General features: G+C 38.4%; 1 protein-coding gene across 2 annotated transcripts; it reads left to right on the top strand.

Annotated features, from left to right (window-relative positions):
• Positions 1-6,496: 6,496 nt before the first annotated feature.
• On the top strand, positions 6,497-29,695 carry LOC137934060 (protein PAF1 homolog). Of its 2 annotated transcripts, XM_068778261.1 has the most exons (13): positions 6,497-6,728; positions 6,851-7,860; positions 8,914-8,982; positions 9,454-9,561; positions 9,653-9,833; positions 12,208-12,287; positions 12,445-12,564; positions 12,770-12,875; positions 13,107-13,193; positions 14,369-14,437; positions 14,559-14,633; positions 14,756-14,917; positions 29,238-29,695. In XM_068778261.1, the coding sequence occupies exons 2-13, from the start codon at positions 6,953-6,955 to the stop codon at positions 29,376-29,378; spliced, it is 2,106 nt and encodes a 701-aa protein (XP_068634362.1). In that variant the 5' UTR covers positions 6,497-6,728; positions 6,851-6,952; the 3' UTR covers positions 29,379-29,695. The 2 variants fall into 2 exon arrangements, with proteins under 2 accessions (XP_068634362.1, XP_068634363.1); XM_068778262.1 differs by having other exon boundaries at positions 6,497-7,860.
• The last annotated feature ends 34,855 nt before the right edge of the window (positions 29,696-64,550 follow it).

Below are 64,550 nucleotides of genomic sequence, written 5' to 3' on the forward strand. Positions count from 1 at the left end.
TTTTAGGTCTTTTTAAAGTTCATGTACAAGAACACTCATTGAAGTGCTTAGATGTCCTATGAGAGTGAATGTAAACATAGGTGATACAAATACATTGTTAAGAGGTTTGCTTATATAATTTACAAATTTGAGGGGAGTTTGGATTACTGAGTAGAGTTATTTGACATAGAAGTAGTTATAAACACCAAACAAGGTACTAAGATTTTTTTTTTTTTTATTTGGTGAAAATCCTAGTACCTTCTAAGCTGACTCATTCCTTTTAATTTAAATCCTGATTAGTGGTTGTGAAACATTATTATCAAAGATACTAACATATGGATTCAATTGATAAAGGCCAAATCCTTATTTTTGTATCTTTTAGGTAAAATAAGACACTAGGCACTAAAAAATTAGTTAGACGAAAATTGATCAACTTATTCTTTATAATATTAAACGTTGGAGAACTTATATAGACCATTATCTTGCATGCAAGATCAGAAACTTACTTCTACTGACAACAAAGGTAAGCTCAATACACTTGAGTCGTTAGAAGCCAAGGCTTTGGTTGAAGCTAAGTTTAAAGAAGCAGAAGAAAAGGTAAATGCTAAATCACATTATGTCAAATGTCTTAATGTTCTGAATGAACAAGATTTTTATAATGATGATATCTCTATTACATCTTCTTTTGTAGCTGGAGAAATTCCTCTATCCATCCATTCTGATATTGATTCGGAACCTACCCAGTTTGGATTAACCAATATCAGTCAAACTGAAGATATGCTTCAAAAAATGATTCAACAACCGAGTATCCAAAAATTGGATTACAATAAAATATCTACTCGAAATTGGGATATGAATCATAAAATCCATTACCATCGGCCTACACCTCAGGACCTATTGTATGAAGAAAATCCCTATATAGATCAAAAGGCATCTGATGGCCGATCCATATATGAATAGATTTTAGATGGTTTATCTGAATACCAAATCTTTGAACAGTGTTGAAGAATGCTTATGTACTGTACCATTTGTCGGTAGAATAAAAATACAGATCAAGGTATTGCCAAAATGCTCACAGAAGGGTTCTCCGATGCCCTAGAAGGCTGCTGCTAAAATGTTCTCACCACAGAACAACAACAAGAAATTTATAATTCCAAGATGATAGTTAAAACTGAATCAGGCCAAGCCTATTTAGGTGAGGATGATGCAGTTTATACCTTAATTTCCTGTATCCTACATCATTTTGTAGGTAACTTAACTTCCCAATTTGAAAAGGGAAGAGAGGTTTTGCAAAATCTTAGATGTCGAACACTTAGCCATTTTAGGTGGTATAAAGATGTTTTTATTACTAAGGTTATGCAAAGACCTGATACCAATAGTGAATATTGGAAAGCCAAATTTATTGACGGATTACCAACTCTTTTTGCTACTAAACTCCGCAAGAGATTGGGTAATGAGGTAGGAATTATTAACTACCAGCAATACACATATGGTCATCTTATTAGTACTATAATACATGAAAGATTGACCTTATGTAATGATTGGAAGCTCCAAGCCCAGCTTAAAAGCATAATATTACTTGGAAAAGAGAGCTAGGGGAATTATGTGAACAATTTGCTTGTGACACAGGACTTCTACCTTCCAATAAGAAGAAGCGCAAAGGCAAGTCTCTCATCATAGGAGACAGGATCCCTATTCTCACCAGAGTAGGAGATATTCAAAACGACAGTCTCATCATCAAAAGACTAGTCATATAGCTAAGAGACCTCCTCCTCCGAGACCACCCCCTAGAAAGAATCCTCCAGACAAAAAGAAAATTGTCTGCTATAAATGTGGTAAATTAGGCTATTATTCCAATAGATGCAAGACTAAGGAGAAAATTAACCAACTAGAGATAGATGAAGGATTAAGACTTTAATTGGCTAAAATTCTCTTAAATTCTGATTCCGGGGATGAAATTGATTATGCCTCATCTAGTCAATCAGACGAAGACCAAGATTGTAGTTGTTCACACCTGCAATCCGTGGCACAAATGCTTCAGATTAATGTTCTTACCATAGATCAACAACAAATACTTGAGAACATTGATGCAGAGGAAGATCCTCATAGAAAAAGATATTTAATAAATAAATATCTTGCCCCAACGTCAAAGAATATTCAAGGTATAAAACCTTATTCTTTTAAGGAAATTGTTGGTCGTTATGAAAAAAAAACTTCTTCAAAACAACCTGTCTCTCTTCATGCTTTACAGGGAGAAATTAAAGAGATCAAGCAAGAATTAAAAGAACTAAAATCTTTATATAAAAAACTTGAAACAGAATTAGAAAAACAGGAGAAAACCTCCGATGATGTTACAAAGGTCACTCATCAAAAGTGGCATACCAAAATTAATTTGGTTATTGACCAAAACTTTGTCATTCCTCATTTGACAGCCATGATCGATAGTGGAGTAGATTTAAACTGCATCCAATCAGGGTTAATTCCAACCCAGTATTTTGAGAAAACTACTCAATCATTGGCCAATGCAAATGGCAAGAAATTGAAAATTAAATATAAATTAAACAATGCCTCTATATGCACTCATGATCAGTGCATAACCACAAATTTTCTGTTGGTTAAAGATATGACACAGCAGGTCATATTAGGCACTCCTTTTCTGGAAAAAAATTATGCCAATTAAGGGCATTGACAACCAAGGAATACTTGGAGAGGTTAATAAAAAACCTATTTATTGCTCTTTCAAATCTCAACCACAAGTTAGTTTTATCAATAAGATTTCTGAATTGAGAAATGTGAAAGAAAAACAAATCCATTTCCTTCATAAAGAAATTCAATTTTTAACTTTGGAACAACAGTTGGAAACTACAGACATAGAAGAAAAAACATAACAATCTTCATAAATTGTTCTGTTAAGAAATTTGTAGTGATATTCCTACAGCCTTTTGGGATAGACATAAATATATTGTGTATTTACCTTATATTGATGGGTTTAATGAAAGAACCATTCCCACCAAAGCAAGGCCTAGTCAAATGAAACATACTTTTCTAGACCTATGCAAGAAGGAAATCCAAAATCTATTGGATAAGAAGTCTTACTCCCCATGGAGTTGTACTGCTTTCTATGTTACTAAAAATGCCAAAAAGGAATGAGGTGTTCCACGATTGGTGTTTAATTATAAACCACTTAATGATTGTTTGAAATGGATTCGGTATCCCATTCCAAACAAAAAAGATTTATTAGACATATTATTTTCTGCTAAAATCTTTTCCAAATTTAATATGAAATCTGGATATTGGCAAATTCAAATCCATGAAAAGGATAAATATAAAAAGGCATTCACAATACCTTTTGGTCATTTTGAATGAAATTTTATGCATTTTGGTTTGAAGAATGCTCCATCTGAATTTCATAATATCATGAATGATATCTTTGCTCCGTATTCTGAATTTACCATTGTTTATATTGATGATATCCTTGTTTATTCAGAATCTATTGATGCACATTTTAAACATTTACATGTTTTCAAAATAGTTATTAGAAAACATGGGTTGGTGATACCAATTACAGCAGGAAGTAGGAAATAAACAGAGGGCAAATAAACAAAGAAACAGGTAGGGAATCCCCCGAATCAGAATTTAAGAGAATTTTACCCAACTAAAGTCTTAATCCTTCATCTATCTCTAGTTGGTTAATTTTCTCCTTAGTCTTGCATCTATTGGAATAGTGGCCTAATTTACCACATTTATAGCATAAAATTTTCTTTTTGTCTGGAGGATTCCTTCTAGGGGGTGGTCTTGGAGGAGGAGGTCTCCTAGCTACATGACTAGTCTTTTGATGATGAGACTGTAATTTTGGATATCTCCTACTCTGGTGAGAATAGGGATCCTGTCTCCTATGATGGGGGACTTTGCCTTTGCTATTCTTCTGATTGGAAGGTAGAGGTCCTGTGTCACAAGCAAATTGTTCACAGAATACCCCTAGCTCTCTTTTCCCAGTAATATTATGTTTTTTAAGCTGGGTTTGGAGCTTCAAATCATTACATAAGGTCAATCCTTCACGTATTATAGCACTAATAAGATGACCATATGTATATTGCTGGTAGTTAATAATTCCTACCTCATTACTCAATCTTCTGCGGATCTTAGTAGCAAAAAGAGTTGGTAATCCGTCAGTAAATTTGGCTTTCCAATATTCATTATTGGCATCAGGTCTTTGCATAACCTTAGTAATAAAAACATCTTTGTACCACCTAAAATGGCTAAGTGTTCGACATCTAAGATTTTACAAAACTGCTCTTCCCTTTTTAGATTGGGAAGTTAAATTACCTACAAAATGATGTAGGATACAGAAAATTAAGGCATAAACTGCATCATCCTCACCTAAATAGGCTTGGTCTGATTCAGTTTTAACTATCTTCTTGGAATTATAAATTTCCTGTTATTGTTCTGAGGTGAGAACATTTTCTCACCAGCCTTTCAGGGCACTGGAGAACACTACTGTAAGCATTTCGGCAATACCTTGATCTGTATTTTTATTCTGCCGACAAATGGTATAGTGCATAAGCATTCTTCGACACTGTTCGAAGATTTGGTATTCAGATAAACCATCTAAATTCCATTCATATATGGATCGACCATCATATGCCTTTTGATCTATATAGAGATTCTCTTCATACAATAGGTCATGAGGTGTAGGCCTATGGTAATAGATTTTATGATTCATATACCAATTCCGAGTAGATTTTTCATAATATGTTGATTGAGTAATGGAATAAAGGTTCTAAACCTAATATCACTTCCTATTTCAAACAATCACTTTTGTTTCTTATCTTCTCTCATAAAAAGCCACTCATTTCCCACTATTTTCTAATTCCTAATTAAGAGGGGAAGGGAGAGTGAAGGACATAGAATGGGTAGAAAGAAAAATAGTTAAGTGCTTACTTCAATGAAAATAATAAAAAATTAAAGTTGGAAGGTATCTGCACCTTTTTGGTGGAAATTAAAAGAACATCAACATAAACTAAAGATGCAACTAACAATAAAGAGTTGCAGATGGTAAATAGGGAATGCAATGGTATAAGAACTTCAACACTTGGTTAAAAGGCTCCATCAATGCTTTGATTTATGAAATAAAAATGAAAAACTTCATAAACAAGAAGTATATGCTAACTAAAAGTCTTTTTTATTATACTTTTTAGGTCTTTTTAAAGTTCTTATACAAGAACACTCATTGAAGTGCTTAAAGGTCCTATGAGAGTGAATGTAAACATAGGTGATACAAATGCATTGTTAAGAGGTTTGCTTATATAAATTTACAAATTTAATGGGAGTTTGGATTGCAAAGTAGAGTTATTTGAAATAGAAGTAGTTTTAAACACCAAACAAGCTACTTAGATTTTTTTTTTTTAAGTTGGTGAAAATGTTTGTACCTTCTAAGCTAACTCATTCCCTTTATTTTAAATCCTGATTAGTGGTTGTGAAACATTATTATCAAAGATACTAACATATGGATAAAGGCCAAATGCTTATTTTTGTATCTTTTAGGTAAAATATGACACTAGGCACTAAAAAATTAGTTCGACGAAAATTGATCAACTTATTCTTTATAATATTAAACGTTGGAGAACTTATATAGACCATTTTCACAGTTGTTTAAAAAGACATTATATAGGTTTGAGAGCATTATAGATTAAAACTAGTATTATCACTCTTAGACATTCTACATACACAAGCACACATATAATATATATTGATTTATTTTGTGAAAAACAAATGTTTTTTAGTGTGACCTTGACATGGAGAACCGAAAATCACTTTTGTTAAATATGACTTACTTTTGAATCTTTTACCCAGTATTGCTCTACAATCCTGTGAAAATTGTCAATAGAAATACTTTGACACATGTAATTGAATTTTACACCCATTTATCATTTCACTACAATTATTTTTTAATAGTTTCTACATTTAAAAGACAATTATGTTAGAAATACATCTCTTTCATTTTGTATATGATAACAACATAAATAACGATGATAGTCATATTGTTTATACTTATTTTTTTCCAGATACAACTTTCTTTTCTACCCATTTAGATAATGAATCAATAAAATCTGATAGAACATTTATTTCAATTTTTTTGTTTTCAACAAGTTAACATTTTTTTGGGTTTAGTAGACAATTTACCACCAAAATGTTCTTCAACCCACAAAAGGTAAAATATCAATTAAAACCAAAGTAGTATAATCCAATAACTGAAGAAGAAGAAACATTGTCATTTCACCTAAAAACATATAGCAATGTATAAAAGGAGAGGATGATTTCATGGATGCACACCCGAGTAGCAATCAATTTGATGGTAATTTGTTTTGAATTTGATGTCAGGTAATAGTTTCATTACCAAAAAAATGACTGGTGTGAATCCTTGGTGCTCATGCTGGTGTGAAAACTTTAAATGGGGGGATATCTGGCTAGGACTTACCCGTTGTAAGCAAATTGTCAAGAGGCACTTCGTAACGGAGCATGCCAAGGTTTGCCAGACGTGCCTGCGTTGGAGACAATTGGCATTTCTGCCTCGAATAGGTCTGTTTAACGGCTGCTTCACTGCTACTCTCTGCTCTACAGCGGACAGAGGAAGACGAGACCAGCGGAAGCCAGACTCTCGGTTGATCTCCGTCCTTCGAGTTTAGAGTCAACAATGATCTTCAGCACCCGAAGTTTGGATCTTGCTTAGTGCTTGCTTCTCTCTTCTGGTAAGGTCTCTCTTTTGCATTGCCAACAGCCCTCAGGCTAGGCAACACGCCACCCTGCGAGCTGCTCTTTTTTCTCGTGAAACAAGGCAAAACACTTTAAAGAACTAATATTTCGTGTCTAGGTTTTGAAAGATTGACGAGAGAAGAGAAGGTAAGGAAGGAAAGAGGGGGAAAATAATGGTTTGATGTCTTGTTAGGGTTGTATCGTAGCCAATTAAACGATCATGGCATCTTATAGGCCTTTCCCTCCTCAATCTTCTTTCGGTCCGCCGAGTCAGAACCCTCTTCCGCCGCCGCCGCCACCCCCCCCTGTCCAGCAGAATCACTATCCAACAATTCATGGCGGATCTCAACCGGGCGGTCCTTCTTCATCCTACCGACCTCCTACGTCCAATTATGGGTATGGATACCCTCCTCAAAGGACCCAACAACCTTCGTACTCGTTTCAGCCGCCGGCGGGTCCTCCCCCGTCATATCCTCTGCCCCCTCACCCGCGCCTGCCGCTGCCGTCGTCCATAAATCCGCAGTCGCAACCCTCCGGCCCGCCTCCTCCTTTATATTACCAGTCATCTTCCCAATATCCCCCACCACCTGGCCTACCCGCACAACCTGCCCCACCTCCCCCACCGCCACCTCCTTCGTCTCCTCCTCCAAATTCTTCCATTCCGCCTCCTCCACCACCTACCCTGCCTCCCCCGTCCCCGCCACCCCCTCCATCAGTGCCTGCCGATGTCCCTGCTGGTGGTGCCCGCTATGGCAAATCCATGGCCAAAGATTTGAAGCACTCTTTTCCTCCTAAACAGCAGAGGCCTTCTGTGGGCCCATTGTCGATGGCAAGGGGCTCCCAATTGCCACCCCATGGTCCGTCAGGAAGAGTGCAGACTGAGGAAGAGAGAAGGTTATGGAAAAAGAGGGAATTTGAAAAGCAGAGGCAGGAAGAGAAACGGCTCTTGCAGTCAAAAGAGCCACATCCTCATGCTTTGCACAAATCACATGCAACTTCTTCGGCTCCCAAGCCGCATGGATCGATTGCTGGTTCCCGCATGGGGGAGAGGAGGGCTGCTCCTTTATTGAGTGGCGAAAGGGTAGAGAGCAGATTGAAGAAGCCGACAACCTTTTTGTGCAAGTTAAAGTAAGTTTGCTGTTGAGAGTTGCGAGTCATATTATTTTCCTCTCTTGACAGCTAATTGTGAGATACTTGTTTATGAATCCTGTTGAGCATTTTGCCTGTATGTTATCCAGATTCTTGTATGCATATAGACTTCTTCAACACGTGTCAAATTTGGCTGCAACGTTTCAAAACTCTCTTTATTCGAGATGAACAAACTCGTGCTTTTGATTTAAATATAGGCCGCTTTATTAGGAAAGTAATTATTTCACTTTTTGCATGATATCACTCTATCAGATTTATTTAATGGCCACCAGGTAGGATATCAAGGAGGAGCAATTTTCAGGTTGTCTGGTTTGTGCATTTGTTTATAGCTCTGGCCGCCTTTGTTCTTGTACCATTTTTATTTACTTTCTAGGGTTCTTTGGACTGCAAGATGGAGAAGAAAGAGAAAGGGGATAGATTATCTGATCCCGTTGATTGGGTTTCAACTACGAGCAAACAGTCTCCCAGGTGAAAGGATTGATGCGACTTCATGTAAATCTGTGTCCTCACACTTATTGTGCTTCCTTGAGGGCCATACGGGAGATCCCCTTTTGTTCGCCTATTTCAAAAATCTGACATGCACTCTATTTCTAGCCATATAGAACTTTTGTGAGCGATTGACATTCACGTTTATGACCTAACAATGTTGTTATATACCTTTTAAGTTGTAACTTTTAAAGAAGATTTGCATTACTCCGTCATTTCTGCCTTGATTGAGATGATATTTACTTGGACTTTCATTATTGAGTCTGATAAACAGAGAAAGTTCTCCTATTCATCAGCTTTCATTCACTTTGAAAAAATAATTGTTCATGAGATTTTTCAGTATGACGCCGTTTAAGGAATGATAATTTTCTTGATGTTTAGCTTTATCAAAAATGATTTTTGTTGATATTTAGCATCGTTTAGTTTGCGAAAGTTTGCATCATGGTGATTGTGATCTTCAGTTTATTTCCAGACACTGTCACTGTGACCAAATTCTCAGTATTGAGAAAGAAGTGCTCATTTATTTTCCTTTTGTACTCTGTGCAGGTTTAGGAATGAGCTACCTGATCCCACTGCACAACCGAAGTTGTTGCCTATGAACACTAACAAAGACCGGTATGTTAATAAAAATCAGCATCATTTCAAAAAAAAAAAAAAAACAAAGACCGGTATGTTGAACTATTCAGAGAGCCCTAATCACCTTGTTCTAGGTTCTTCCACCTTTAGTTCCTTAACAAATTTGTTCCTTCTCTAAGGCCATTTTTCTTTTTCTCCTTTGCATTTTTGTTCCAATGTCCTGCATGAAGAGAGGAAAGAAGAAACAAGCTTCAATTATGGAGTTCTGGAACTTTGGTTCATTCACATACGTTATTCACTGATAGGATAGGCTGTCTTTACATCCAATGCATCTGGTTAAATGACTAATCTCTTCTACTTTCTTATGTTATAAAAAGTTTATTTTTGTTATTAAATAGAAAATTTGACTGAAGAGCATTGTATATTGCTGCTGACATTTTAGTGGCTTTCTTGGATTTTTTTTCTTGAGAATGTTGTATCTTAATGGATTTATTCTGTTTCATCTTGCAGATACACAAAATACGCAATTACATCGTTAGAAAAAATGCACAAGCCAAAACTTTTTGTCGAACCAGATCTTGGGATACCTCTAGATCTTCTTGACTTAAGTGTGTACAAGTAAGTTGATCACTTCCTTCACTTTGTGGAATCTTTGTTTCTGCACCTTGTTATTTGTCTGCACAAAATTTTAATGAATGGAATTTCATAGTCCTCCAAAAGAAAGGCCACCCCTTGCTCCAGAAGATGAAGAGCTTTTACGTGATGATGAGCAAGTGACCCCTGTCAAGCAAGATGGTATCAGAAGAAAAGACCGACCCACTGATAAAGGGGTTTCATGGCTGGTTAAGACTCAGTATATTTCTCCTCTTAGCACTGATGCAGCCAAACTGGTAAAAAACCTTTTTCTTGATGAAAGCTACAGGGATCTCTCTTAATTGGGAAGTTTTGATTATGTTAAATAGAGTGTAATGTGTTGATCCTCTATGGCAAGTTTTGCTGATGGAGTATCACCTAGACCATAGTTAGGCTCCAATCCTGGGTGCTCAAATAGGCAAGAAGAACCTGGTGATTGGTCTAGTTGTCTTTGGAATGTCTCTGTCAAACTCCCTATTTTGTAACTTGTGCTGTTATTTTAGCCCTTTTTCTCCAAAAAAAAATCCTTATTTCCTTTTTTTTTTTTTTTGGAATGTCTCATGTCACTGTTTTAGCTCCTTATTTTGTAACTTGTGTTGTTATTTTAGCTTTGTTTTCAAAAAAAGTCCTTATTTGCTAAATTTTATTTTGCTCTTTTTTAGTAGTTGTAATATTTCTATATCAGATTCTTAGAAGAACTATGGAACCCTTTGATGTTGCAAATACTTCTTTCTCTACTTTATACACTTTTCCTGGGTTTTACCTGTAGAAACCACTACAGTGAGTATGATTTTCATCTTCTTTGTTACAGAATCAGTATTATAGGTTTTAGAATTTCTGAAATATGGGAGTTCTTTATTTAAGGGAAAGTGTGTGCATGTGTTGTATTGGACTGTTGTCATATTGAAATGTGAGTCCAAAATTGTATTTCCATATTGAATCATAAATTTAATAAGATATTTAAAATTTATTGGTAGATTGCCTTTCCTCAACCATTTGATTTCTCTTGATCACGGAATAAAATTTTGATGTGAAAATGTAATACTGTTCAGTGTGAGTAAGTGCAATTGTGGTTGAGTTTTTGGAAGGCGAAGTTTGATCCTGGTTCGACGTGTGACTTTTTGTATCTTAGTATGTAATATAAGTACTTTAGGTGCTCTTCAAAAAAAAAAATAAAAAAATAAAAATCAGAAAGTTTGTATCTAAGTTCGCTGTGCAAGAAAATTCACTTTCCAGAAAAGTCCTCTTTGAGTTGTTATAGCAAACAAAGCTTATAAAAAATAAAAAAAAGAACATTTTGCATTTGAGAGTAATCTATTGTCACTGCGAAGATGCCTAGCAAAAACACAATTGTGTTGGATAATGACTGTCCTATTCAGATAGAAGGAAATTTTTTTTTTGGCCCGGTGAGGTCTATCCAATTATTGCAAATCATTGGCAATGAGAATGCCAGCATGTCATATAACAACTGGTGTTTCCATATGATACACTTCTGTGAATTATGATTAGAATTAGATTGGCCCAGCTGGTTGGACTGGGTAAAACTGAAAATGGAGGTCTTGCTCATGTTTCCAAATTCAAAAACTGTTTTTTCATAAAAAAATGTGATCCATGTGGGTTTTTGTTTGTTGAGCTCTTAACAAGACAATTTAGCTAAGCGACATGGGGCATCATGTTCTCGATCTTTCTGCTTCATAGTTCCTGATATAGTGTTTTGTCTTCTTATACTGGAAATAGTTTCTGCTTCCGTCTCCTTTTCTCAATCCCCTAATTTACTTTGTCTTTTCCTATCATCGCTTCTTTGAGGCTTCCATTCTTCCCTCGTCAAAATGCTTTAATGAGTACCAAATGTAAAAAAAAAAGTTTCTGCAGCTCTCCCTCACAACCTTCTTATTTACTTTCTCTACGAGGGATTATGTATTTTACTTCTGTGATTGATGCTCACAGAGGATTCTGTATTCTGCCTCTGTGTGGTCGAGGCCCATGGGGCTTTTGCCACCAGAAGAAGGTAAATCTATTACCTATGTGGTTATGGGTTTTTTTCGTTAATTTTTCTCTTCAAAATCCCTCTTTGGTTTTTTATTTTGGAATGTTGTAGCCTTTTAGAGATCCTTGAAAGTCACTATTCATACAAGACAAAAACAGTCTGTAAGGAAAGATCCTGGAGACTTATTTGCTAGATGTGAAGAACCTGAACTCCTCTATAGAACAATTTTGGTGGCATTTGTATGTAGGAACTGAATGGACACAGATTTTTTCTTCCAATAATAGTTTTAAATTTTTCGTTTAACTTATTTTATCCTTTTTCTTTCCGTTTTTTAATCTAAATATCATAGCAAGCTAAATATTCTGTACATCTATTGTTCTGCCAATGCATCGATGAATAATTTCTTCAATCTTATAATTTTCTGTATATTCTTTCTCTTGATACTGTCCTCACTATTTATAAAAAAATATTCTTTATGACGTCATCCTGGTTTCAGCTATAGATGAACTCAGTTATCTGAAACTGGCTAACCCACTTGTTTTCATGGCTGGTCTGTTTGCAAGATTGGATCTTTGATTTCATATCATTATGTTATTGCGAATCAAAACCTGTTCTTACCACTTGTATTTCCATCATTTTGTTAGTCTATAACTGAAAAACAAGCAAAAGAGCTGCGAGAATCAAGGGAAGGTCGTAATCTGTTCTTGGAAAATCTTAATAGCAGGTATAGTTTTTCTGTTATGTATTCTTTGCATGTCAGGGTATTTTTTGTTTCTTAGAATGGTAATTATAGTGTATCATACTGATTAATGATTTCCTTATAACTGTAAAGCCTCTTAAGAACTTTGTTATTTTATTTGTACTTACATAATGTATTTCAGGGAAAAACAAATCCAAGCAATTGATGAATCATTCAAGGCATCCAAATTGCGCCCTGTCCATCAAACTAATCCTAACCTTGAACCTGTTGAGGTTCTTCCTTTGTTGCCAGATTTTGATAGGTATGTGTTTCTTTGATCTAGTGCAGCATAGGAAGCCACTGTGCCTGTATCTTTTTTTTGTCTCATTCCATCAATACAGTTGTTTATTACTGCATTATGTTTAAAAAAAAGAATCATCTTCATTCTCGTGATTTATATATTTCCTGTGATTGTTATTTATTTTTTCTTTTATATTTTGTTTAGTCTAATTGGTCCATTTTACTAGGTATGATGACCGATTTGTCATGGCTGCCTTTGATGGTGATCCTACTGCTGATTCCGAATTATACAATAAATTGGATCGATCTGTTCGAGATGAGCTTGAATCACAGGTGAATTGTATCTTCCATCTGCATCACTGTTGGTTGGTCTCTTTGATAGTGCTGTTGTAGTATTTGATTGCTTCAATGGTGTCTCTCCTTACTGTTGTCTGTTGTCATTGTGGAATTGGTCATATGACCTGTAGTGCTGCATATGTTAATGATCTTTATGATCTTATGGTTCACCTACACTCTTCAATTTCTCTGTATATTTATATTTTTATTCTGCATGGTTTATAACAGGCTATCATGAAGAGTTTTGTAGCTACAGGTTCTGATCCTTCCAAGCCAGAGAAATTTCTGGCTTACATGGCCCCTTCCCCTGACGAGGTAGCACAATTAACTCTGTTTAATTTTCTTGCTAGTTCTGTAACTTTTTTTTTCCTGTTGCTTTCTTTTTTTATGAATTGGGGCCTCAAACAACAACAGTGTTGTAAAAAATGAGGCACATAATTATGAAGTATTGTCATCTATTTTTACTTGTGCTACTGGACTCTTTTTTACTAAAATTCTCACTGAATGATGTATATGTTGGTTTGGGAAGGCATTCCTCCCTTACCCACTTTAATGGCAAAGTCTATAATCTAGATGTTGACAGATGGGTGGTACAAAGCATTGTGGACATTGATCAATATGAATCTTGTAAGGATCTTGTTATAGGCTGGATGGAACTACATCGTGCTACAACCGAACAGGAATACTTTAGAAATAGGAGTTAAGGTATCTAGTGTACGATAAATGTGGGTTGAGCCTTTGACTCAATGGCCATGGGGTTTTCTTACTGTGAGGTATTGGATTCATTGGGTTTGGTCAAGATTTGGAAAAAAAAAAAGAAACATGTCATGTAATGATTTCCACTAGAAAGTACCTGAAAGATGGCTCTTTGCTGTTGTTTGCCAATATAGATTTTAATCTCACTTTTTTAATTGTTTGGAATTTAAATGCATGAATGTAGCTCAAGAGAAACCCAGGCCCCACAGGAGGGGAGAGGTTTTCATAGGTTATTTGGCTAATGTTATTCGTGTTTTTTCTGCTCCTCTTGGGCATTGTGACTTTGAGTCTGAGATCCGTACTCTCCTTTCTGGATTTAGAAATTTGCTGCAATTCTCCTCTTGTTGTTTACAAGTGGAAGGCAACTCAGCAGTGATCATTGGTTGGTTTCCATTCAGATGGGCATCCTCCATGGTGTTTATTGCATATTTTTTTATGAGATTTGGGACATTGCTTCCTTTCTTCAGATTTTGCAACAACATTTACTTAGAAGTGCAAAGTCCATGGCAGTCTAGCTTGCTCCGCTACGTGTTTGTGAATTACATTTAGTTGTGGGAGATCATTTCCCAATAATAGATCCCACGTGATGTTTTTTGTTTTGTTCTTTCCTTTGTGCCTGTATTGCTTGTGCCTGTATAGCTTTCCTTTGTTCTTTCCCTATAATAGTTCTTTTATGCAATTCTGACTTTTTCATAAAAATATGTAACTCACTTCTTTTTCTAATGGTTTTGCAGCTTTCAAAAGATATCTATGATGAAAGTGAAGATATTTCATATAACTGGCTTAGAGAGTATCACTGGGATGTATGCATCTGTGTTGCTTTTTTTGTTTTTAGTTTACTTTTGATCGCTTATTATTTCTTATTTTCAAGCTTAACTTCATCATGAAAATGGAACTTGAAAATTTCTAACTTTTTGTTAATAGGTGAGGGGTGATGAAGATCCAGATAGTCCAACAACATACCTTGTTGATTTTGATGAAGATGCTGCGCGCTATGTGGTTAGTTATTTTGCATTATTTTCATTGGTAGTGAAATGGTCTATCAATTTTTTTTTTTTTTTATCCTAACACTTGTGATTGTCACATATAAAAAAAACACTTGTGATTGTCATAAAATGCAGCCTCTTCCTACAAAGCTTGTTCTACAGAAAAAGAAGGCAAAAGAGGGCAGGTCCACGGATGAGGTTGAACATTTTCCTGTACCTTCAAAAGTGACTGTGAGGAGAAGAGCATCTGTTTCTGCAGTGGAACTGAAGGAACATGGCGGAACATCCTCTAGTCATGTAGTTTTCTTGGCACTCTTTTTGCTTCTCTCAAAGAATTGTTGTTGTTCACCAGGCTGATTAAGTTGCACTTGACCTTTTCTCATGATAAGAAATTGATTTTATTAGTGAGCCGGTGAGTCTTTGATAATGAGGTCTCCACATGCTTGTCATAGTTTCAATTGCTTCCATAAAATTGTTGCTAAATTGTGGCCCTTCTCTTGATTTGGCATGATCTGTCTGTAATATCATAATCGTCTGGATCATTTTTTTTTTTTTTTTTTTGAAATGATGATAATCGTCTGGACTGTTATGCACACTAATTCTTCCACTTATGCTTTTTTATTATTTCTTTTGAACTTTTAAAGTTTCTTTAAAAAAATAATGAAATAATACACAAAGGGAGGGAGAGGTTGAGCCTCTAGCCTCAGCTAGGGGGTAAGGGGATTCCCTGAACAATAAGGGCTTGGGAGAAAATTAACAAGTCTATCAGCTTTGCTATTGGCTGCACAAAGAATATGCTGTCATTTTGTCTGTATTGGAAGTACATAGATTTGTGATTTCATCATGAATGTGCCTTAGTCTCGTAGGGGAGGGTATTTCTTGGTGAACAAATTGATTACAAGAGCTGCATCTCCTTCATTGTCTCTGGTTTGGACAAATGCTGCAAGAAGAGCTTTAATCCTGAGAGTAGAGCTTTAATTTATGCTTGCACTGAGTCTGTCGTTCCTGCTGGCAGTGTGAGTATATCAGCAGTGTTTGGCTGGTTATGGTTTGATTATCCTCCTACTCCCACTAGTGTAGGATGTTCTATAGAGCTCCCATGGAAGTTAATTTTTAGCCATTCATTTGGGGGAGGAGACCAAGTAGCTATTTGTTGGGGGGGATTCTCTCTAGGTTACCTCTGCATCCAATTCCTTCTTATGATTGAGCTTGGTAGTGGGGGGAGGTGCCAAAAGAGTGTCTCTAGGAAAGAACATAACCTTCTATTATTCTTCCCATAGTTTTTTGTGTCTTGTGGAGGTCTTTGCATTACTTTCTTTCTAGATGTGCCAAAACACAGGGGTTCTAGAAGATTTTCATAGGATTTTTCTTGTTTTATAGAATGGATGTTAAGATTGAGCCCGATTCCATTCCAAAACGTCTAGCTACTTAGGAGGCCTATTACTCAACCTTATACAGTACAAACCAACAACTGTTTTAACACTTATCTATGTGAGACTATTCCCACTAACATTCCCCCTCACATCTAGGCTTATACTTACGGATGATGGGCCTAAGAGGTGGATAACATAAATGGTGTACAAATTCAATAGGGGCACAAATTGGGCCTCAAGGCAAATATCTTGCTCCAGTACCATGTTAAGTTTTTTTTGCAGGACATTGATCATATAGACCTGCTCCATTAATTCCATCGTTTTCTGCATTACTTTGATCATATTGACTACAAACAACATCAGGATTTTACTTCAACATGCTCGGTACCAGCACTTTGAGCCTCACCAAATTCTTCAAAAGTCAAGTTATCCCTACCACTTATAGCAATCTCAAGTTTTACCTCAATTTCTTGGGTCGCATTAGGCTTTACATTTAAATGAGCTTGTTGCTTTTCTCCACAAGTGCAAGATTCAAAATCAATGTGCGATTTTGAAAAGAGCAACTTCTAGGTTCATCAAGACAACAAGTCAACTTTAACCATTCACACAAAAGAAAATCATAGGATTGCCTTGGTATATATATATTTTTAAGGTTTTAGCCAACAGACTAAGCAAGGCCCTCGCCAAATTAAGCAGTAATAACGAATCATTTTTTCAAACCTCTCGACCCATGAGCTCCTCCACTCCATACATAAAAGTGGTCAGCCCAGAATGATTCTCAAACTTGACATGGAGAAGGCTTTTGATCGGTTAAGTTGGTCTTTTCTTGACTTTGTCTTGCTTAGAATGGGATTCGGTAGCGATGGAGAATTTGGTGAAGAGTTGCATCTCCTTGTCCACTTTCTCTCTTATGTCCAATGGCGCCACTCATGGCCACTATCATAGCTAGAGAGGACTATGCTAAGGAGACACCTTGTTGCCCCTGCTATTCAACATTGTCAGGGAAGCCCTCAATTCCATCTTCTCTGATGTTGACCATATCATCACCATAAAGGCCCTTCTTTCCAATACGAAATTAGTTTTGACCAATGCTGCAAATTGTTCAAAGTCACAATTACATGGCATCAACTTACGGTTTCACTCAAATAGCCTCTAGGTTGACGTTCTTTGCTACATTGTGGGCCACCTCCCCTATGAGTACCTGGGTCTCCCCCTCTTTGTGGGAAGGTCCTCCACAGAGTTCTGGAACCCTGTTGTCGAGCGTTTTGAGAAATATCTCGTGAAATCTCATGCAAACTCTCTCAATGGTAAGTCCGGCCACCCTCATAAAATCCACATTTGTAGGTTTGTGTAACTATTTTTCTCTTTCCTCCCCTACCTTGTCTCAATTGCCAGTAGATTGGAGGCCATTGAGAGAAGGTTCCTTTAGCGGCACATCTCCATGGACTTCAAATACCATCTCGTAAACTAGAGTGAAGTTTGCTTACCCAAAAACACCGAGGACTTGGGATAAAGACTATTAAAAGCATGAATCTTGCTCTCCTTGTTGTTGAAGAATTAATATAGTGGAGTTGTACATGACTCTCACAGTAAGAAGTATTATAGAGCCAGAATTGATATGGAGGAGTCTTCCAGGAGTCTCTTAGGAGGAGGTCTCACAGAAGAGTCTCAATTAAAAGTGTTTTAATTATGTTAGTCTTCTATTTATGTTCAATTATTCAATTGTTCTAGGACTTATCCTTTAGTATTTAACTTTGGATGTACTGGGACAAGAGTAGTTTAATTGTAATTGGATTCTACTTGTTTCCTCTATTATAAATAGAGGTTCATGTACTCGAATTACAACAAGTTAGTGAAGTGTTTATCATTTTCAGAAATTAAACATGGTATTAGAGTGGGTTATGTGAGTCGACTCAGTCAATCGACAAAGATCATGTATTTTTTTCTGATTTCTTATCTCTAGTAGTTTAGGTTTGTATTCTATTTTTTTCTTTCTTTCCTATCCTAGTACCCGTTGGTTTCTTGGCATTTGCACCTCCAACCTGAACTTTTCATATTGCAAATTATATATTGATGGAAAGATCTTCGAGTCTACTTTCCAACGCAAAACGAATTTTCGCAATCAGAGTTTTCTACAAAGAGAAATCGATATTTGAAGCAGCAAATGTCAGACTACAAGAGGTTCGAGTAGCAGTAGAAAACTTCAACTTTCGAGTTGTTTTATACCTTCAAGAACGAGACTTTATATGGAGAATTATATATTAAAAGAAAGATTCGTAACTCTATTTTCTTACCTATCCAACAAATTCTCAATTTGAGCAACTACTTCTTGTCATTTGTTCTCTGCTCTGTCTCTGTTTGTCAGCGCATTGACATGATCAAAAGGCATTTCTTATGGCGTGGCACTAGCAACGACTTTCATTATCATTTGGTCAGATGAGATGACGTCTGTATGCCGAAGGCTATGGGTGGTCTAGAAATTAGGTGCACTTAGGATATGGAACTGCTCTCTTTCTTAAGTGGTTTTGGAAGTTCAACTCTAACTCGGTGGCTTTCTTGAAGCCAATGGTGGTTTCTAAACTCCGCCTTCTCGTGGCAAACTGGTTTCTTGATGGCAGCAAGCACAACCTCTCCCCCCTCTGGAGAGCATTTCATAATCTATTCCTGGTCTTTAGGTTTGCCATCAGGTTCTTTGTTGGAAACGGATCTAGCCTCAAATTTTGGACTTATTGGTGGGCAGGAGTTGGGCCTATTGTCTCCACCCTCCCCTCACTCCTCTAGCTTACTACTTGCCGTAGCCTCTCTATGGTTGATGCCTAAGTCAATGGTACTTGGGATCTCCGTCTTCTTTGGGATCTCTTTGATGAGGAGGCTATTGCAGTCTGTGGCCTACTTGATGATCTTGGCACCATCACCATTCGACCTCAGATGTCTGATCGGATTGTTTGGCTCCCTGTTGACAGTGCCCATTTCTTTGTCTCCTTAGCTTACCGCTGCTTCATGGGTTGGGCCAGATCCCCTTCGCCTCATCCGGCTGCCTTTGCCTGGCACCTCATGGCCCCTCCTCGGATATGGTTCTTTGGAGCGCTTGCCGCAATCGGATCCTCCCTGTTGGCAATCTTCTTCACCGTGGAAACTCTTCTCTGGATCCTTTCTGCCCCATCTATGGTACGGAGGAGGAATCGATTTGTCACTTGCTCCTGCATTGCTCCTCTTCGCTTCTCTGCAACTTGGGCCTCCAGTTCTACATCCCCCAGGATCTGAGTTCTCTCTCCTATCCTCTAGGACCTGCTTGCCCAAGCTGGGCAAGCTTCTTTTACCCGCTTGCGTGGCCCACATTCCTTGGTGTCTTTGGAAGGAAAGAAATGCTAGGAGATTTGAACACACTCCCCCCGATTGGTCATTTCAAGCTCAACTTTGATGGGTGAGCCCTTGGATGTCTTGGTGTAGCGGGCTTTGGTGGAGTGATCTTCGATGCAAGTAACACTGCGATTATATCCTACTCTGGTCCTCTTGGCATTACGGATTCGACTACGACTGCGCTATTTGGGCTCCTTCACGGTCTTCACATTTTTCTTGATGAGTTCAGCAGGCCTCTCATTGTGGAAGGAGACTCTCGGGTCGTCATCGGCTGGTGCTCCTCTTCCACCTTCCCGCTTTGGCGTCATTGACAAATTTTTCTTCACATTATTGATCTTGTATCTTTAATCCCTTGTACTTGGTCCCATGTTATGAGATCAGCTAATTCAGCTACTAATTCTTGTGCAAAGCTTGGTCCCTTCTTTCAATCCTTTGTTGTAAGGGGAGGCCTCCCTTGATATATTTTTTTCTTCCTTGAATTAATATTATCATCATTTCAAAAAAGAGAGGGAGATATCGATTTCGGAAGAGTCAATAGTCATGCTGGCCAAAGAAGAAAGAGTACTCAGTTCGGCCAAATTACAGTCTGAAATCTATTAGATTCTTTTTGAAAGAAGTATATTTTAACAAAGAAATGTTATACTTGGATGAAAAGTATCAAAGTCTTGTTTCAGAAAACTACAAAATGAAAAAATCTAAAGTTTATAAAAGATTCAAGAACGAATCTTTTTATGTCAAATTAGGTATCAATTTAAGTTCTATGAGTCTAGTTTCTTAATCAACAAATCATTTGTGATTTTGAGTTATATTTTTGGAGATATCGATAACAGAAGTGCCAAAGGTCAGTTTTGCTGAAAATCTATTTTTTTTCCTATTTTCTCTCCTATTACTTCTCCATGCATTGACGTGGATTGAGTTTCCTTTTCTCCTAAAATCCGAGTTTCTTAGCCAAATTTCTCTTCTAATCAGAGAGTTTTGGTCAAACTTACCATGATGTGGTCATTCAAGGTATGCAATATCTTGCTTCAATGTTGTTTTCAAGTGTTGTGTTTTTGTTACTTGGTTGTGTATCTTCTGCATAGTTAACCGAAAAATTGTGGTCACCACAAAAAGGTTATACTTGGTCAAGTTTATTAAGTTTTACCGTTAAAGTCTCCCCTAGGCATTGCTCTGACATGATGAAAACAGAACACTCGTACTTCTAAATGAATTCTAGAATATGACCTTTTTTTTTCGGCAGCAGATGTGCTTGCCAGGCAAGGAGCTACCCTACAATCGCTGGTTGTAAGGGACTTGCTCCCCCATATTTTGAAATTTCTCTCGTTTTATTAATACATCTCTATTAAAAAAAAAATCACTTCAGAGCAATGCCTAGACCAACTACCTAAAAAGTATAAAAGTGTGCCCAACATCTAGCTTGGGTCAAGTTTTTAGTCTTCACCTAAGAGATTATTTGTGTTTGAACTCCCCTTTAAAAATGAATAGTCTCTTTGTTAAGCCCTAAAATTGGGCCGTTTTCCCGCCTTTAAAATTGAGCAGAATGTGTTTCAGACTATGGCCGTTTTGATTGGTGTATGGAGCTTTGTCATACGGCTAGGAGTGATTTTCTTCTCCCACATTGTGTTTTGTCCAAGTTGGGCCTTTATGCCCCTTTTATCCCTAGTTTGAAGGGGAGAAGTCGAAGAAGTACAAGAAAAAAATATTTTATTCTACATGTGGTAATTTTTATGTGACCAAAATATTCGAGGAAGGGAGAATAAAAAATGAAGAATTTTTTCAGCAAAAGAAGATTGAAGACCAATTCTCATAGAGCTAGAATTGATATGGAGTCTTATAGGAGTCTCAGTTAAAGGTGTTTTAGTTATGTTAGTTTTCTATTTATGTTTTGTACTTTTTTTTTTTTTTTTGAAATGATGCTAATTTTTATTAAGACAAAAGCTCAAAAGAGCAATTTACAAAGGAGGGAAACCTTCCCAAACAATGGGAGATTGTTGGGAAGTTCCGAATTTTACCAATTTATCAGCCAAAGAGTTGGTTGATCTACGAATTTAAGGTTGGAATTAACGAAGAAGTTGCAGATAAAACCAACCTACCATTGTAAAAGAGCTGCCCATGGACAATTTGAAACCCTACTACCATTTCCCCAACTGCCACTCATGTGATAATGTTTTGTAAGAATGAGTCTGCTGCTACTTCTTGTTTTAACACATCCATATCCAGCCATTGCACCCCAGAAACTGCATCTATATTCATCATGTCCGGTTTGCGAGAGAGTGCATCCGCCACTTTATTACTTGCCCCTGACCGATATTGAATGTCAGTCATAGCCCATCAATTTCACCATCCAACGTTGATATTCCACACTTACGAGACGCTATTCCAGTAAGAATTTTAAACTTTGCTGGTCAGTTCGCACCAAAAACCTCCTTCCTAGCAGGTAAGGACGCCATTTCTGAATAACCAACCCAATGGCCATGAGCTCCTTCTCATAAATCGACTTCAATTGGGCTCGCTCACTCAATACTTGACTAAAAAATGCAATAGGCCGTCGATCTTGCAGTAAAACAACCCCTAGCCCATATCCAGAAGCATCGGTCTTCACAATAAACATCTTTGAAAAATCAGGTAGAGCTAAAACTGGGACCGTAGTCATGGCGTCCTTCAAATGCTCAAACGCTGTGGTGGCTTTAGCCGACCACCCAAAGTGATCTTTTTTTAATTGATTAGTCAAGGGTCTCGCAATATCTCCACAAATTTTCGATAATATCTTGTAAGACCAAGGAAACCCCTTAATTCCTTAAGTGTGGTTGGTGCGGGCCAATCAACCATAGCCTGTATCTTACTCGGATCAACTGACACCCCCTCTCTAGAAATGATATGTCCCAAGTATTCTATTTGTTCTCTTCTAAAAGAACACTTCTTAGAATTAGCATACAACCGATGTTCTCTTAATTTCGCCAACACGGCCACTAAATGATCACAGTGAGCACTCCAACTTGGACTATATATCAAAATATCATCAAAAAATACCAATACAAATCGATGGAGAAAGGGTTTGAATACCTCATTCATAAGGGATTGAAAAGTAGCCGGTGCATTGGTAAGCCCAAAAGGCATGACCAAGAATTCATAGTGTCCTTCATGAATACGGAAAGCTGTCTTGTGCACATCAACTGCTTTCATTTTGATTTGGTGATACCCCGACTTCAAGTCCAGCTTCGAAAATACTTGTGCTCCATGAAGCTCATCTAACAACTCATCAATCACTGGAATGGGAAACTTATCCAGAATAGTCTCCTTGTTAAGGGCTCTATAGTACATACAAAATCTCCAGCTTCCGTCTTTCTTCTTGACTTATAGCACGGGGCTTTAAAAAGGGCTAATGCTAGGTTGTATGATTCCAGCAGCCAACATTTCTCCCACCAACCTCTCTATTTCATTTTTTTGTATTTGGAGGTTCCGATAGGGGCGAACACTCACCGGTGAAGCTCCTTCCTTCAAAGTTATGGCATGTTTCTTTTCCCTTGTTGGTGGTAACTCTTGGGGCATGGCAAAAACATCCCCAAACTTTGTCAAAACTTTCTTCACCATCGCTATCGTGTCCTCCTTTAGTTGTGACACTGCCACTATGGTACTGCCCAACTCCACAAGAACCCCATGTCCCTCATGTTGGATAGTTCTCATCATCGCCTTGAGCGAAACCAAAGTTTTGTGCAAAGATGGATCTCCCCGTAACACTACCGTCGCATTACCCAATCTGAACTTCATAACATGCGTTTTCCAATTTTTATATGTTCCTCCTAAGGTTTCTAACCATTGTACACCTAAAATCACATCGGTGCTTCCCAATTCCAAAGGCAGAAAATCCTCCACGACCTCTATTCCTTGAAGAGTTAATTGAACCCCCTTACAAATTCCCTCCATGGGCAGTGCCGCACCTGTACCCAATTGAACGCCATACTTTGCTGTTGGAGATAACGGCGAGTGCAGTTTTTCGACCACTGTAGTAGAAATGAAATTATGGGTTGTTCCTCCATTGATAAGGATAACGACTGGTTGTTCTCCGATGTTTCCCGCAATTTTGATAGTCTTCGGAAGTATTAATCCAACTACCGAATTCAACGACACCTCCACTATTTGAGCAGCCGCGCTAACCTCTTCTTCCTGCTGTGCACACGTGTCATCGTCGGCATCCTCCATAACTTCTTCTTCCAGCTCTTGTAAAATCAGCACTTGTAGATCCTTGTTTTGACATCTATGCCCACCTGAGAATTTTTCATCACAACAGTAGCACAAACCCCGCTCTCTCCGGTAGTGGATTTTGGATTCGGTAAGTTTCCTGAATGGCGTCCTCTTCTCCATCCAATGTTTTGTCGTTTCTGCCATGGACGTGGTCCTCCCATGACCCCCAACTATGGTCCCGATTGGTTTTTGAGTTCGCAACCCAAATCGAGTCTGCTTAATAATTTTTTTTTCTTCCAACTTCTGGGCTAACTCCATGGTTCTTCCCAACCCATTGGGCTCCAACACCCTCACCTCGGCACGAATTTCGGGCTTAAGCCCATTAACAAAGTTGGACTCCAACACTTTTTCTGGAATCTCGTCTAATGTGGAAGCCAAATCCTCAAATCGCCTTTTGTAATCTCTCACAATGGTATCCTGCTTCAACACCAGAATTTTTTCATAAGGCGAGCCGTCTTCGGAGCTTCAAAACCTTTTTAACAATAAGAACTGAAATTCTTCCCAATTCATGATCTTCCTCCTGTTATTTTCATACTTGAACCATTTTAATGCATCCCCTTCCAGACATACTACGGCGGCTTCCAGTTTTTCACCTGTGATACCCGGTTGAGTGAGAAATAGCGTTCAACTCTTTAAATCCAGTCATCGGGGTCATCTCCCTCAAAAACTGGCAACTCTAACTTTCTGGGTCGCACTTCATATCGGCTCTATCGATTCCGGTCAGCCTCGCCACCCTCTCTTTCGTGTCCACTACCTCTTGAGATCGAGTTATCTCCCACTGCCGAGTCCACCCCTGGTCTCGTTGTCGCCGACCGACTCTGCGCATTCAGATTTCGGTTGAGCTCCTCTTGGGTATACAGGAGTTGCTCAACACGCCCTATCAGTGCCCTCAACCCTTGTTCCATTGCCAGAATCTTCCAGATCTCTTCCTTCATCGAGCTCACCTTCTCCCTTATTGTGCTAACAATTCCTTCCATTGAATCAACCCTCGACTCCATTTTGGTAGTAGTCATGAAAATTCACACTTTTTTTTTTTTTAACTCTTCTTCTTCACTACCAACCTTCGAAGTCGAAACTCACCCTTGACTCCCGACAACAGTAATACGGCTTGCCGAGATCACGTAACAAAAAACCCGTCATCTTCTTCTCTCATACCCCTCGATGCCGAAGCCCTCCTCGAGCAGACGACGCTACTCAATATCAGTGGTCTACTTCCGATACCGTAATCCCAATAGTGCGAAAACAATTGAAATAGGAAAACGGAAACTCCTCTTCACTGTCAAAATCCAGAGGCGAACCCAACCTCGCTCTGATACTAGATGATATACCCCAAAACAGAAATAAAGATTCTCAAGCAAAACAAAATAAAAGAACGAACGGCGAACCTTCCCTTCCTTGCCGAAATCACCCAAATCCATTAGAAGACCCCCCCGATAGATATGACTCATGATGCGAATACGACCCACGACAAGAAACGGGAACTCCTCTGTCGAAATTGATGTAAGACTCACCGGAAATAGTCACCGCTAACCCTGGTATTCGAGAGACCAGTACTCTCCCTGAGCCACACTCCTCTGGATACTCAAAACGACGACCCTACCTCTTCCTCTGTTCTCCCGCTAAATACCCTAATGAACGTAATTAAATTGGAAAATTCCCAAAATGCCCTTGACTACATTAATCACCCTCTAATTATTTTCCCAAGTGCTGTTTATTCCTTCTAGAGTAAGTAACACTGATTTGGGGTCTATCATATACTTCCATGCAGTTGCTCCCATGCTTTTTTCTGCTGCTTGATGCTGTGGTGTAATGCCCAACTGATTCAGCACCCTAAATAGCCAAGTCTGCACCATGTCCTTTTACGTGAATCTTCTTGATCTGTTGTATAAGTTCAATGAATTCTTCTGCTTCATAACCATTGAGTTGTCTTTGCATTTGGATTTCATGAAATTGAGATGCTAGAGACTACTTATGATTCACTGTTTGTTATATGTTGATTCCTTGCTAGTCTGAATATTCTGGGGTATTGAGAGGAGGGAGGACTTTGGCCTGCCTAAATTACACCGAGGTTCCATCTTGAACATGGAATTTAAGATTTGAATGAAAGTACTCTTTCTGCTTGCATATTGTTTTCCAAATGTATGTGGACCTGTTTCCTGCTACTTTATTAGGGAGCCATAAAGTGGGTGAGTAATTGTACCTGGAGCATATAACATCTTTCCGTAGTAAATGCTTAAAAAAAAAAAAAGTAAATGCTTCTCAGCAGCAAGTTCTCATTGCCACTTGACCAAGAAGTCCTGATTCATTTGTTTGAGTCTCTCTATTCCTAGTCCCTCTTCCTTTTCCTTTTGACTTACAGTGTCCCATTTAACTAGCGGATATTTGAAGTTTCCCATAGCTCCCCACAATAGGAATCTCTTCATTACTTTCAACTATTCAATGATACTTGCTGGGCATCATATTAGCGAGAAGAGATAATTTGGTAAACCAGCAAATGTTGATTTGATTTATGTGGTTCTCCCTGCTAGTGAAAGTGGTTCCTTGTCTTCTCACAAACCTTTTAGTGATGTGATCTATAGATTGTTGGAGATTGTCAACAAGAGGTGCATTTTTTGTCGCTTCTTTTCACTGGAGAAAGCTCATCTTGTATTTTCATTCCCATGATGCCGCTGCCATGGTCTGGAAGCAACTCGGACCCTCGAGATTCTTTTCTTTGGTTGGTGTACAGCTAGGAACCACATCCCACGTATGTAACCTCACTAGAAGGGTAATGTAGCACTAAATACTATCAACCTCTTTTGTGGTGATGTAGATGAAATTGTGGATCATCTCCTTCTTTCTTGCCCGTATACAACAAAGCTATAGTACTGTATTCTTCTTTTTTTGAGACTCTTTAATAATAGCATGTGCCTTCCATGAAGACTTCATTATACAATGTGCTCTATAGACTCTTTCATATTTCGACAAGATCCTTTAAAAAAACAGTGCTTGCAATAATTCCTTGGTGCACATGGGCTGAAAGAAACAATTGAGGGTTTGATGTCAATACTTAGGCGGCTGATCTAGTGGTCGACAACATTAAGCAGCTAGCACTTTCTTGGCTTCATAAGCGTAAGAATGTCTGCCTATTTCAGTGCTCTTATGTCAGAGAAAATTGGGTTCAAATTGCCTCTTTGCTGCCCCTGGTTACTACACATGGGTGTGGACTCCCCCCACTGATAGGTGTTCTTAAGCTCAATTTTGATGGTGCACTCGTGGTCCCTTCCTTGGGCTTTGGGGGGATCTTTCGGGATTATGATGGTAATATCCTACTTTCTTCGATGGTGCTTTGGGATGCCCAGGACCGGCAGGGGTGGCTTTTCAGAAATCATAGTGGATAGACTATCTCCTCCTATGCTGGGCTTGTGGGTATTGCAAATTCTACCACTGGGAGGTGAATGCTCTTCATCTGGGGTTGAAGATTTTCAAAGACAGACTTCAATGAAAGTTGTTGATTGAGGGAGACTCTAAAGTGGTCATAAGTTGGTGCCCTAATTCAGCCTTTCCCCCTTGGCAACATTGGCCAATTACTTCATCTATTGCAGATATTGTATCTTCCATTTCTTGTACTTGGAATCACATTCCTAGGTCGGCCAATTCTGTGGCTGATAGGCTAGCTAAATTTGGAACCTCCCAGCAATCTCTCATTGTTTGGGATGGTTCCCCCTCCTTGTAATCTTACTCTTTTGAGTTTTTTAATATAACTTAGCATTATTTCAAAATAAAAAATAAAAAAGTCCTACTCTCTTATGCTGACCCTCTTGAAATTAGAGGCTTTGTAATGGTGGAAACAGAAGCTCTTTGGCATGGGCCTCCTTCACGGTGATTAACTGGTGCCACTAAGAAGTTTGACCCTCCATGGCGGCTGCTTCCCTTGACGGAGGAATATTTGACAAAGCACAGATTATATTCATCACTCGGATGCACACTCTTTGCTCTTGCCAATGTGGCTGCTGACAGTCTTGCAAGGGAGGTTTCCACTCCAGAGAATACTGTCATTCGTGTTTATTAAAGTGTTCTTGATGTCTTGGCCTATGGGCCCTCGGTCGTATCCTAGCTCATTGAGCTTCTTGTACCCTATACTGTACCTTTAAAGTGTTGTAGCATTAAGGCTCTCCAGCTCAATAATAAAGCACCATCGTTTTAAAAAAAAAAATAAAAAAAAATCTGATTTCATGTAATTTTTATGGTGACCTCCCCTCTCATGGGGAGTCGCTTGTGTCCTCTCTCTTTCTCTCTCTTTAATAAAATTGTCAGTAAAGAGAGGGATACCTAGGTATATGGAGGGTAGGTCATTTGCAGTAATTTTTTTGCTAAAGCTTTGACTTGGCTTTCTGACATATTAATGCAGCAAATTCCTGATTTATTCTATTCCGCTTTTTGGGCTGATATGACTTCAGATAGTTGAATTAAAAATTTCAGATTTAGCATGTCTTATCACTTTCTTTACAAAACACTGTCATCTTCACACTCTAGTAGGGCGATTTTGTTGTAGTTGAGTCCAGGAAAATCCTGTTATCCATCCCTTTTCTTGACATAAGTGCAGCATGGAGCACACAGCGCTTCACCATTATGTTGCATAGCAATGGGAGTGGGGGTCTCCTTGTTTTGACTCCTGAGAGCCTTTGAACTATCATTTAACAGTTCTGTCAGTTAATATTGAGAAAGAGGAAGCTGTAATACAGCTTGAGATTTACTTTCTCCTTCTGCTGTTGAAACCCATTTTTCCAAGAAAGTATTTGAGGAAGTCCCTATTCACCCAGTTAAAAATCTTCTCCATTTCTTGTTTGGTGACTAGGCCCTGTCACCCCTTTGTTTTTTTTGGAGAATCTGCCATTTCATCTGTTATTAAAGCAGAACCAATTATCTGCGAATCAGTTCAGAAGGTACTTTGGTGCTCACTTATGACATGTGGAAGAGCTTTCCTCAGTCTAGATGCTAAAACTTTTACCAGCAGCTTATATGGACTTGAGATTAGGCTTTAGGTTTAGATATTAATGCTAAGAAAGTAGCTGCCATGCTGTTTGCTGTTAGGCCTGAATTAAAGCAGTCATCCGACAACCCTTCATGTCTTCTTGTAGGGAATGCCATCCTTTCCTGCTAAAATTTTGTCAGCAGCTTGTACGGACTTGAGACTAAGCTGATGGGCCAAAACTTTGAGGGGTTGTTTGCCCCTTCCTTCTTGGGTATTAATGCTAAAAAGGTAGCTGCCATGGTATTAAAGCTGTCATCAAACAATATTCTTTATGTCTTCTTGTTGGACATTCCATCCTTTCTTATAGAAGTTTATAGTATATCCGTCAGGCCATGGGGATTTGTCCCTTGATAGCACCTCGGGTGCTGTTTCTATTTACTCTTTTTATTTTCCCTCTTCTCTGAGAAATAGTGATGGCACATATAGTAGTGTACTACTGTTTTAATGAACAAAATTAACTATTATCATTATTTTGTGAGCTCAGTTTTTTTAACTCTTAAAGGGTCAAAAGTACATGTTTAAATGTGGGTTGTACACTTCTCTGTTCCTTTCATTTATTGAGTTTCCTTTCAGTTAATATATGTCTGGTTTGTACCATCTCATTATAAGTTGACTTGGCTTCATTCAGGGCCAGACAAGTAGAAAAGGTGAATCTTCAAACCCACAAAAGGGAAGGTTTCCAAATGAAGAGGGCCAGGGAAGACAAGGGAAAGCTGCACGTGGGCAAGAAGGTGACCACTTTAATGAAGATGAAGACATGTCAGATTGATTCTATTGATGATGAGATATGTGCTGCATGGGGAAATTTCCGAACTGAGTGCTCATCCCCAAAGTTTCATATTTCTGACAGAACCAATGAGAATCCTCTACTACCTGGATTCATGCTTGCGGAAGGCCAGGTAGCATCAGATATCATTGTATGATCATTCCAGTTACAGAAAATGTGTTTAAGAAACCATAGTTCTTATTATGCGGACAAACAGAGAAACTCGTTCTTGTGTGTCTTTTTTTTTTTTTTTTTTTGAGAAATCTTCTTGTTCTTGTGTATCTTGATAGACTGATTTTCTCCATCATGTTAGATTCATACTTATTTTGTGTACTTCAAGGTTAATGTTGGGTTTGTTGATGAAACTCTTGAGAAAACAATCATCATATCCCAAAGTTGTTGCCTTTTAAGGATGATTTACCCTAGTTGGTGAGATCTGTTCTTGTTGTGTTCATCTAAGAAGGGAAGTCATTAGAGATTGGTGAGAAATGAAATTTGAGTGTAGAACTTGAACAACTGTAAACTTACTCCATAGGTAAGACTGTATGCATTCATGTACTGCAGAAACGAGATCTCTTATTTGTTTCTGTTTTGGAGCATTCATGTGCTATTTATCAAGGTGGACTGTTGTTTGACTTACAATGTCACTAAATAATAAACACAGTTTTGATGAGATGGAGGATAAGCTCATTATTTCAATATAAAAATATGTAGATGGATGTAGAATGCTAACTTTTCGAAATCGAAATTGGATATTGACAAGATAAGTTGAAGAAAGCACTGACATTGTTATGCTAAATGATAGAATAAAACCAACTACTGATTGTAAACTAAAACTGCTTTTAAGTTTTTTTTAATTATTTATAAGCTTAATTAGTATAGTCATATATAAATTAAAAACTTAAATAGTATGGTAATGATTGCACTTTTTGATAATTAATAGCTGCCATCATAGTGTAATTTGAAAATAACAGACGAGTTAGTACCTTGTGGAATTGGTCATTTATCAGTGGCACTCCACTCCAACATGGAGAGTTGCTGGACCCAACATGGCTCTTATCTGCCACAGAAGAAAGAAAAACCTTTCTAATTGGTAGTTTCGTGCAAGTTCCCTGATTTTGCACCTTGCAGCTGCAGGCATGCAATTTTGCAAGTTCCAGGGAAAATGGACATGGAGTGTTCAAATTCTGGGTCTAATTCTGTGTTTCATGGCAAGCTACGAGCCACTTAGCTCCTTAAATGTGGATGATATAATACTTCTTTTGTGTTTACTTTACCAACTACCCGGTTTTCTCTGATGGAAACTTAATATGCTTCAACCGTATAATCTTTGTTAGTATAGGTGATTATTAACTTCCGAAACAGTGGTGGAAACCACATGTCTATGTGAGTTCCGTTTTAGAAAATTGGAATTTCGTGATACCTTTATTATCTGAGTTTGAATAACATCTGCTACATTTGGTCGTCCTTTACACAATTGACCCACTTGTTTATAATTGATATTTTAGATTTTAAGTACAATCTTTGTTGTTTTTCTTCTTACATGATGGCCTTTACAGCTTCTTATCTGAAGACATTTCTTTTCATGCTATTGTTCCAAAGATGTTTAATATCTGCTATAGCTGCTATCTACTCCTATACAGATATTGTTTGTATTGGGAGAATGTTACATTGAAGCTGAAGAGCATAAATTTGACTGATGACATGGTTTTAGTTATTTATTTTAGACTTTTTATTGTTTTTGTACTTTAACTTTGAAGATAATCATTATTATGTTTTATATTAAATTGTTTACTAAATCAAACAAAATGGTTGTGGCCCTGTGATAGGCGCACCCAAGATCCAAGATATGGACAATAAATAGTATACTTGTAACTCATGAAAATGGAAAGATAGATTGAAAATAATTGCATGATGGTTGTGGCCCTGTGATAGGCGCACCCAAGATCCAAGATATGGACAATAAATAGTATACTTGTAACTCATGAAAATGGAAAGATAGATTGAAAATAATTGCATGATGGTTGTGGCCCTGTGATAGGCGCACCCAAGATCCAAAATATGGACAATAGTATACTTGTAACTCATGAAAATGGAAAGATAGATTGAAAATAATTGCATGAAGAGTATTCCCGAAACTACAGCAAAAAAGCTATATATATATTTTTGATAATAATGAGAAGAAAAAGCTATAGTGTTATTGATGCAATCCGTGTTGAAGAGTTGGCTGACAATATCTAAGAATGTGGTTCAAAATCACCCATGTCGAAGAGTTGGCTGAGAAAGTTATGGCAACACACTTAGAAGGGCTGCTAATAATGTATCTGATGTTCAAGTAAAGAGTTTCCTGGCCCTCTCTCGAGGTTGGGAATTCTATTATCTTATATTTTCTTTCCTAGTAATAAATGATATCCATTTCCTTCAACATCTTGTTGTGGAGGAAGGCTTTGTACAATAAGGTATGTATTTGTACTTTTTTATAGTAATACATTCACACCTTTTTCTAAATAAATAAATAAATAAATGATATCCATTTTCTAAAACAAGTACAAAAAGGGGGGGGTCAAGTTAAACAGATAACTTTGCTGTTTTAGTCTCAAGATATAGAGAATCTTAATAATTGGCAACAAGTGACAGTTTACTGTTTTGGTTCAATTAAAAAGAAAAGGATTCGCTAGTTGAAAATCTCAATTAAAAAGTCTAAACAAGTTTGAAATTTCCTGTTCTGTCCAAAGTTTCAATTAGAAAGTGAGAATGTACTGTTTTAGATAAAACATTAAATATCTAAGTTATTGTGTTTGAAAGTCGTAAGTCCACAAGTTTTTATTTCAGTTAAGAAGTTATTTCATATTTAAATTGCTAATGTACCGTTTTATTCATAATCTTATAGCAAGTTATAATCTGTAGTAATAACTAGTAATTAAAGTTTGTACTTCTTACTAGTTATTGTTGCTAGAATAGGCCAACAGATGCTTTATTGAAGTTGCTCAGTCTATGTCCCTACACATGGCCTCATGTATGAATGGCAGAATATTTATATTTAATAAAATTCTGATTATCACCTCTTTGATTGAAATTACTTTTTTCTTCTCATTTCCCCCTCTTTTTAGAAACCTTCTTTCTCTCAATCAAATTTTACTCACCAAACTTGAATTCTGTGAAGTAACGTGTGTCTGATAAACTCTAAGTCACCCACACTTTAAAGAAGGCTCTCAACAAAGCACTGTTGTAATTTGAGGTGCTCAGAATCTTAGTAGTGTGTTTCCTCCAAAGAAATATTGAAGTTATTTAATCCTATTTTCTGTGCTGGAGGTTGAAAGGAGTTTCAGGAAGCTCAAGAAGAGTTAAGAGCTGAGATATCCAAAAATTTTGTTTTCTTTTTATTCTGATTTTGAAACTGACACAGCATGATGCTTTTGAAATTAAAGAATGATAAAATTTTAAATGCAATTAAGGAATTTCCTCTAGAGCGTGGGTACCTTAGATTTCTGCAAAAGAATTAGGACACTAAAATTTGAACTCAAGTTTGATGGAGACAAAAAACATTGAAGGACAGAAAGTATGATTCTGAAGCTATTAAGAAAAATGGCAAATGGAGGAAAAAACAGAAGGATAACTTTATCCAATAGAGATAAACAAAACCAGAGTAAGGTTCAATAATGAAAACCAATTTTTCTTTTTACAAACGAAGCAAACATAGAAACTCCTCAAAATAAGAAAATCCCAATGGACACCGATGCTTAGCAACATCAAATTGAATTTTGACGGCTGTTCCAAGGGCTACCCAAGAGCACCCGGATTTGGCAGTATGTTAGAAGGCCGGGTGGCTTAATTATCCTTTTCGTCTCTGGTCCTCTGGGACATACTGACTCGACCTTGGCAGAACTCAATGCTGTCCTTCATGGGCTAAGGTTCTATCATCAAATTTCTCTTCCCTGCTGGAAATTGATGGTGACTTGAAGGCTGTCATCAGTTGGTGTTCGAAATCAATCAGGCCTCTATGGAGGTATGTAGCAGTTCTCTTTTAGATTTGTAATGTAGCTTCTAAAGCAACAAAAAAAAAAAAAAAAAAATGTATCTTCTTTTACCATGTGGTTGGTCACCTGTAAACAGACTTGCAAATTGTCTTGCTGACAAGTTAGCTAATGATGAGGATGATCCAGCAACCTCTCGTTGTTACTATCTCCCATATCTAGTCAGCGTTTGTTTGCTGCCTTGACCTTTTGCTCCTCAATGAAATCGCCTTTTTTTCAGTTGTCTTTTAGATTTGTAATTTAATTTCTAATACAAAAATAAAATAAAAAATGTAGCTTCTTTTGCCATGTGGTTGGTCACCTGTAAACAGACTTGCAAATTGTCTTGCTGACAAGTTAGCTAATGATGAGGATGATCCAGCAATCTCTCGTTGTTACTATCTCCCATGTCTAGTCAGCATTTGTTTGCTGCCTTGACCTTTTGCTCCTCAATGAAATCACCTTTTTTTCAAAAAAAAAAAGAAAAAAGAAATTTCTTTGCTGTGCCATTCTAGGCAGTAGACTTTAAGCAATAGTTACTAAATTTAGCTCTAATATGCTGGACCCATTTAAAAAAAAATATATGCTGGACAAGAAATTTAAAACACAAAAACTTCTTACTTGTACCATTACTAACTTTAGGCCTTCCCAGTTTAGAAACAATGTCTTCAAACTTAAAAATAGGAAACTTATAATTGTAAAACTTTTGACTAAGATAGCAAGTTACAGTTTAGGTGATGCATTCAACATAAACTAGTTGTTTCTTTTTAGTTAAAACTTCTAATTATTACAAGCTGCTACTATTGTGGACTTTCTATTCAACAAAATTAAAATGGGAAATTGCAATTTATAGGCTTTCTCATGTAAGATTTTTTTTGAAGCCTTTTTTAGAAAGTATTTTGTTTTGGAGTTGTTTACACACAACACCCTATACCTCTAGTGATACTTAACGCCAAGATCTCATACTAAAAACATGCCCCCCTCCCCTGTGTAGCCATTGAGCGAATGACCTAATCCACATGACTTTCTATTTTAGAAACTTGATCCCAAAATAGGAAAGTTATTTCCCTTTAAATGAAGCCTCCAATTTTATTTTTTTTCTCTTTAAATTGAGTTTACTTCTTCCTCCTTTCATTAACGTGAATGGCCTTGGAAATATCTTATGTCACTAGGCATGCTTATGTTAATTCTTCAATGTCATGATATTTTGCATCAGAAATTTTCATGTAGCTAGATATTTTTGAGTTGGACATAAATCAATGGGGTCAGTTATCCTTGAAGCCTTGGTCGAGCGTATGTTGTGAAGGCCTCACGGTTAGGTGGGTTCTTCTTTGTCCAAATTACTGAGTGACATGATAGTGTAATTTAAGAGAAGTTAAGTTGAAAGCCTTTGGGCACATGCACTCCTCAACTTGGGCAATTCTTTTGCTAGGTGAGAATTTTATAGCAAGTTGAAAACTTTTACTGGTAATTTTAAAGTTTAAACAAGATATAAGTTTAACATAGAAGAAACCATGTGGAGTAACTACTTTTTAGGCATCCTAGTTAGAAATGTAAAGATTTTCAACTAAAGTGGAAAGTTCTCTTATTTAGACTTTCTTTTTAGAATGATTAAGGTTTGGAAAGATCCCATTCTTATTACTTAGGAAGTAACCTCTTAAATTTGGGTGGCATTTTGGGATGGACTTGGACCCAACTTTATTGCATTATATCAGAGTAGTACTTATACCGGAGCCTTAACACTGCAAAACTAAAGAAATATAGTTGATAGACAAGGCTGAAATGTGAAACCACTATCTTCTCAACTCTTAGAAATACTTGGTTTTTAAGTTCCAAGCCAAGAACTTGAATTTTTAGGTGTTGTTTTGTAACTAGCAGTAGCTAGCACAAGGCAAAAAATCATCTAAGAAATTATTCTCAGCGAAGGAAGGAAAAAACAGTAGTGCTCTAACAACCGAAGAGAAAATTTGCATTGATGCTTAAATCTGATTGACAGTTACAACATATTTCCCTATTTATAGATTTTGAAACCACTATGACCTTACCAAAGTAGGCTACATAACATTGATAGAATACTCCTACGACTAGACTTCCCCATTAAAATTTAATTGTGATACTCTAAATAGAAAGTACATGCTAGAAAAGAATTCCAGTAACTAACTTAGAATCTTCATCTAAAAAAAAAACTTAGAATCTACCAACAATGGACTTACTTTATGACTTTCCTACATTGACTACTAATGAAAGAAACTAACCAAACACTTTCCTAAAGAGAAACTTTTCTCGTTTTGACTTGTTGACAAACTAGGAAATTAATGAAGTAGACACTTGCTGACTTTCCCTTGATAGAAAGTACCAAAATAGAGTACTATCTTAATAAAAACAACTGTATTTCACTTTCGTTCTTCCTCCTATATATTTCAATTGTTTTAGATGACCTTCTTCTTACACAATCAAGTCATTTACTACATCAGGCTTCCATCTAAATTTGTCCACGTATAAGAGCCATAAACAGGGTCCACATGTGAGGAAAAGTGTTACCAATGTCCCACATGGATTCAATATTAGAAAGATCTTGTATTTACTACTTAGAAAGAAGTATCCTAATTGTGGTTAGTCATTTTGGGATGGACCAGGAAGCAACTAAGATAAAAAAAACAGCACCAAGATTTTCAATTTAATAGAACATTGCCATTTGTTAAAACTTTTTTGTTGAAGTAACTGGAGACTAAAGTAGGAAATTCAGATTTGTTTAACTTGAATGGTCTTCTTCTTTCTTCTTCATGAACATGACTGATCATAAGGTGCTTTCATCTTCATTAGTTTTCTTGAGTCAGTTCTTCAACATCAGGTTGTAACGCCAGAGAAATTGCTTGGTTCCAGTAGGCTGTTCTCGTGCAGTGCTCATGCTTCTTGCAAAGCAGATTTAAGGCATTTTGATGGTGGGAAGAGGTATGCATATTGAAGATCTTTTGCTTCAGTTAAAATTTGGAATGATGCTGAAGGAGATTGTACTTTGATGAGTTTGTGGACAGATGCCATCCATAGACCATGTTTGGTCACACATTACTCATATCTGTGGATAAATTTATCATTCATTAGACAATTGATTGGCCCATTATGCTACATGTATCTGTAGATAGTAGTCACTCTGATTCTGTCACAATACCATCGTTTCTGGTTTTTCCATCTGATTGTTTAGAGATGTAGATGTGATAGTAAAAATCAAAATTTGGGTGAAGGAAGAGGAGAAAATTGAGAGAAAAAGGAGAAAGGAGAAGAACTTTCTGAAGAGTCTGAAAGGCTTTGTTGGGAATTGTGCACAAATTCCCAGACTTCTTAAATAAGTGTTTTGAGTTAAAATTACAAAAATACCCCTATACAATTTATAAACCTTAATCTCCTTGTATCTCTCTGACTCCACATCCTACGTACATGAAAATTTAATCACTGATATAATTTAACATGTAGAATAAGATTACATAAAGAAAATTAACTACTGAAGTGGTAAAATGACCAAAATACCCCTGGATGTATTTTCTAACACTCCCCCTCAAGCTGGAGTGTGTGTATCCAGGAGTCCCAACTTGTTATAGAATGATATAAATTCTCGCTTGCTAAGGGCCTTGGTGAAGACATATCCCTACTAATCTCCAGACCGGACAAATAGAGTTACTACCTTCTTTTTAATCACACCGCATCTCGAATGAAGTGGCAATCCACTTCTCTATGTTTAGTCTTCTCATGGAAAACTAGGTTACTTGCAATAAAGACCATCACAAAAGATGCTCATCGGCTCATTCTGGTTGAAACCCAACTCTCATGAGACTGACCTAACCACATCAAGTCGCTCACTGTGTAAGCCATCGCCTTGTATTCAGCTTCTGTACTAGACCGGGCTACAACATTCTACTTTTTACTTCTCTAACAAACCAAATTTTCTGCTAGGAAGATACAATATCCAGAGGTTGACTTTCTGTCTAGTTTGGATCCTGCATAGTTTGCGTAAAAGAAAACCTATATCTTCATATGATTGTTAGGTCTAAAGAAAAGGCATTTTCCTTGCGCTCCTTTCAAAGTTCTCAAAATTTTTTGTGCATCTTTTAAGTGTACTTCTCGAGGACGTTCCATAAACTGGCTTACTACACTTATTGCAAAAGAAATGTCAGGTCTAGTGACTGTTGCATAAATTAACTTTCCTACTAACCTCCGATATTGTGTTCTGTCATTTGATTCATCACTCTACTCATTATGGAGATCATGTTCCACTTCCATTGGGGTATTAGCTAGCTTTGCTCTCAACAAACCATACGCTTGAAGCATATTTGTGACATACGTTGTGTCATCACAAAGCCTTCTTTACTTTTTGCCACTTTAATGCCCATAAAGTATGTCAATGGTCCCAAGTCTTTGGTTTGAAAATGTGCAGACAAACGAGACTTGGTATCGTCTATACCAGAAATATCACTCCTGGATAATATAATGTCATCTACATAAACTGAAAGCACCACAATTCCAAAGGACAAGGAGTGATCATAATGACTCCTCGAGAACCCTATAGATACTGTTGAAGAGAAGATATGAAAACCTCTTACATGACTCTCACTGTAAGCAATCTCACAGAGCCAGAATTAATATGGTGGAGTCTTACAAGAGTCTCACAGGAGAGTCTCAGTTTAAAGGTGTATTAGTTATGTTAGTCTTCTATTTATGTTGAATTATTTAATTATGCTAGGACTTATCTTTAAGTGTTAGAGTTTGGGTGTAATTGGGACAAGGGTAGTTTAATTGTAATTGGACTCTACTACTTTCCTCTATTATAAATAGGGGTTCATGTATTTTGATTACATCAAGTCAATAAAGTATTTCTCTTTTCGATAAATTCAACATGGTATCAAAACAGGTTTTGTGAGTTGACTCGGTCAACCCACAAAGATAATGTGATCCTTTTTTGATCTATTATCTCTAGCAGTTTAGGTTTGTATTTATCTTTTTTCTCTCCTTCAGTCCCTATACCTGTTGTTTTCTTTACGTTTTCACCTCTATACTAAGCTTTTCATATTGCATATATTATATATTGGCGGAAAGATATTTGAGTTTACGTTTCAACGAAAAACGAATTTTGGCAATCGGAGTTTTATACAAAGAGAAATCAATATTTGAAGCAGCAAAGGTCAGATTGCAAGAGAAGTTCTAGCAGTAGCAGAAAGCTTCAACTTTCGAGCCGGATTATGACATCAATAACGAGACTTTATATGGATAGTTATATATCAAAAGAAAGAGTTGTAAGTCTATTTTCTTACCTATTCAACCAATTCTCGATCTGGGTTTTTTTATATGGAGATATTGATCTTGGAAGAGTCAATGGATAGGCTGGCAAAAGGAGAAAGAGTACTTAGTTCGGCCTGATTACAGAGACCAAAATCTATCAGATTATTTATCTAAAAAAAGTATGTTTTATGAAAAGAAGTTATACTTGGATGAAAGGTATTTAAGTCTAGTTTCCTAAGGAGAAAATTTCATGTCAATCTGATTTATATTAAAGGATATACTCGCATTGGAAGAATCCAAGGTCATGTTGGTATCCTATTGCATTGAAAAATCCGAATTGAAGCCGATTTTTTTTCATCACTTCTTGAGTTGCTGTTATTTATAAAAAATATAAGGAAAATATCTCACTGACCCCTTTTTGTCGGTTACCTTTCTCTTACCATCCTTTATTTGACTCTCACATAACCCTTTGGGCCAACCTCTTGTGTGTTGTTTCGATTGGTTTACCTTTAAGTTCATTGAGACTTTTTATATTGGTGTTTTAAGTCCATTGAGACTTTTTATATGTATAAGTGGGTCTTGTATCACCATCTTGTGAATGATAGGCATTACCCTTTTATTACCCATTTCTACCTTTGAGAGTCAGTGCCCGGGTTGGGACACTGTGATGGAGGAACTTATTGCTACACTATGTTATTTGGTTCAAGCTAGGATCATTACCATTACCTCCCAGCTTGAGGGGGCAGAAGTAGAAGAAGAAGTACAAGAAAGAGGTATTTTATTCTATATGTTGTGGTAATTTTAATGTGACAAAATACTCTAGAAAGGGGGAGCACAAAAGATGAAGTTTTTGCATCTATAAAGAATTTTTGGCAGCAAAGAAAATTGAAGACCAAAAATCCTTTTCATTTCAAGCTGAAGTTATAAACTCCAGTTTGAGGGAGAGTGTTGAAGAGAAGATATGGAAGCCTCTTACATGATTCTCATAGTAAGCAATCTCATAGAGCCAGAATTAATATGGTGGAGTCTTACAAGAGTCTCACAAAAGGTGGTCTCACAGGAGAGGCTCAGTTTAAATGTGTTTTAATTATGATAGTCTTCTATTTATGTTGAGTTATTTAATTATGATAGGACTTATCTTTAAGTGTTAGAGTTTGGGTATAATTGGGACAATGAAAGTTTAATTGTAATTGGACTCTACTACTTTCCACTATTATAAATAGGGGTTCATGTACTCTGATTACATCAAGTTAATGAAGTATTTCTCTTTTCCATAAATTCAATAGATACCACAACCTAGCTAAAATTTTCAAACCAAGCATGTGGACTCTGCCTCAGCCCATATATCACCTTCTTCAGTTTACATACTTTATGTATCTGCCCCTGAGCAACATATGCTGGAGGTTGCTCCATATATTCCTCTTCTTCTAGATCACCATATAAGAATACGTTTTTATTGTCCACTTGATGTAGGCATCACCCCTGATTCACTGCAATTGAGAGCAAAATAAGAACAAACTACAAATGAGCAATAGGCGAAACGGTTCTAAACACATCAATACCAAATGTTCGAGTTTACCTTTGCAACCAACGAACTTTATACCGCTCAATAGAACCGTCAGCATTATACTTGAGAGTATAAACCCAACGACAACCAACAACTTTGGTCCCATATGGTAGATCACACAATTGCCAAGTATCTTGATCTATCAAACCATCCATTTCAACATCCATAGCTTGCTTCCAATGAGGGGACGAGAAAACCTCCTGCATTGAAGAAAGGATAGTGCAGGTAGAAATGGACATAGCAATTTTTTTATAGGAGTCAGATAAGGAACAAAAAGATACAAACTGAGATATCGGATACCGTGTACCTTTAGCTTTCTTGACACCTTTCCTGAGTGCAATAGGAAGATGTTGATCTTTACCTCCAGGATTTTGAGACGGAGTAGAGTCATGGTCCAGTGAGAGAGTTCGTGGTGATACTTCTTCGTGGCGTTTATATAGCTGTAATGGTTTCTTGTCGGTTACAGCTTGTGACGGTCCAACATGCTCATCAATTGGTTTAGGGATAATTGGTGTGGTTCAGGTGAGACAACGGGATCAGAAGGTAAAGACAGAGGAAAATAATGGTACATCCTCAAAGAAAGTAACATCAACAAATACAAATGTTTTTCTAGTGGATGGTAAAAACATTTGTATCCCTTCTATGTGCGAGAATACTCCAAAAAAACACACTAAACTACTCGTGGAGACAACTTATCCCTGGAAGACCCAAATATATGAGCAAAGCAAACACATCTAAACATGCGGGGAGAAATAGCAAATAATGGCATGGCTGGCAAAAGAACTTGCATAGGAATTTTTCCTTCTAACACAAACGAAGGCACTATTAACCAAGAAACAGGCTGTTAGAACAACATTACGCCAATAAGACTTGGGTACATGCATATGCATCATCATTGTCCTAGCTACCTCCAGTAAATGGCAATTCTTACGTTCAACTACGTCATTTTACTGAGGTGTAAAGACGCACAATGTTTGATGAATAATTCCCTATTCTTGACAAAAGACCCGGAATTTATGACCCATGAACTCGAGGTCATTATTAGTACGCAAGATATGAAGCGAAACAACAAACTGATTTTTATTCCATAGAAGAAAAGTTTGAATTCATCAAAGGCCTCAAAATTTTCCTTAAGAAGGTAAATCAAAGTACATTTACTAAAATCATCAATAAAAGAAATAAAATACTAATGACCAAACTGACTAGTCATAGGACAAGGACCCCAAATTTTTGAGTGTACAATTTCAAATAGATGGCTGATTTTATGAGATAAGGCTGGAAATGAACTTTTGTGATGTTTGCCCAGATGACACGACTCACACTGAAAAGAAGAACTCGAAGGAAAGTTTGGAAAAACTTGGGTCAGTTTTGCTACAGACGGATGACCTAGCCGCAAGTGCCACTGTAGAGGAGAATTTGCGGTATGTAATGCCTGAATACTACTCTGCCGATGCTTCTCCAAGTAGTACCCATCTCTCTCACAACTGGAACCAATCGTCTTCCTCATCGTGAGATCCTGAAAAACACAATGAGTACGATAAAATGTGACAGAACAACTCATTGACTTGGCTAACTGACTAACTGACAACAAATTTAGAGGAAACTTGGGAACTAAAAGGATTGATTGAGGAGACTAAGGGAAGGAGTAACATTGCCTACTCCTTGAACAAAAGAGGTAGAACCATTTGCAAGGTTAACATGTTTCACACACAAAGATTCATTTACATCGGAAAACAATGACAACATACTTGACATGTGTCTGGAGGCTCTTGAGACAATAACCCTGGACGCTGACGAGTGACCATGATAAGCTGCCATACCTAAGTCTAACACTAGTAGAACTAGGAACTGGGATGGAAGCGAACTACTGATGTTGAGCTCAAGGTAACAAAGATTTGGGCCATGCATTGAGCAATTTGTTGTTGCTACTGTATCGATTGCTACATCTCATCCGGAGCATCCGGTGTAGTCGACATAGAAGAATCTAAACTCCCACTTTCACTATCAGGACTTGTAAAGTTAGCCAATGCAGGCTTCCCAAACTTAACCCAACATTTGTCAAAATAATGATTATTTTTGCCACAATGAATACACTTCCTTTTTGGCTTACCATCACCACGTCCTCTATCATTGTATGGGCCCTCTCTACCTCTACCTTTAGAGGAATCTGTAGGGGCTGATATAGTGTTGGAAGCATTAAGAGCAGTGACTTCCATTATCTTATCTCATTTACCTCTTCTAGGTACAATAGTCTTCTTAGCCCTCATAATCCGATTAAAAGTGGTAGAGAGAGTTGGGATTTCATCTGAAGCTAACACTTGGGATTTAATAACATCAAATTCAGCATCTAAACTATCCAAAATTTTTGCACTAAGTAGCTGATTTTTCTGTTTTCTCAACTCAATTCTCATTTGTAGTAAATGGATCATTGATCTCTTGCCAAATGTCGAGGAGTGCATTATAATATTCTATAATAGTTCGATTTCCTCTTTTCAACCAAAAAAACGTGTGTTTACAACTCATAAACTCGAGAGAGATTACTTTCCTATGCATATAAAGATTTTAGAGACAATCACATAGCCTTTGCCGTCTTAGAATTCATCACCTGATTTTTAAGAGTAAAATTAATACTGTTGACAATCCAGGTCATAACCTGATTGTCCTCTGGCTTCCAATCATCATCCGGAGGCACTAGATGATCATCTCAGATAAACTTAAACTTCTTTCTACCCTTAAGGTATATTTTTACAGACTTAGCCCAATTAAGATAATTAGGCCTTGTCAATTTTTTTGAAGTAATCATGATGGTCCCTTTCCATGAAACCCAAATTTTATTGTGGAGCCAAGCCCTTTACTAGGTTTGTATTTCTCTCTTTTATCAATATACGCACTTTCATAAAAAAAAATCATGATGGTCCCTTTCCATGAAACCCAAATTTTTCTCTAGCCGGAGTATAAACTTCTCCCGTCTTATCCATGATACTGATGTATGATCACAAAATAACCAATTTAATATTCTAGACAATTTCCAACAAGGTGGGGCCCTGCTCACAAAATTAGGGTTAGGGCACAAAAATAGGATGTGTGTTAAGTTGTAGAGCCTACTCAACGCTCTACGTTGAGTCAGTACGCAGATCGGCCTTTGTAGTAAGGTCGCTGTGGGGGGTTGGAAGGGGGGTAGGGAGCCCCCCTCCCGAGGGTGTGGGGGCGGAGTCCCTGCCATGTCCACGATATATTAACTATTGTTTTATTAAGTGCAGTTTGGGAATTTCACTCTTGTAAAACGGAGTTAAAACCGGAACTCTTTACATCACTTCCAGTTGCAGAGACACGGTTGCAGTTGCTGATGCTGTTACTGATTTTGATATATGGCACAGGCTTGGTCATATGAGTGAGAAGGGAATGAAAGTGCTTCAGTTCAAAGGGAAGCTACTAGGGTTGAAAATTGTAAACAAAAGTTTGTGTGAAGGTTGTATTTTTGGCAAGTAGAAAAGGGTTAACTTTTCTAAGGCTGGAAAAAGGAGCAAAAGACAACAAAATTGGAGTTGGTTTACACAGATGTGTGGGGGCCTTCAACTATTACTTCCCTTGGTGGTTCTAACTACTATGTGACATTTATTGATGATGCAAGCAAAAAAGTATGGGTTTATTTCCTCAAAAAAGAAATTTGATGTCAAGAGATGGAGAACAATGGTTGAGAGTGAGACAAATTTGAAGGTGAAGTGCTTGCAGTCAGATCAAGGGGGGGAATACATAGATGATGATTTCAAGCGGACTGATAATGCAATCAAGATGAAGAAGACCATTCCTTGAAAACCTCAACAGAATGGTGTGGCTGAGAAGATGAACAGAACGTTGAACGAGCGTGCTAGGAGCATGAGATTGCATGCGGGATTGCCAAAGATGTTCTAGTCTGAGGCTATTAGCACCGCTGCCTATTTGATCAACAGAGGTCCCTCAACACCATTGGATTGCAAAATACCAGAAGAGGTCTGGAGCGACAAAGAGGTAAATTTTTTTTTCTTGAAAATTTTTGGTTGTGTTTCTTATATTCACATTGATTATGCTGTTAGAAACTTGATGCTAAATCTAAGATATGTTTCTTTATTGGCTATGGTGGTACCGAGTTTGGTTATTGCTTCTGGGATGACCAAAGTTGCAAGGATGTGATTTTCAATGAAGGTGCCCTGTATAAAGACAGGTTTAGAACATAGTCTGAGAGCACACGTAATGAAGCCAAGAAGTCTGCAGTGGTTCAGTTGAGAGATCTTCCAGTTATTGAGATGAGAGAATATTACTCAAGAAGACTAGGAAAACATACCCCTAGAAGTATACAGAACATTCCTGTGACTGGATACAGGAGATCTACCAGAACTAGCAGACCACCACAGAGGTACTACCAGAACTAGCAGACCCTGCACTAAATTATATTTTGTTGACTGATAAAGATCAACCAGAGATTTATGAGGAAGCCGTGCAAATTGATGAATCAATCAAGTGGGAGTTGGCCATGCTAGATGAGATAGATTCACTGTTATCTAATCAGACATGGCAGTTGTCCGAGTTACCAAAAGAGAAGAAGACCACCGAATAAAAGACAAATATGATGACAGCAAGCGGTACAAGGCAATACTAGTTGTAAAAGGGCTTTCAACAAAAAGAAGGCATTGACTACACTCAGATTTTCTCTCCAGTAGTAAAATTGAATTGACTACTATTAGAACAATGCTTGGACCAGTGGCAAATGGAGACTTGCACTTAGAGTGGTTGGATGTAAAGACAACATTTCTTCATGGTGATTTAGAGGAAGAAATTTACATGATACAACCACTAGGTTTCAAAGCACAGGGAAAGGAGAAAATGGTGTGCAAACTTCAAAAGAGCTTGTATGGTCTTAAACAAGCTCCAAGACAATTGTATAAGATGTTTGACACCTTTATGAGTAGTAATGCCTATCATTCACCTAAAGCGGATCATTGCAGTTATGTGAAGAAGTTTGATGACTCCTACATCATTTTAATGCTATATGTTAATGACATGTTAATAGTAGGTGCTTGCAAATAGGAAATAGATAAGCTGAAAAGGGAGTTGTCCAAGAAGTTTGCTATGAAGGATTTCGGTGCTACAAAAAAAATCCTTGGGATGAGGATTACTAGGGATATTGATGTCTTAAAACTGTCACAAGAATATGTAAAGAAGGTGCTGAGCAGATTCAACATGAATAATGCAAAACCAATGAGTATTTCTTTGGCTAGTCACTTTAGGCTATCTAAGGAGCAGTCACCTTCTACAGAGCAGGAGCGAGCCAACATGGCCAATGTGCCTTATGCTTCTGTTATTGATAGTCTCATGTATGGTGTGCACTAGACCAGACATAGTTCATGCAATGACAGTTGTGAGTAGATATATGAGTAATCCAGGTAAACAACTTTGGGAAGCAGTGAAGTGGATACTCAGGTATTTGAGAGGTACTGCAGACTCAGCCTTATGTTTCAAAAAGTCAGACTTGGGAGATACATGGCTGGAGACATTGATGGTAGGAAGAGTACCACTGGATATGTATACGCATTGGGTGGTACAACAGTTAGCTGGGTCTCTAAGTTGTGGAAGATAGTTGCTTCTTCCACTACTGAGGCATAATATGTCGCCGTGACCGAAGCCAGCAAAGAGATGGTATAAATTGTTATGATATGTTGGAATGTATATTAGATAGACTTTATGTTAATATTTGTTGTATTATTTTTGTTAGGTACATAGGGTAATTTTTTTTTGAGAGGAACATAGGGTAATTAGAAAGGGCTTAATGGGCAGGGTTACATTGTATTGGGCCCATGGGCTGTTATGTAATAAGCTAAACCTAAGTTTAAATAGAAAATGAAGAGGAGGGGAGGACGGCTCTTGGATTTTTCCAGCAACCTAGCTTCTTCTTCCTCATGGTGAAACCAAAGCGTGAAGTTCTTCATTCAGGCTGAGCCATCGGCCTCTGGAGGTGGTGGTGGTTCCGTCCACCAATATCAGAGCTTGGTGCTCTCGGTCAGGCTGTGCCGTCAACCTCAAGACGGGGTGGTTCTGTCCATGAAAATCCAGTGTGTGAAGCTCTGGTCTTGGCTGCTCCGTCAACCTCTGTTCACCGCCGTCGACCTCTCTTTGTTATAAATCTTCTTGTTGTTTTTCCGTGCTTGCTTTTCCTTCATCCGTAATTATTATTATTGCTCCTGTTAGTTTGGAATTAGGGCGTCTAATTCCTAAAAATGCGCACTTCAACAATCCAATAACCTGCAATTCACAATTATTTCAACCAATATCATGTTAAAGTAGTAACAATTAGGGCTGATGTCATCAATTGGGTGATGACACATGCACCCAACACTGGGTTGGGTGATGTAGATGTCAAAAATTCTAATTAGGAACCCAATTAGGGCAATCAAACTGTAGAGTATCCTTCAATGATTCACAAAGACCAGTAACCCTAAGGTTATGGTAGAGGTAAGAAGAAAAAAATTTAACTTTGATGAACCAGCATAAAAAAACTGTAGTTTTTCTCCTTCCAGCAGGCCGTCCTCTAAAATAGAAAAAATCTATAATAGAATGCTCCCGACAGCGATCTACTGCTTTGATACCATGTAAAAATCAAGATTTGAAGGAAGAGGAGAAAATTGAGAGAAAAAGATGAAAGGAGAAGAAAAACTTTTTGAAGAGCCTAAAAGATTTTGTTGGGAACTGTGCACGAATTCCCAGACTTCTTAAATAAGTGTTATTAGTTGAAATTACAAAAATGCCCCTATACTTTTTAAAAACCTTGTATCTCCTTATATCTCCCTAACTACACATCCTATGTACATGAAATTTTAACCATTGATATAATTTAACATGGATAGTAAGATTTCATAATGAAAATTAGTCACTGAAGTAGTGAAATTACCAAAATACCCCTGAGGGTATGCATGTTGACGATCTTTTGCTTCAATTAAAACTTGGAATGATGCTGAAGGAGATTGTACTTTGATGAATTTGTGGACAGATGCCAATGTTTGGTCGCACATTACTTTGTGGATAAAATTTGCCATTCATTAGACCATTGATTGACACATTATTCTTCATGTATTTGCAGATAGTAGTCACTCTGATTCTGTTACAATACCATTGTTTCTGGTTTTTCCATCTGATAGTTTAGAGATGTAGTTGTGATAATTAGAAGACCTAGAATCACCCACTTGTCTCACATTTTCTATCTTGTCTTAGTTGTCCAATTAGCTTAAATAATTTTGTCATGGCCAGTCGCTAAAATCAAGTGCTTGTTAAGGTGTGTATTATGAGCTGCACAAACTAGTTTTAGCTGATTAGACAACCAAAACTGAGCTTTTTGGTTTTTCCTAGCTGGCTCAATGGCCACATTGGAGGGTTACTAGTGTGAGGTCTAGGATTCAAGTCTCACTAGGGTATAGGTTCAACATCCAAAATAATGGTATATGGAGAAAGTTGGAGTAGCTACTTTTCTACATGTATGAGCAAATTTTCTCTTCTTAACTATGATATTGTGTCGGGCTGATCAAGCTATAATCCTACTTATCTTTCTTAATATTTTTTAAGGTGTTCTGCCATAAGAAATCCCCACCATCTCGGAGAATCACAACCTCCATGAGGCTCTTTGCTAATTTTATTGGCTGTTGGGATCTAGACGAGATTACCCTATCTGGGAAGACCTACACTTGGTCAAATGGCAAACAGCCCCCTGTCCTCTCTAAGCTTGACCACTTCTTAGCCAACAATGATTGGCTCTAGCTCTACAACAATGTCACTGGCAAAGTTCTCAACCGAGTCGTTTCTGATCATTGGCCGATTATGGTGAATACCCATTTCGGTAGTTGCCCCCCCCCCCCCCCCCCCTTCTTTCAGATTCAATTATACTTGGATGGCGGACCCCTTTTTTGACCAAGCGGGTGGACCTTCTCAGTCAAGATCAAGTTGTTGAAACCGTTGCTGCGATCCTATGCCTCTTCCTCGGCCGAGAAAGCCACTACCCTTGCTCAGATGGCTGCTTTAGACCCAGAGGAGGAGTCTAGAGGACTCTCTTCTTCGGAAGTCAGGTATGCCCTGCAAGGGCAACTATAGTCTTTTGCTCACAATGAGCTCGTGCATTGGAAACAACGTGCAAGATTTAAGTAGCTCTCCAATGGGGATGCTAATACTAAATTCTTCCACGTAGTCGCCTCTGCACGAAGAAAAGCCAACCGCATTACCACACTCAACGTCAATGGTGAGACTACCTTGGATCGAACCCTTGTTGCAAACTCATTGGTGAATTTTTTTGCAGATTTATATTCTGATTGCCAGCTACTCCGCCCTTTCTTCCAAAGGGTTCACTTCCAAGCTATTCCATCAGCTGTAGCTAGTCTCATCAAACTCCCCTTCTCCAGTTGGGAAACTGAAATTGTAGCCCTTTCTCTTCTTCCTCTGGATTGCGCTCCAGGCCCAAACAGATTCAACGGGGAATTTTATTGTCGACGTTGGCTCTTCATCATAGACGACATTGCCTGCATGACCCGCTCCTTTTATCAGCATAGCATTAGATATAGAAGCATCAGAGCGTCGTTTATTGCCCTCATGCCCAAAAAAGATGGGGCAGAGCTCCCATCTGACTTCCAGCCGATCAGTCTCACCACCAGTGCGTACAAGGTGATTGTGCGCCTCCTTGCTAATCGTCTCAGGGCAGTTCTCTCTATTGCCATCCATCATGGCCAAGTTGCTTTTATCAAGGGAAGGAACATACTTGATTCAGCCATGGCATGTCACGAACTCATCCACCACTTCAAGGTTCTTAACCTCCCCAGATTCATCTTCAAATTTGACTTCGAAAAATCTTTTGACAGAGTTAATTTGAAGTTTCTGAACACCCACTTGGGGAAAGTCGGGATTTGGGGAAAAATGGCGCTTTTGGATCGAAAGCTGCATCTCCTCTGCAAGCTACTCCGTCCTTTTCAATGGAACGGTTTGTGGGTACTTTCAGGGATCGAGGGGAATCAGACAGGGAGATCCCCTCTCTCCCTTACTCTTCAATGTGGTGGCAAAATATCTATCATTCTTGATCTATTCGGCCAAGAACATGGGATGACTCTTCCCCACGACGGATTGCACAACCTTTGATATTCTGATTCTCCAGTTTGCAGATGATACTATTTGTTTTGGAGTTGGTACTATGGATTAAATCAGAAAACTACGTGCTGTTTTGGGATTATTTGAATTGGCTTCTGGTCAAAACATAAACTGGAAGAAAACCACTCTTCTAGGCTACCACATCTATCCAGCTGAGCTTCGGGGTATGGCTAACTATTTGGGATGCTCCATGAGGAATTTGCCAGCCACATATCTAGGGCTCCCACTTTTCGACCCTTGGCCTTCGGCGTCGCTCTAGTCCCCCCTCATTGAGAAATTTGAGAAGAGATTAACTACTTGTAGGGGTAAGCTTCTATCTACGGCGGGGAGTCTCACTCTCCTCAAGTCTTGTTTGGCAGGGCTACCAAATTATCTGTTATCATTCATGCACTGTCTGGCCTCCGTTTGCTCCAAGATTGACGCCATCCGTCGGCGCTTTCTCTGGAAAGGATAAGAAGACACCTTCAAATATCATTTGGTTAGTTGGAAAGATATTTGCATGCCCTGCACCGAGGGAGGATTAGGCATTTGGCCTACGAAAGCAATGAACAAAACTCTTATGCTCAAATGGATTTGGAACTTCAATATCAAGCATAACAACCTATGGAGAGGTATGGTCAGATTCTACGTTCAATTTTCGGGTGCCTGGTGGAGAGAGGGTGGCGTCACTCGCCTCCTATCGCCGATATGGAAATCAATTTATAAGCTCCTCCTAGTATTCAGAGATGCTACTTCCTTTCACACGGGCAATGGAAGGATCCTTCTTTTCTAGTCAGATGAATGGTGCGGCCCCTACCCCCTCTCGGAGGACTTACTGGGGCTCTCTAGGGTGGCTAGAGACCTCTTGCTCAGTGGCTGACTCATGGAGGGATCTGTCGTGGAGTCTCCCGTTTCTTCGGGGAATAAATGATGAGGAAACTTCGGCTTTTTGCTCTCCTATCCAAACTTAGCAGTACTATTATCTGGGAGCATGTAGTTGACAAACTGACTTGGAAGGCTAGCATTAATGGCCGATTCACTGTTACTTCTGCATACTCTCATATCAGAAAGCAAGACTATAGTATGTATGAGCACAAGGCAAACTTGGCTTAGAAGCTCTTTGTGCCAAACAAAATCAAGTTCTTCGTGTGGTCAACCATCAGAGAACAAATTCTCACATTTGACAACCTTCATAGAAGAAGCTTCACCGCCCCTGACCGTTCCTGTCCCCTCTATGGAGTATGCGATGAGACAGTCCAGCATGTTCTCTTACATTGTGGATTTTCCTGGCAAATTTGGATGAAGATTTTTCAGAAGATAGGGCTCCAAATGGGGCTTCATCAAGACCTCTTTGGCACCTATGAGATGGTAAGAAGGATCTGGCTTCTTCGGTTGAGCAAGTTAATTCTTTCGGTATGTCTTGCACATGTCCCTTGGTGCTTATGGCTTGAGTGAAATAAACGGAGATTCAACTCCAAAGCTAGCACCCTGAACAATACGACTTCACATGTTGTGGGCCTTATCTCGAACTGATTACATACCAAAAAGGAGTTTGCTGCTCTATCGGGTGTTTCCCTTCGGGAAAACTGGAGGTTGATCGCTCATATGACGGGCCTTTGCAGGACTCCAGTTATGGTCATATGGGATCTTCCCCCTTGCAACTACATCAAACTCTATTTTGATGGTAGTGCTATTAGCTGTCTTGGGCCGGCTGGAGCAGGTGGTATTTTTAGAGGCCACAATGGAGACCCTATTCTTTCTTATGCTGGGCTGGTGGGCATAGCCAATTCAAATACTGCTGAAGTAAGCGCTCTTCTATTCGGCCTCCGAATTTTCAAGGAACGTCTCCGTGGAAAACTAGTTATTGAAGGAGACTCAAAGACTCTCATCAGTTGGTATTCAAAAGATAGCTCCCCCCTTGGCATCACTGGCCTATCACCGATTGTATTGCTGACATTGTGTCTTCTATTCATTGTAATTGGAATCTCATTCCTAGATCAACCAACTCTTTGGCTGATAAATTGGCTAAATTCGGAACTTCCCAGCAATCTCTCATTGTTTGGGAAGGCTTCCCCCCCTTTGTAAATTGCTCTCTTGAGCTTTGTCTTAATAAAATTCAACATCATTTAAAAAAAAAAAAGGTGTTTTTTTTTTTTTACTTTTTATGTACTTATTTTGTTTGTACTGTAATGTTTTGCTGCTGTTATCTTAAAGTTCTCAACATTGATCCACATTGATCCTTCTCTTCTCCAACACATGGTAGACACTTTGGGTTGCTTGATCATGATTCCCCCTTCTTCCTACCTCGGTCTCCCCCTCATCGATTGCGGGCCTAGGATGAGGCTTTGGGTCCTTGTCATTGAGAGACTTGAGCTTTAACTATCTAGTTGGAAGGGTAGGCTCCTTTCCAAAGCTGATAGACTAGCCCTCCTCAACTCCTTCCTTGCCAGCATACCGAACTATTTCCTCTCATTTTTTGCCTTGCCCCGCCTCTATTTGCTGGCGCATTGACGTGATTAAGAGGAGATTCCTATGGTGTGGCACCAGTAATGAGTTCCATTATCACCTAGTCAGCTGGGATGATATTTGTTTGCTGAAATTTCTGGGTAGACTAGGGATCAGGTGCACTAAAGAAATGGGATCAGCTTTTCTTGTCAAGTGATTTTGGAAGCTCAACTCAGCATTTGTTGCTTCTTGGAAACCGAGGGTGACTTCTAAGCTCCGTCTATTTGAAGCTAGATGGATTACCGATGGTAGCCGGTGCCACCTCTCCCCTATTTGGAAACCGATGTTTGATTTGTTTTCAGTCTTTGGCTTTGCCATCCGATACTTTGTGGGTGACGGCTCCATCCTGAATTTTTGGACTGATTGGTGGACGTGCAATGGCCCCCTCACCTCCTCCTTTCCCCCGCTTTTATAGCTCACTACACGTCGCAACCTCTCTGTTGCCGACACTTGGGGAAACAACTTTTGGGATCTTCATTTGAGACGTGATCTCACTGATGAGGAATCCATTTCTGTTTGCGGTTTGATTGATGGTCTTTGATCAATCAAGATTCCGACTCATGTGGTTGATCGGATGATTTGGCTCCCTGATGACAGCAGACGCTTCTCTGTCTCCTCAGCCTACAGGTTCCTCATGGGATGGACTAGGTCCCCTGCTTCCCACCCGGCTGCTACCGCTTGGCATTGTAACAAAATCCTCACCGCCGATAATCATCTTCGTCGTGGCAACTCTTCTCCGGACCCCCATTGCCCCTTTTATGGCTTGAAGGAAGAAACTGTTTGTCATCTCCTCAATTGCTCCTTGGCCTAACAGGTTTGGACTTCTCTCCTTAGCAATTTGGGCCTTCAGTTTTGCCTCCCCCATGATCTTGGTGCTATGTGTTGCTACCCCTCTCGGATTCGCCTCCCCAGGTTAGGTAAGCTTCTTCTTTCAGCCTGTGTTACCCGCATTCGTTGGTGCCTTTGGAAGGAGAGGAATTCTTAAGGATTTGATTGTCTCCAGTATGGATGCCGAAGTCTCTTACACTGCTACCCGTCTTATCTAGGCCTAGATGCATACAGGAAGGAATTCGACTGTTTGTCGTGCACCCCCTTGCACATGAATTGGTGTGTGAATGCCCAAATGTCTACTCCATCTCCACTCCCTTGGGTGGCTGTTTGGACTGCCCCTCTAGTTGGTCACTTCAAGCTCAACTTTGATGGCAACTTGTTTGGTAACCCTAGGAGTGCAAGTTTTGGTGGTGTGATGTTCGGTGCTTAGGGTACCCTCCTTATCTCCTACTTCAGACCTCTCGGCAGTGCAAACTCGACTACAACTGAGCTTTCCGGCCTCCTCATCTTCCACTAGCATTTTAGCGGCCCACTTATCGTGGAAGGCGACTCCAGGGTGGTCATTAGGTGGTGTTCAACCTCCACTTTCCTGCCCTGGTGTCATTGGCAGTTGTTTCTTGCCATTATGGATCTTGTTTATTCTATTCATTGTACCTGGTCTCATGTACTTAGATTAGCCAATTTGGCTGATTCTTGTGCTAAATTGGGTCCCTCCCTCCAATCTCTTGTTGTAAGGGGAGGCCTACCTTGATGTATTTTTTTTTCTTGCAATAAATTCATCACTATTTCAAAAAAAAAAAATCTTAAGTTCTCAATGAATATTTTGTGATTTACTTTATTTACTCGAGAGCTAATGCTATCATAACTTTTCTTGTGGGTGTAGTGAGGGAATTTTCTGAACAAGTTATTGGAGGCTGGCTTACCAAAATGACAATTTGCATAGATTTCTTTTTTTGAGAAATGACTTCGCATAAATTTCGAGATGCCAATTTTAAGTTTTTGAGTACTTTCTTCTTGTTTTCTGTATACCTATGCTTTTTTTTTTTTTTTTTTATCATTAGCATATTGTCATTTAACTGAGTCAGTTCTGGCAACAACTTCACACTGATCTGTAATCAAAGGATGAAAAACAATCAACTGCCGTGAAGAGGAAAATATAGACAAAAAAAAAAACATAATCATAACTTAGAAACAGCCTCGGAGAAGAAAAACAAAATTGCACATGAATTTGTTAGGAATTTTTTTAGAAAACACCATGCCCTTTCTGATTCCAAGGTTTGAATGTAAATCCGAAAATCCCTATCAGCTAGTGAAAACTCGTGTTTGGCTGGCGAGCCATGTTAGATACTTTTTGTTGTCTGTTATTGAGTTCATTAGAATTATTATTATTTATTACTATTACTACAATTAATACTACCACCACTACTTCTATTATTATTTTTATTATTTCATGATCGTACATTATCTGTTCTCTTTCCTAATACATGTTACACCTTGATCATTTCCAAGAGAACATTGTCAAGGCCAGTTGATACATATTCTTTAGCTCCTCTCTCAATCTGATGAGTGGTGTCCAAAATGAGTGGAGTAGACACAGATACGGGTATGTAGTTTAAAAAGTGAAGTAGCACCTTTGCAAAACCTGCTCATAGCTCTGCTCATTCTCAGTTTGATGGTTGATATTTGTTTATTATACTTATGTCTCATTTGGAGTGGCCCAATCATCTAATTAACAAAATTTCATGGATAAAGTTTGATCTCTCAACATGCACAATGAAACTATTTAATATGTGTTGCTTACTAGGCTATTTCAGGAAAAGAACCTGTACGTTTTTTGTGTATAAGGCATCGGCACCTTAAGCCTCACATTTTTTACAACATGTTATTTTGGTGCCATAATTAGTGGATGATATGTTAGTTTGAGTGAGATTAAAGGCAGAATTCTTCAAAGTTGCTGCAAGAACTGTTATGAAGTAGAATTGGTCAGATGTGAAGCATCATCTATTAGAAGATGAGCATGACGTATTGGAGAAGCCTTGAGTTGAACCTGTGGTTGTAGTAGGTAAGATAAAACTAGAAATGGACTAGTTTGGGAAGACTAATGACATCAATAGGTAAGTTGGGCATTCCCATCAGAGGCCATATAACTTGGAGAAGGGGTGAAGGAAAGATAGTAGTTGAGGTATGTTAAGTTGTGGAGCCTAATTAACACCTTACCCTCTGTCGCAGAAAAGGGCTTTCAACAAAAAGGCATTGATTACATTGAGATTTTCTCTCCAGTAGTGAAATTGACTACTATTAAAACAATGCTTGTACTAGTGGCAAATGAAGACTTGCACTTAGAGCAGTTAGATGTAAAGACAACCTTTCTTCATGGTGATTTGGAGAAAGAAATTTACATGACGAGGCCACATGGTTTCAAAACACAAGGAAAGGATAAAAGGGTGTGCAAAGTTCAAAAGAGTTTGTATTGTCTTAAACAAGCTCCAAGACAATGTTATAAGAAGATCAACACCTTTATGAGTAGTAATGGTTTCTTGAGGTGCCAGGCGGATCATTGCTGTTATGAGAAGAAGCTTGATGTGTCCTACATCATTCTACTGCTATATGTTGATGACATGTTGATAGCAGGTGCTTGCAAATAAGAAATAGATAAGTTGAAAAGGGAGTTGGCTAAGAAGCTTACAATGGAGGATTTGGGTGCTGCAAAACAAATCCTTGGGATGAGGATTACTAGGGACACTGATGTCTTGAAACTGTCACAAAAGTGTATGTGAAGAAGGTGTTGAGCAGATTCATCATGAATGATGCAAAACTAGTGAGTATTCCTTTGGCTAGTCACTTTAAGCTATCTAAGGAGCAGTCACCGTTTACAGAGCAGGAGTGAGCCAACATGGCCAGTGTGCCTTATGCTTCTGCTATTGGTAGTTTCATGTATGCTATTGTGTGCACTAGATCAGGCATATCTCATCCAGTGGGAGTTGTGAGCAGATATTTGAGTAATCCGGGTAAACAACATTGGGAAGCAGTGAAGTGGTTTCTCAGGTATTTGAGAGGCATTGCAGACTCAGCCTTATGTTTTAGAAAGTCAGATTTGGGATTATAGGGTTATGTAGATGCTAACATGGCTGGAGACATTGATGGCAGGAAGAGTACCACTGGATATGTATACATATTGGGTTGTACAACAGTTAGTTGGGTCTCTAAGTTGCAAAATATAGTTGCTCTTTCCACTACTGAAGCAGAATATGTCGTCGTGACTGAAGCCGGCAAAGAGATGGTATGGCTGCAGTCTTTCTGGGAAGAATTAGGTCTCAAGCATGGGAAGAATGTGTTGTATTGTGATAGTCAGAGTGCTATTTATTTAGCAAAGAACCCTATTTATCATGCCAGAACAAAGCACATACAAGTGTGTTACCACTTCATTAGATCGGCTCTTGAGGATGGAGTATTAACACTTGTGAAGATTTAAGGGAGTCAGAATCCGGTTGATATGTTGACCAAGACTACTATGATTGAGAAACTGAAAGTTGTGTGCAACTTTAGTAGGACTTATCTCTGAGGATTGAGAAGTTGTTGCCACTGGAGAGGAGATATTGATAATGGATTAGTTTCCAAGTGGGAGATTGTTAAGTTGTGGAGCCTAATTAACACCTTACCCTTTGTCGTGGATCGACCTTCACGGTCGCCGTGGTGGTTAGAAGGGGGGCGAGGAGCCCCTGGGCGGGTCCATGACATATTGATCGCTGTGTCATTAGGGGTAGTTTGGGGATTTCACACTTGTAATCCAGTTGCCCTAATTTTCTCTTTATATTTGAGGTCGCCGTTGTTAGGGTTTTTAACTCTTGGAGAAAGATCATCTGTTGCGGCCTGAGAGAGAGGTTAAAGAAAACACCTATAAGAGTGTGATTTCTCTTGTAAACTATTTCATCTTCATAGTGGATTACTGCAGCGGCGGAAGACAGGACGTAGTCTCACCTTGAGGCGTACCTGTATAAATCTTGTTGTTTTCTTCTCTAGTTCGTTTTTTTCCTTCTTTCACGTTATTATTATTACTTTCGTTAGTTTGAAATTAGGACATCAAATTCCTAACAAGGCACTTTGATTCATCTGCCGCTGAACTATGGGCCCTTTTATGTGGTTCGATGGTCTTTTGTTAGAGTTATTGGTGTTTTAGTGATTTAAGGCATCAACGGTAATTTCATGATTTCTTATTGAGAAGTCTCCTTCATGAAAGATAAGAAGAAATTAATGCATAAATTTGTTACGGTCCCGAGTCATGGATCGAGTAACACGGCGTGGGATTTGTGAATCCAGCACTCAGAATTTACTCACTTCACGTCAAGGGTCTGTGTATGAGTATTTCTCCTTAACCAATGCTTGGCCAGGAGGAAAGATCCTCTTTTGAGGGTCCTACCGAGTTGTTGTGCTAGGTAGAAGACCCACAACAATGCTGACCTTGCTAGAGCAAGGTGCTCTCTTTTTTTTGGTCACGGCAAAGAGGGTTTGGCCCTCTTTGTTGCTGCTCTAGCTAAGAATGCAATCCTTCTTTCTTAAATAACTTGAAACACGAGGTTGGGATAGATTAATACCTCTTCTTTGATGCTATGATCAGCTCCCACGTTGCACCAGGAATTGCTCAAGATTTGAGGATAAAAATCCTCACTTTGCTGCTTGGTAAGGGAGGAATTCGGCCTCTCTTGTTGCTGCTGCAAAGAAGGAGGATAGATCTCCTCTTTGGGCTCGGAAAAGGGGCAGGAAGCTCCTTTTCTTAATAGGGATGATGGTGGATGAATTTGGGTGAAGATGGATGGCAATGGAGGGTGAATGATAGGTTGGATTTTTGGAGTAAACCCTAAACTCGGGATCAAGAGGTGATCCCAACCTATTTAGACTAGGTTATTCTAAAATCTCAAAGCTTACCTATTTCATTCATACCTATCCCTTAAATAGGGAGTTTTAGGGTTAGGGTTACAATAATTCCCCATAATGCCCTTACATAAAAAGTAATTAGAAATAACTCCTACTTAAAACAATATAAGAAATAAATCCTACTTAAAACAATATTAGAAATAAATCCTACTCAAAGAAATATAAGAATTAAATCCTATTGAGTGAGTTGTTGTTGTCTTCTTCGTTGTGTGACTCGGTGTGCTATTGAGTCCACAACAAAATTATAGAAAGTTTTAGAGGCAGCCTCTTTATTGAATCAGTTGAGTTCTTCTTCCATGTTAGTGCCACCTTGGCACATTCAGGTTTGACAACATTTAGTGCATCTCCTTCCGGTAAATGGCTAATATACTCTGCCGCATTTGCCTTCATGACAGGTGATAATTTACTGTTCTCATCACTTGCTGTCTCCTTCTATTTCTTTTCTTGGATTGCTGATGGGTCCTTTTCATGGATTGGTGGAGCAGTCCATGCCACAACTTCTTTGTTTCTTCCATCGATTTATTATGTTCTTCTACTTGCAGTGAATCTACTCTCACTTAGTCAGATCGCTAAGCACTTAAATTGTACCGTAATGTTTCACCCTTTGTTTTATGTTTTAGGGTCTCAAGATGAAGAGGATGATCAATGGAGGTTGTGAGCAAAGAGGCTTCCTACTTTCTTGGAGTTGCTGTTGAACATATCCCCACAACATTGAAGAGTTCGATATCTTCATCTCAGTGACATCTTCAGCTTGGTCGTTCTTCAATGGAGTCATTCTTTCCTTCGTGGAGTTTATCTTTATTAGCTTTCCAATGTGAAACTTGTGAATTGAGGAAACGTCATTGCTGTTTATTTCCAAGAAGAGTGGATCTCTGTTGTATGGGACCTTTGTAGGGCACCTAATGTCTTTGGGTCGAATTGTTAGTTGATGATTTTAGTTAGTTAATTTGGGTATATCTTCTGAAAGACAAAATTAAAGTTTTTGATGTACTACTCAATTTCTTGGTGAAACAAAAAATCAGTTTGGTATTTCTTGTAGAAACCCTGTGTTGCAATTTAGAGAGAATAAAGAGTGGCAGAGAAGGGAAGAATGTAAAACTAGAGAGAAATTGCTGTAAGACAGGGTAGTGTGTTAGAGAGCCAGCGAGCTCTCTAATCTTTTTCTATTAGGGGTTTAAGTGATAGTTATGGGAATTCTCAAAATGCGCTCTAATGTATATGCAATTTAAAACTGATATAACAGAACAACAAGCTTATTAATCCCTACTAAAGTATAGATTTGATACATACTCAAAAAGAAGAGGGGCTACTATACATTTGAAATGACAATGTACCCATATATTGAGAGGGAAAGGCCAAGATGAGTGAGAGGGAGAAAGGGAGGATAAGGGAGAATGGATGAGCGAGAGAGAAAAGGAGTGTGAGGGAGTATAGGGAAGAGCGAGAGCCAGAGCAACATGAGAACTATGAACAAGAGAGTGAGGAGGAGAATAATTTTTGCGAGGGAGACATCCAAAAGGAGAGCGAGAGACAGGAGCTGCTGATTTGCATGGATTTTTTGAAGGCACTGGCAGATCAGAGTTTGATGAGGAGCCCGATGAAAGGAATGGATGGCATGTGGTTGCAAGGAGAAATAGAAGAAAGATCTGAGTTTTTTTTTTTTTTTTTTTTGAAGAGTGTATAAAAAAAAGATCTGAGTTAGTTGAATAAAAAAAAGTTTTCACTGTGAAGGTGCAATTTTGAAGATTGAGGCAAAGGAAGATCAAAATTTCGGTTGATTATGGGAATAAGTTTTCTTTCATTTTGATTCCATTAGAAATTGGTCACCTATTGTTTCAACAGATTGAATCACTCTTTTGTACTATTGATGGAAGAGCCTGTAGCATGGTCTGGTCACGAGATTCACTATATGTTCTTTCTATCTTCCAATTCTGAAGAGTAGAGTGTAAAATCATCCACAATCGTGCAAGCAAGGTACTTGCTTGAATCTACCTTCCTCAGATCACCAATGAGGCTTCAACTGGCTACAATTCTTAACAGCCTTTAAAACCTTCCTTCCCAAATCCTTACAAGCAAAGCCTAGAAAATTTCCATTAATTTCAGCCCAACAGACCATCCAAAAACTACTACCTGAAGCTCCAGTTTGAGAAGCATCATCTCATCTCCACCCACCTCACCGACAATACCCGCTATCAGAATCAGCCTCATCACCCTCAAACCAACTAATTATTTTTCTTCCCCAATCTCTTCTTGAAGAAGGAAGACAAAAATTATCTCTTTGCCTGATTGCATCAATCAAAAGGAGTTTACAAAAGACAAATTTGTTGGGAGACCACATATTCAAACAATGGAAGCTGTCTTACTCACCCAAACCTTCATTCCTGGGCAACAGTAAATGGCTTATTCAGATGCACTGCACATTGTCTGATTGCATTAATCAAATGGAGTCTACGAAAGGCAATTTTTTTGGGAGACAACATCTCCAAACATTGGAAGCTGTCTTACTCACCCAGACCTTCATTCCTGGGCAACGGTAAATGGCTTATTCAGATGTGTTGCACATATGGAAGTAAAAAAATCCTCTCTTGTTGGAATACTGTCTGTTTCCATTCACCAACATCAAGGAATGGCATAAAACCACCCCTACGGGGCTCTCTGGAATTTGGTTAAAGGTGTTTGATATGCCAATTGAGCTATGGAATGATGAAGTTTTTTATGCCATTGCAAGAAATTTTGGCAAGGTCATCAAGTCGATGTCTTCAGCAGTTCAAAGAAGTGATTTGACTTTGCTTGGTGCACAGTCATCCCTCTCATAGCATCAACCAAATTCGCCTGGACATTTGGCTTGGGACAAACATTTTTGTTGACTCAATCTCACTATAATCTGGCTTTAGTCACCGGAGGAAGCACAATAAAACTGCAGAGGTTGGCAATGGAAAGGGCTAGAGCAAGTCAAGAGGGTATTGGTCTACCAGCACCGAGTGAAGGAGACTCGGGCCTAGTCACTCTCCCATCCTTGGTTTACTATGCGACTCATTTTCTGGAGGAATTGGCATAAAAAAACTGTCCCAAACTGTTAAGTCTGTCCTTAATGCAGAAACGACAGCTTTATAGAGTGTCTTGGCCAATCCTCACCTATGCTTTGACCAAATCGACAAGACATTCAGAGAAAACTGTCTTCACCTAATGTTTCCGTTCCATCATCCAATGCATTGAATACCTTCCATATCTAGAAACCACCCGGCAACGCCCAACCACCATAATAATCCATTAACTCTCTTTTCAACACCGGTCAACACATCGCTTCCAAACTGCCGATAAAGCCCCTATCACTAAAATGGATGAATGCCAAACAAGTCAACTAGAAACATGTCATTACAAAATTACCAAAACCTCCATATCCACACCCAACATTTTAACTTTCTCTTTTACCCTTACCCAAAAAAAATGCACAAAACCAACACTCCTGAAATCACCACACCACCCATAGATCACTCAAACCCCTCTCCTCTAATAATGTTAGGGCAAAATATGGATGCCTCCCCAACCCAAAGCGATGAATCTTTTCCAAAAGACCCCTCATCATAAAAAAGGAACGAGCTGGACTCCTTTAAATTCAAGCAATTATCAGCTATTAGTGCCCTTAACTAGGTGCTTGATGAAGTTGAAGGGATAATTCTGAAGAGCAATAAGAGGAAACAAGAAGGCGTGGAAAGGCAAGGGTATTGCTGCTGACACTAGCAAGATGAACCCATAAGCAAGCGTTCCTACCTGAATCAATCATCAATCAAAAAGATCAGTATGACAACAAAACTTGGGAAAACATGTTAGAATTTGCTGTAAAGTTCCATTAGGCATTGAACAAGGATGTCCTAAAGCAAGGAGTAAATAAAAAAAAAAAGGAAAAAAATGATCATTGTCATTTGGAGTGTTTAAGGAGTTGGAAACCTAATAAAGAGAGCTGCACATGACTTGCTTGATTCTAAAAAAGCTAATATCATTATTATCCAAGAAACAAAAATCAATTCCATGGTAGATTCCATAGCCAGGAACCTGTCTTATTACCCAATCTTGATGGGTTGCCCACAATGCTTGTGGTGCTGCAGGTGGAATCCTTGTTGATAGTAATACTACGAATACAGAAGCTCTGGATTGCAAGGTTGGAAACTTCATTGAAGATGTTAAATTGAAAGATCGAAAGATTGGATCCATTTGGTATGTGAGAGGTGTTTAAAGGCCTTGTAATTACAGGCATCGGACTGAATTTTGGTAGGAGCTTTCTCATTTCATGAATAATTGGCCATCTCCTTGGCTTCTTGCAGGAGATTTCAATACAATCAGATTTTTGTGGTGAGAAATTCCCTTCTGCCTCACGCGTTACAGCATCCATGAGAAAATTCAGTGATTTCAAATGGTGCTTATGGCTTGGATGAAATTTCAACCTCCAACAAATCCTTTATTTGGAGTAATGCACTACTGTGTCTGTTGCTATCTGGTGATTGGCTCCTCCACTTTATTGGCTCTAGTGATTGGCTAGAATCTATGATGATGCTTCTTCTCTCATTGCGGGGAAAGCAATGCCCGACTTTGGCCTATCATCCTCACACCAAGCTAAGCAATTGGGGAGGAAGCTGTTTAAATTTGAAAGTTTGTGGTTAGAAGATATGAATTGCATAAAGTTAATGAAGAATGTTGGAATGAGGAGGAGATTAGTAGACCCGTGGGTGGTGATAATTGCCTTGAAGTTGAAAGCATTGAAAAGTAAATTAAAACACTGGTCCAAATCAACTTCTGTCTCCAATGTTGCCCAAAGAAATGCTTTGCAATCACAAATTGACTCTTGATCGGCTTGAGGAAGGTAGACCTCTTTCCACTTTTGAATTCTTCGATTGAATTGAGGCTTCTAATATACTTCAGAGTTTACTAAATGAAATAGAAGCATCATAAGAGACAAATGGTTGAAAGAGGGGGCTGCAAATACCTGCTTCTTTCATTCCATCACCTTGGCCCTTCATTGGTCTAATAGAATTAACTCTTTCCACATTGTGGGAGAGTTAACTTCAGATAGATTGGCAATTACTAATGAAAGGTTTTACATAGGTCTATGTGCTGACCGCCTATTTATTAATCAACTCCCAATGAAGAGACTCACCGATATTCATAGGGCTTGGTTGGGGAGACCTTTCACTAATAAAGAAATTGAAAATGCAACTGCTTTAATGCCCCTTGATAAGGCACCGGGACCAGATGGGTTCAATGAAGAGTTCTCCTAACAAGCTTGGTGTTTCGTGGCTGGTGCTGTTGGGACAATGATAAATGATTTCTACAACTATAACTATAACCTTTCATAGCTTGTCTTTACAGTGATCAGGTATTGCTGAATGATAAGACTCAATCTAGGAGATTTGGTGAGAAAATTGATCTATGATATAGTAATAAGTCCAAACATCTGTAGTCCGCAAGTTAGTCAGTTTGTGGCAACACTGAATTGTACATCCTGGAGCATTTTACAGAATTTGTAGTCAAGAGTTCTCTAGGGAAAGGACTATGTATAATTCACATGGGCATATAAAGATAAAAGGTTCTTTGATGCCATGTTAGGTCCAAATCAGAGTAGATCTACAAGTCAAGATTGCATCTTCATTTGGGGCAATTTAATGACATGGAAGAGTAAGAAATAAGAGTGATATGGCAACCTCAAAGCGTTGATGGAGCATTAAGCAATGACACATACAAGTAGTGAATTGATGTGGGTGAAGTCTCTTATTCTAGAGTTCGGGTTTGGTGCGGAAGAGTCTGGTTATGGGCAGTGACAACCAAACTGTAATTTTCATTATTAGTACTCTTGTTTTACACAAGAGAATGAAGTATTGAGGTTGATTTTCATTGTTAGTAATTTTGTTATGTCAAGTCTTCTGACTAGTTTGGTGACATTTTTATTAAACCACTCAGACAAAAGAACTTGTTTCCTTTTGTAATGAATCAGGCTCTTATGCACTAACTTGGGGATTGTGAGGGGTAATTTGGTCATTCACTATGAAGGTAGTTTAAATATTTTTGTATATTATGTTTTCTCTCTTCATAGGACATTGTTTTATGTCTTAGTCTGATGTTATTTATGGGAGTGTTTGTATATGTGATAGTGGAGTAGAGGTATTTAAGACAATTTGTGGGTCGACCTGATCCTAATGTGACTCTCTCTCGTGCCACAACTACTAAGTCTACTTCCTTTCCCCTTCAATCTCTCATTTTTCCCTTCATTGACATGAGATAACCTCTTTGTGAAATATTTCAGATGTCTCTAGCAGCCTTGTGGAATGTCACTTTAGAAGCCAAGACAGCAAGATTAGTTTTTTGAAGTCAAGATGTAGGTACCTCACTAATGAACTAGATTTATTGCTTCACCAAAGAGGAGGAGATTTTCTCCCATTTGGAAACTGATCAAACATTGTTTTTAACTCCAAAATGATCTCCATAATTGGAGAATGGTTTTGGCTTCAAAAAGATGTGCAATGCTCTCCAAATACTAAAAATCAACAACAAATCAATGGGAAGTAGGTATCACAACACTTCACAGAGCAGCATAGAGCACTGAAAAGAGTAAATGCAACGACACAGAGATGTCTGCTCACGTCTTCATCCGGGGCAGAATTTAGCCTGACGTGTTGCAGTGTAGCATCATGCATGGCTCAACAAACCACCTTCATCATCAACGTTGTTGTTGCCACTCGGAAGAGGATAGAGAGAAGGGATTTTGCACCTCATGCAGACTCAGAATTCTGATTTTTACCAAAAAAAAAATGGTCTGCGCAGGTAAGAGGAAACAAAGTTAACAATAGTAAGAAACATCTCACCTGGAATTAGGGGTGTAAATAATATACGCGAAATAGATTGACAGTTGCACTATAATTTTGTATCTTCATA

This window comes from Aristolochia californica, unplaced genomic scaffold (assembly GCF_029961685.1).
Source record: "Aristolochia californica isolate CCGP_79_NKW_82.1479 unplaced genomic scaffold, dmAriCali1.0.hap1 SCAF_6, whole genome shotgun sequence".
Lineage (NCBI taxonomy): Eukaryota > Viridiplantae > Streptophyta > Magnoliopsida > Piperales > Aristolochiaceae > Aristolochia > Aristolochia californica.

What these genes read in the sequence shown, in the direction of transcription:
- LOC137934060 (XM_068778262.1), top strand. Translation starts at nt 6,953, where the DNA reads ATGGCATCTTATAGGCCTTTCCCTCCTCAATCTTCTTTCGGTCCGCCG. An exon ending in ACCTTTTTGTGCAAGTTAAA is followed by an intron (nt 7,861 to 8,913) that starts GTAAGTTTGCTG and finishes TACTCTGTGCAG; the next exon opens with GTTTAGGAATGAGCTACCTG. An exon ending in TTGGAAAATCTTAATAGCAG is followed by an intron (nt 12,288 to 12,444) that starts GTATAGTTTTTC and finishes AATGTATTTCAG; the next exon opens with GGAAAAACAAATCCAAGCAA.